Source organism: Hemibagrus wyckioides, linkage group LG08, assembly GCF_019097595.1.
Source record: "Hemibagrus wyckioides isolate EC202008001 linkage group LG08, SWU_Hwy_1.0, whole genome shotgun sequence".
In the NCBI taxonomy this organism is placed as follows: domain Eukaryota; kingdom Metazoa; phylum Chordata; class Actinopteri; order Siluriformes; family Bagridae; genus Hemibagrus; species Hemibagrus wyckioides.
Window position 1 is genome coordinate 18,273,314 of NC_080717.1, and position 72,089 is coordinate 18,345,402.

General features: G+C 37.6%; 2 protein-coding genes and 1 long non-coding RNA gene across 4 annotated transcripts; 1 reads left to right on the forward strand and 2 right to left on the reverse strand.

Moving 5' to 3' along the window:
- Window positions 1–32,075: 32,075 nt before the first annotated feature.
- Window positions 32,076–37,314, reverse strand: LOC131357340 (uncharacterized). Its single transcript, XR_009205250.1, has 3 exons — window positions 37,195–37,314; window positions 36,362–36,530; window positions 32,076–32,926 (listed from the first exon to the last, which is right to left on the reverse strand). It is a non-coding gene; the product is annotated as an uncharacterized LOC131357340 (long non-coding RNA).
- A 151-nt stretch (window positions 37,315–37,465) lies between these two features.
- lbx2 (ladybird homeobox 2) lies at window positions 37,466–40,238 on the forward strand. Its single transcript, XM_058396267.1, has 2 exons — window positions 37,466–38,181; window positions 38,978–40,238. The coding sequence occupies exons 1-2, from the start codon at window positions 37,857–37,859 to the stop codon at window positions 39,436–39,438; spliced, it is 786 nt and encodes a 261-aa protein (XP_058252250.1). The 5' UTR covers window positions 37,466–37,856; the 3' UTR covers window positions 39,439–40,238.
- A 2,775-nt stretch (window positions 40,239–43,013) lies between these two features.
- pcgf1 (polycomb group ring finger 1) lies at window positions 43,014–54,686 on the reverse strand. Of its 2 annotated transcripts, none has more exons than XM_058396250.1 (9): window positions 54,538–54,686; window positions 52,750–52,855; window positions 49,859–50,011; window positions 49,680–49,751; window positions 48,410–48,515; window positions 45,153–45,195; window positions 44,471–44,554; window positions 43,373–43,453; window positions 43,014–43,164 (listed from the first exon to the last, which is right to left on the reverse strand). In XM_058396250.1, exons 1-9 carry the CDS (start codon window positions 54,622–54,624, stop codon window positions 43,114–43,116), a joined length of 783 nt encoding a protein of 260 aa, XP_058252233.1. In that variant the 5' UTR covers window positions 54,625–54,686; the 3' UTR covers window positions 43,014–43,113. The 2 variants fall into 2 exon arrangements, with proteins under 2 accessions (XP_058252233.1, XP_058252232.1); XM_058396249.1 differs by having other exon boundaries at window positions 44,471–44,557; window positions 54,538–54,639.
- Between the last annotated feature and the right edge of the window lie 17,403 nt (window positions 54,687–72,089).

Sequence of the window (72,089 nt, forward strand, 5' to 3'; positions counted from 1 at the left end):
CAGAGCAGAGCGGCACGGTGTCCCGGGGCTCGTGCCAGGTGTTCCTGCTCGTCCTAATGAAACATAAAGGGCAGCGGGACGAGGAGAAAGGAGCCAAATTGAATCGGCCTCTCCTTTTGTGCTGCATTATCAACTCAATTAAACGCCAGCCAACATCTGCTGCTGAACTGGCAACCACAACACACTCACTCACTCATGCGTGAGTGTGTGTGTGTGTGTGTTTCAGCTTTAGACAAGCCCACATTCTTTTTTTAACCTTCCACACAGACACACTTACATCTCTCTTGTTAAGGCAGGAGCTGTTTAATTGCATTGCCAGTGCATGCTGAGGAGGAGGCAGTAGACGAGGCAGGGTTTTAATAAGTCTCACTGTATTTCTGTGTAGTGTACTTATTATGATGTTTTCATCTAATTTTACTAAAGCACCTTGGAGAATGGACAAGACAAGGCCAAGAGGATCTCATGGTAGAGAAAGAGAGATGGTGAGAGAAAAGGGAGTGTGAGATAAGGAAAAGACAGAAGAGGGGAGAGTGTGTATCCCAGGCTGGGACTTCATCCATCATTGGAATCAGTGTGTGCTGTAATTACTGTGTCAAATAGATGAGAAGATGCCTTGGAGGAGAACAGTATATGTGTGTTTGTGTGTGCATGTGCGTACATAGGGGGGCTTTGCCCATAGATACCCACATAATCATTTTCCTGCCTAACTTACTTCACAGTCGACTGTCATCTGTCATGCCCACATATGGTGTCACCCAGCGCTGTCGTGCATGTCCAATATCCCCCTACCAGGTAAAGCAGGATTTCAAATAATCCTGGGCCAGCCACGTGAGGGTTATCTATCATGTCAGATAATAAGTCCGTCTGTTAAGGGAGAATAAAAATATGAAGGCTCGAGCCAAAACAACCCCAAGGTGTAGAATTAACCTTTTCATCAGCATAAAATATCACGTCAACCTGCACTGTGCTTTCTTGTTGGGGACCGGTAGCTTTTAAAGATACCTTGTCTAAGATTTCATTAGATCCTCTGTATGCCAAATCTTTTCTGTGAAATGTAAGTTATATCTGTTTAAACTATGGGGGGAGGGGGGGTTGTTGTTTTTTTTTTTTTTACTTTGCAGCTTTATTCTTAGTTCCAGTCAAAAGTGCAGCATCGCTCTAATGAGGCATCCATGAAGGAAGTGTGACAGTCAGAAGAGCTATGGCAGATTCTTCAAGATGCTTAAAAACATATCTAACAATATCATTATAAAATTACTAATAATACTACATATGTTTAAAAGATGACAAGACTACTTATGATTAAAAAAATGTTTGTCAAGCTTTGACGTTTTTTTTTGCTGTTTCTTTAATATTTCATATAAACATATTCTGTTTTATTATTTATGAGTGAGACATGGCTTTACAGCTTGTAATAAATGTAGACTTTTACACAGTACTGTACACACAATATCTGATAACATATAATTGTCCGTGTGTATACAGTATATATTGTGATAAGACATGGGGGATAAGACAAAAAAAAATGACATAAATTAGAAAGATTTTCTTTTCTTTTTTTTTAAAGGAGTTCATTCATTAAGTGCTGGAACACTTATATAAAATGAAAAATATTAATATTAATAATATTTGCAATTAACATTGTAAACATCTAAAATAAATAAATAAATAAATAAATTTGAAACCATTTTTATTTGAATTGCCCTAAATATATAAATATTTTTCCACACCTACATTACAACCTTACAACTTACATTACAACCTTTTCTGTATTATTCATTATGTTGAATATTCCCTTTTATTATAAAAAAAAAATTGCAAGTTTTAAATAAAGAAAATCTGTAAAGAAAAAGAATCTGTAAATTCTAAAAACTAATATATATATATAAGACATGTAAATATACTGAATTTTAAATTCATTTTTAAAACCCATTTTTAATCCTAATGAGGTATTTCTTTTAGATCACTGAAGGAATCTCCTCAACCTGAGCAGATAATGACAAAATGATACCAAATGTGGAATATTTGCCAGACGGGTATACACAAGCTCTGTGGCACATAAGCTCTCTCACACACACACACACACACACATATGCGCACACACACACTCGCACACACACACACACACACACACATACCCTTCGCTTGAGAAGTTATGTGAAAAATGAGAAGCTCATCCCACAGCCATATGGCTCAGCAGCAGTGGCCAAGCTCAAGCAGGCAAGATGGGGAGGAGGAACAAGGCATTGTCTGCTCCATTACTCCAGGCCACTGTCAAAGCCCAGCTCAGCTTGTAAAGGGCCATGCCATCAACAAGGGCACTAGGTCTTTGCGTGCTCATCGAGACTGCTTGACACGACAGGATGCAAAAACATTCGTCCATACTGGCCACTGTAGCCTCCATCCGGCCAAAAGAAATGTCTCGTAAAAATCCACAACAAAGAAGCAGTGACCCGGGTGGAGGATCGGCTGCCAAGCGGTTAAGATGCCTTCCTCAGAGTGGCGTGGGAATGTGGAGTTGGTGGTTATTAATTTTACTCAATATAATCAGCCATGAAAAATGTAAATGTCAACGCAGATCAATAAATCACCTCCTGGAGTAAGATGACGCAAAACACATGGAGAGCCATTAAAGGTCACAAGGTTAACCTGTTGTTTGGGTGCTGATGATATTAAAATGTTGCTTTGTTAAGATCTGAGGATTTGGTGAAATTTAAAAGATGGCATGTAGAGAATGTTATTATCGTCTCTTTTGAATTATTACATAAAATTTTTTGGAGCATTCAGGGTTTTTTTTGCTGATTTTCTGTTTTGCTTTCTTCTCATTTAATTATTTGCAGCAAGGTTATCTTTGGATGCTGATGTTTAAGCACCTCATGTGCCATTTCCCCTCTGCTGCAGTCACATTTCGGTGAGTTACACTAACTGCTTTTGTGGTTCAAGTGCAGTTTCAGCCTTGCTTTTATGCCTGAGCAGCAAACTCTCATGGGTCATTAGGGGAATGTAACATTTGGTGCCATATGCTAGCTGGTTGTAGGGGAATCATGAGTAAGTCATTCCATGAGTGGATATGAAAACACACACACACACACACACGCACACACACTTGGCTGTATTAATTACTATAGTGACAATTCTACATTTTTTGGCTGTGAGACAAAAAAAAAAAACAGATCATAGTCAAATCAAGTCAGCTTTATTGCCCTATATGTTCAAAATACAGAGTACACAAAAAAACAGTTCAATCTTCTGCTACAGTAATGCACTCCCACAGCTAACAAAGTACATAGGACATAACAACATATGGAGACAGCATACACGACTACAACATATGTGGGGGGAAAGAGATGCCACATGATTGCAAGTAGTATGAACATTGCACAGTTAAGAGCATACAGTGCAGTGCCAGTAGTGATACAGTGGTACACAGGTGACTGTATACATCACAGTAGAGGTGATGAATACTCTATAGCCAAACAGTGCAAGTATACATGTACATAACTAAAGAGTAGACATTTTGAAACATCTGGACATACCTTGATTATATTCCAACTGAGTTAATATTTCCAATTATAAGCTTACTGTATAACAAATACACAATTATTATGCTGATTTCTACTCATCTGAATTAGTTATCCTATTAGTCTAATTACTTCAAATTATTTGTGAATAGAAAAAGACCATTTAAAGCTCGAAAAAATGTCTAGAAATGTCTTGAAATACTAAATAAAACCCCACAATTAACTTATATTGAAGATATGTTCACTTGCTAACTGCATTTTTTGCAGTAAAGGCAAGGCAATATGAAAATGGCATTTTCAAATGAGAGAATGTGAAATAATTATGTACAATTTTGAACATGTGGGAATATCACTGCTCATCAAAGGCTATTATGAACCATTCAGATCAAATGCTCTTTACCTTTTGTAAAAGTATAAAGGTTCACAATTAATTCATTAGTCCAAGTTTTAAACCTCAGCAACTGTCCTTAAAATGAATCCTCAGTGATAGAATTCCTTGTCAAGCTTTGAGAATCTCAGATGGCAGCAGTTACTTCACTCAGAGGCACACCACAGGGTGGTCTCTTTTACTGAGAGATGAATGAAATAGGTTTGTTCTCCTGCCCTAGGTTTGCAAAGCGACCTGTCATTCTGGGCACCTCAGGGCTATTTGTAAGTTGCCTGTGGCTGAGTGGCGGGCGCCAGGTAATCAGCATGCAGGCAGAGGTAATTTAAAGATGCCTCATTGCTGACAAGAATTAAATTGTGTTTTGATTTTCTCATTAGCCTAATCTCAAGTGGGCCTCGTTACTGTGTAATTTTTCAGCGTCGACACGACATCTCGTTTTGGGAGCTGACAGCCGTATGCCATTGTTTTTCGGGGGGGTGTGAAGCTGATGTCGCAACTCAGAGAATGCTGATTGGTTGAGAGGCAATAGACACACTAGGGGGCTTGTGATAGGGGGAGGTGTGTAGCTTGGTTGGTGAAGACTGTTCAGATGCATCTTTCAATGTCACTTTGTTTTTGAGCTGCCATCACTTTAACAGCGGAGTAAATTAGCTTCTCAGGGTCCCAGCGTGTCTCTCCAGGTGGTTGTCTGATCCACAGTCAATGTGAGCTCTCTCTCTGACTGTCTCTGATCAGCCTGAAACATAACATTCAGTTCCCTGCCTCTGTTCAGCGACTTCTCCTGGCTGATTAGTTTATCAAGAGATGTTTGAGGTTTGTAGTGAAGATGGTTTGAGTGCGATGAACATCTCACGTACACTGTGTCTGATAAATTTTTGGTTTTGAGTAAAAATTTCATTTCCAGAATCTTTCAGAATTGATGTCCTTACCTTTAGTCCACATCTGTGTCCTTGCTAAAAATGTAGGGGGTATATATACATGTATATATTTCTCTCCTCAATTCACCACCATAAACCACTTATAGGCTTGGTCCCTTAGGAAATAGAAAAAAAAAACGTTGCTCTAGTTCATATCAGGATTAAGGTTATGTCTTAGTCAAAACTTCAAGTGCCTTAATAATTCAACATGAAGACAAAACGAACAAAGCAGGGATGGGTTTTAAAACATGAATATGAATATATAGGTTTTCATAATATGTTTTTATCTCTACCACAGTTTTCTACATGCCTTGATATTTTATGCTCTCCTGTCAGTTTTTCGACACCAGGGTTAAATCAATGGACATAATATTCTGGATTCTTTTCCTTGCCTGCGTTTGCCAGTCTTTACTAAGCCAAATCTAAAAAATGTGAACTGAGCAAACACACATGGACACACACACCTGTTAATTAGAGTCGAGACATCAGAGACCCATACTCAAGCTGAAATAACTACAGAAGCAAATCTGAATTATGTTAAATTCCACATAACATAATGCAGGTAGTTTCTGTTACTCTTCCCTTAATTACTCAGCATCAAATCTGTGCAACTTTTCTTTGATCAAAACTCAAAACTCTTATTATTGTGCTTTTATGCATTAACCGCTATTGATTTCCCTGAAGGTCTATGCAACAATATGACTATGTAGTCTCTCTGAGGCAGGCGTAGCTCCCACATTTCGGCTCTCACAGGCTAAAGACGTCCTCTTTACAGCAGCCAGTGCAAAAAAATGACTCGATGATGAGTCTACGTGTTCCTAAAAGGATGACCGTTTCCTGTTTTGAAAGAGGTGAGCTTGCTTTAACCCTAGTATTCTCTCACAGTTCCTGCATCCATTACCACCAAACACACTCACACATACTTACACTCCCTAGAGTCGTCACACCTGGAGTCTGGTGTTTTGCCCTCATTTGTCACTTTAGCACATCCTGCCTTTGAATTTGGCAGATATTTATTAGTTTGTTTAAATAAAGGACACACAGGAATGGGCAGTAGTCAAAGCTCAAATGTCTTTCTCTCTCACTTTTCCTTAAATTTCTACCCCTGTCTTTTTTCATGTACTCTACAGTGTCAGAGGGCAACAGAACAGTGCTGTTTTTTTCATTGCCTTTTTTTGTTTGTTTGCTCAGTGTTGTATTTTTGAAAAAAACTTCCTTGAGGGTTCTTCATCTGTTGATTGCTATTTTAAAGGGAAACATTTTTTTGTAAGGTTCTGTATTGAACCAAGCAACAACAACAACAACAATCATCATCATCATCATCATCATCATTATGGTCATAAAGAAATACTAATCTATTGTGTTAACATTGTATAAACATTGTGTAGGGTATAAAATGAAAGGTTATACAGGATAGAATAGAATATTATCTCAAGAATCTCATAAGAATATAATCTCTACTGTTAAATTACAAAATTAGGGTTTTAATATTGCTATTCTCCAGTCCTCTGAACTTAATCTCATTAAAGGCATGAGCAGAAGTAAATGAAATGTAGATGTACCCCATAATTATGCTTCAGTTGAAAGTTTTGTTCAGCTCAGGTTAATGTCTCTTTGAAGTTTCTATGCATGTCCTTCCTGTGTCTGCCTCCCACTTCCCACAGGAATGTGCCAGTAAGATTGGCTAAGTTAAACTGCCCCTAGGTGAGTGAATGTGTGTATGCATGGTGCAATGGACAGGTGTCCTATTCAGGATTCATGCCTCAAGCCTAGGGTTCCTATTTTAGACTTCATATCCACCTCAATCCTGTTTAGTATACAGCATGTACTGCAAGTGAGTTGATGAGGGAGAATGATGTTTTTTTATAACATGTGCTACCCAATTTTACAAAGGGGGGCAATAATTCTGGTAGCTGAGTGTGTAGGCTTCTAGGTTCACCATTAATTATATTCCTGATTCTAGTGGAGGAGAGGATTGTTGCAGACACTGAACAATTAGTAAGCTAATAATTTGGAGATGCTTTACGTTACAAATAGTCTTACTTAGCATGGGCCACTACAATTAGCTTTGCTAACACAAATTAAAGAGACATCCCTATGTAAATTAGTACTTCTTTTTCAGTGCTTTTGTACTATGCTAGACTACATGGGGTTTTTTTTTCTTCATGAGGCTGATTAGTCTGCATCAAATGCTGTTTGTGTTTGCTAATGTCCTGTTAACTTAGCTTTTTGAAATGTCTCAATTAAACATCACCTGGAGGGCCATGACTTAATGCTTCAGTTTATGTTCTTATATCTGTTTGGGTTTCCGCTTGCGTTTTTGTCATTAGTGCCGTCTGTCTGTCTGCTGACACCCATTAGCATAAAAATTAGCCTGTGTTTAGGAGACTAGCTGAAACATCTGTGGTGATGTGAATTAGGCCTAATTGAAATCTTGAATGCTTGCAGCACTGCTAATTCGCCATCTTACTAACAGCATCAAGGAGGGGGAAAAACAGCAACACATTTTGCTATTTAGAGATGTCTCCTTCTTCTGCTAATTAAGAAACAACCAAAGCACAGACACAGCAGAATTCAATATGACTCATTGTGCTCCCTATTGCACTATAATCCATATGGAGAAAGTGTTTCATTTTTAGGATTTCACTTGCTTTTTTTCTCAATGCCTTTGTTCCTTTTGTGATGTGAAAACAACAAAGAGTAGCTGGATGACATCTGGGATTTTAAGTAAAATGTTTACATCCAAAAAAATCACTCAAACATGCAAAGTACCCCAGCTTGTGATCCAAAATTGCTACAGGAGCCCAAGTGCCATAATTCACTGTCATATCTGAGCTCTGCCTCGCTGCAAAGTCATTTATTCCAAGCTTAATCGGTGTGCAGCTGTCTGCTAACCTGACTCTGGCCCGCATGCGCATTAGGCAGCAGCTGATGTGAAGCAGTGTTGCTTTGGGCTACACTTGTGTGAGCCTCTGCTTTAGCACTGTGATCTATTGGCGCTTGTAACACTGGCGATCCATCGCACGGAACTGGCAGTAACGGATGAGCCAGCCGCGACAGGGGGAAAAAAGCTCCCTCATTTGTCTCTGTCGTGGCCAGTGAGCGAGAGGAGACATTAATGCAGACCGACGGCACGCTGAGGGGATATAATTATGTCTGTGCACCTCCTTGAGAGCTCTCTGGGTACCCTCCCATATTAGCTTTAATAAAGCTAGGCTAGCTGTTATCCTGTGCGTTTTCCCCAGCTCTCCTTCTCATTCTCTTACAACAAAATCATCCTAAATTATAGACGCCAACACGACAAGCTGAAACCCCAAATGGCATTTCTTCATCTATCCATTATCCATCATCTATCTTCAATATTTATGTCTTCAAATGCACTTCATCAATGTTAGAACCATTTACACCACACAAGTGCTGAAGTCTCAAATCCATTTGGTGTAAAAGTGTTGGTTCATTTTCTAGAGCAGCAGATCTAACAGCAATTCCGGCTGCAATTCAGATGGAAGGATTATATTATGTGCTTATTATTTATAGGATGTTCTCATTGTAATAGCTATCATTTCAATATTAACAGCTTATTCCAATGTATTTGTATGGCAGTCATTCCACATAATCTAATCTTAATAATAAAATGAAAAAAAAAGAAAAACAGAATTTATGCTACACAGAATTTAGAGATTTGACGAGACTATTAAAAGAGTAAATAGCGTAAAAAGAAAACAGTTTTGAGCTATATTTTCCTACATATGGCTTACATTTGTTATTCATTTAGCAGATATTATAGCTTCTGATTTTGGTGTGTGTGTGTGTGTGTGTGTGTGTGTTTATTATACCCCAACACTGCATGTCGGTAAAGTCACACAGGCTAACAGCAACAAGGTCAATTATAAGGCAATTAGTACTGTGTATTTTAATTTACTCCATTAGTAAAACAAAAACTGTTATAATTAAACATGTTTGGTTCACACACAGCCAATGCACCCAGCCTTACACACACTTTTTGTTTCAGTATCTTAAAAAAGTCTATGCTATGTCTATGTCAAATCTACGTATGACCCATCAAAACAAATGAAGAACCCTTTTAGGACCAAGCATACAGCCAATAACGGTTCCATATCAAATACCTATTCCGTAAACATAACAGTGAGCAGAGCCACAGTGATATCCACACTGAGTAGCATCAGTCTCCAGCACAGGGGGATGTGTAAAGGAGGCCTGTGGGCCACTGGTCCCCACTGTAATTTGGTTGACCACCATGGGAGTTCTGCTGCTGAAACTAGCAGCTGATTTATTAGGTTTATTTGATTAGGTTGTCAGTTGTATAACTGATGCTACATGTTCACTTGGTGATGGGGGTTCATATATGAACCTTAAATAGATCTTGGTTATAGCCAATTAAAAGATTTTTCCTTTATGAAGCCTTCACATGATTGGCTAAGCATAACAAGGCTGCTGAATTCATTGAATAAAGTTGTTGCACTTTTCCCACTGCACAGAAAGACATTGTCAAAATACAAGACATATATAATATACCATTTCTTGCATATTGGTTCTTAATTGTTGGTATAGGAGAATGTTTTAAAATACATTGTTGATGTAACAGAAATACGACCATCCACTTTAACTACTGTTTTCAGTGAAGTTTGAGCTCATTCTTTTATGCACAGCTCTCTTAAGATCCTGCCAAAGTATCTCTTGCCCATTCCAACACCTTGATTTCTTTCTTTTTTACCATTCAGAGTCAATTTGCTAATGTGCTTGTGATCACTGTCCTGATTCATTACACAATTTTCTTTTTTAAGTTAAGTTCATGGTTCTCTCAATTACTCCAAGTTTCCCAGAACCTGTGGCTGCAAAACAATACCAAAACATCACCAATCCACCAACATGAGGAATTTGTGGTAATATCCTGTATTTGCTTTTTGGCACTGTGCATAATGTCCAAACATCTCCACCTTGGCTTCATCAGGCTATTGGGATATTGTTTCAGAATTTCTGTGCATTTTGCAGATGCATTTTTCCTAAGGCATATTCTTCTTGAAGGGAAGAGGCTTTTTCCAAACCCCCCATGACAGCCATGCTTGTTCAGTCTTTTTCTGATCATGAATGTAAACATTTAACATGCTTACAGAGGATTGGGGCTTGCATCATGTAGCACTTTAGTCTTTTTTCATACCTCTGAGCAAATGGTTTGATTTTGGACTGAACTGTCTGGGACGTCCACTCCTTCAAGGTTGGCAACTGTCTTGAAGGTGCTGCATTTTTTTATACAATCCTTTGGTCTGTGGAATGATGAATTAAATTGTTTTAGAGATGGCCTTTTAACCTTTTCCAATAGATGAGCAGAAGTAATTGCTTCTCTAAGGTCATAACTGATTTCTTTCTTTCTTTGTGGCATGATGCAGACACACACCCTAGTTCCTCAGAACATCAATCTGCCAAACGTTTTTTCAGGAGAAAAGAATTTTCCTTGATAATAAACAAGTCTTATGCATTTCATTAGTAACACCTGGCTGCTAATTACTCTCTTAATGATTCTGGAAGTAAGAAGAGTGTACTTATTTTTTCTCACCTTATCTGGTTTCTGAATGTTGGTTTACTTTTTGGGAAAATATTACTACATTTTGAAATCTGTTGCTTTTTTGCCTCATGGCTGTCCAGCCCTGTCTGGAAAACAAGACTCTGGCTTAGAACGATAGACAGCATCCAAGGAACTGGCCAGGATTTTATTTCTGGAAATTCTCCAGACTCAGAGGCGAAAATACTTCATGACAGAGTTTATTGTCATTAAAGAGGAGCTATTTAGCACTGCTAGATAAATGGGAACGATTCAGAATGGCGTGTTTTTGTTTCTTTTGTTCCTTTTAAGTGTCGACTATGGGTTTGCAGTCTCTTACTATTTCTATTTCTTCTTCCAAGTATTTTCCATAGATATAAAGCACATTAAAGGGTCTGTTTTGTCAATTAGCCAATAGTCTCCCTACATTTGGCTGTGCTTCAAGGTTGCACAGGAGGAATTTCATTGCTCAGGCAAAGGGTGGTGTTAAGTGCAGTGAAGTAATTCATGTCATCAGGTGTTTCTGAATGTTACTACATGCAATTCAGAGTACTTAGCCCACTTAGCCAATAATATATCTAGGAATTAGCTGTCTGTGTCTGTAAATATCCACTTTACCATGATTTTGTGATGTTTTTTGTAATAATACATTAATATTGGTAGATTACTTAGATTAAAGAGATAATGAGTTAAAGGATACAACTACTGTTACAAAAAGGAGATAAATTATTCTGTTTTGAATTTGTTTTTTGTTCATTTTGGTTTGTTTTGTTTTGGTTCTTGTGAACCAAATCTACTTTGTACTTTGGTTCTTGGTTCTTGTGTGGTGGTTTTATCTTAGTGTTTTCCAGTGTTTCCAATGGCATAGTTGTAGAGATCGTATATAAATAAGTAAATAAGTAAGTAAGTAAGTAAATAAATAAATAAAGTTTCAGATAATATTATTTCATTACATAGTATTGTACTATAGTAATTAAATGAGATGTAAAAAAAAAATGTAGTAGTGCTTTTAATGTGCTGCATTTCTAAATTTTATCTTTCAAAGAATGATCAATCTGACCACATTAATTCCCAAGTGCATAAGATGTGAAAGAAGTGCAATGTTTATGGAGAAAAGAAAACTGCATCCATTTTTGATAGCTAGCCATTTCCCCTAGCTCTTTAAGTCATGGCGTTGCCTTGCAGTGATGTACTAATGCAACCACATGCTATGAGGCTATAACAAACAGGAAGGCCCTGCAGTTTTATGAGGTCTCACGCACACACACACACACACACACACATACACACACACAGGTAATAAAAGAGGCTATTGAAATGAGATGTTGTCCATTGACTCAGTCCGAATAGAGGAGTATAGTGCTCAATATCATGCGAAATCATGGTTCCAGTTTTATTCTGTATTGAAGGAATATGAGGTGAATCCCAAGCTGTTGGAAGAAGATTCTCTGCTCAGTCTCCAGGGAAAGAAAAACCAGGGGAGATGTTAAACTGGGGCTGTTTGGCAGCTTGGTGCCCGCAGTCACAATGTGTTTGTGGCATTATAAATTATCCCCTCTGGTGGCAGCTGTAGTGAAGGAACGTTTGTGTTACCCAGTACAGCACCAGACGCCATTTACCTCTGTTCCTCACTAAAGGTATGCAATGATACACATAATTTCATCATAGGCATTTCATGGACATACTTCAGCAAACATGGTAGGCAAGTATTGTCAGATTAAATAGATTTAATCAAAAGGCCTCCTTCAGACATTTTAATCACATATACAGGCATTTCTTTAAAAGGTTGCATTATATAAAATATCATATGGATGTGCTTGTGTTTGGAACTAAAAATATATTAATTTATACTAGATAATGCAGTTAAATGATAAAGAGCATAAAAGGAAATTGAAAAAGAAGCAATATTCATACTTGTTAAAATGTACCATAGAAACCATAGAACTAGAATAAGAACTAAAAAAGAACCAAAGACTTTTTTTTTCTTAATAAAATACTAAGTAATGGTACAAAACGAAGTACACTAACTATACTCCCAATATCCCAAGATACCAAAGACACAAAGATATTAAATATTTTAATCATATTTAACATAATATATTATGATATATTTTATATCTTGGTATAATATATATCTAATATATTTTTCTTATTTGTTTTACACTTTTGCTGTATAGCAATTATACACTCTGTTTTCTGTTTTAATAAGTCATTTAAGGAAACATCTACCCATAAGTGAATATTAAAATGAATCATTGGACAAATAATCTCAAGGAGTGAAATAAACTATGAATAGACAACCAAAAGCACTGTTATAGGACAATAGTAAGAGAAATACATATATAAATCAAGCTACCAGACATGTATTATAGGGTATTGTCTGAATACAGTGAAAAAGCATGCAGTTGACTGCAGTTACATACTTTAAGCCAAGATATCACTGAGGAACACATTGTATTCAGCCGAAATGTTTAGAAAAGATCTGATTTATGGCAGCCCACCTTTTTAAGACTGGTGCAGATCATTACATTCCTGAAGTGGCAACATATCTCGGGTTATTTTGATCTCTAAAACCCAGGGCCTTAACCTCCCAGCCTGACCCATGTGTGTCCTTCCACATCAACAATCAGCTACACCCCTTTGTGCTCTCTATCCTGTTCTCTCTATCTCTCTCTTTCTGCCCCATTCCACTTTCTTGATGAAGAAGAAAGGGAGGTTGCGGCCGGGCCACGGTGCCACTGCCTGGCTAATTAGAACCAGGGTCCGTTAAAACGGGAACTTTAGTAAAACATGCCGTAAAATCCTGAAGGGTAACCATAAACCACCCGATTTCTTTCATTCTTTCAGAGGGGACTCAGAGTGAAACCTGGGTGTAAACTTTTACGAGCACCCCTGGGGTCATCCGTAAACCCGTTAATAGAGATGAGATACGAGGGGGTTTCCGCGGCCTCCCATTTCGTTCTTCACCCTCCCCCTTTAGGTTTTGTTGTTCATTTTTCACAATATTAATACGGCACATGATTTATGTATGGTGTATGTGGATCATTTAGGATTTTCATATGAAATATAAGCAAATCTGGTATCAACAACTAAAGTGCTAAACATGCTCTGTTTGTGAGTATTGAAGACCGATACCTGTCCACTTGCAGTATGAAATAGCCATCGTGTGAGTAGAAAAGTCTAATGCCAGGTCCTGGTACTCAAAGGTAAGGTTAACCCTGTTTTAATGGCTGCCATGGGGGAATGTGACTTTAAGCTCCCAGAAGCATTCCATGCTGCGCCCATTAGGCATTAACAAGCTCATGTTTTACTGATGTACTTAAGCCTTCATATTAGATTAACCATATTTTTGTTAAATTCTAAATTTATAAAACTTTCCCTAAAACCTCTAACCATGCCTTTACATGAACATGTCGATTTTTATATCAGATCTATCCCTGTTAACTTTACTCAGCTTAGTCAGGTTTAGAGACAGACATTAATCTATATATTAATCTATATGTAAAAAATGCGGTCTGTAAAACTATGTAATGATCTAAGAGGTGTTATTATGAATTTGATAAAATACTGCATTTTTGATGATTTTATTGTAAAATCATTACGATTTGAATATTGAAAATTCATTACGTAAATCATATAAATGAGTTTGAATGTCTAGAAATTTTTACCACATGAAGCTGTAGAGCACTAGAAATGCTTTTCTTTTATAGACAGATTGCAGGTCATGAAAGAATTCTCACGAGTATTCATGATATATATTAGAGTTTTTCCCATTTATTTTTAATTATTAAGTCCAGTGGCAGACAAAAATGTAAAAACATACCGATACCTATATGCTTTTTAGGCCTGAGGGGGAATTAAAACTCTGATCTGACTTCTACAAATCTATTAGCACAGGAATGATTATTGTGCTGAAAAACCTGACAAAACTATTTGTTAATTTTACAAATGATAATGATTTTTTGTCTGTCACAAAGTTCCCTTGGGCAAAAGAAAACATGCAGTGCACTTAAATGACACTTCCCTAGGTTTACATATCTCTGTTAGCACGGTCGAGAGGGCAGTGGGCTACATATTTCAGTCCGCCTCAAACTATCTCAAATTTCCTTGAATCCTGAGCCGTGCTAGCCCTCAGACCACCTCCGATTAATCTTCCCCATCATAGCACTCTTATAATTCGCCATTACTAAAGCCATTAAAGCTGGTTATGGAGCTGCTCAAGGCTCCCAGTTGGCCCTTTGCACCTCGGACGAGTCTCCAGTGAAGCAGGTCCTTAAAGCAGGGTGAAGAGATCAGCCAAAGGAAAACAAGGATGATGAATGGGAGAAAATGAGGGCCCTTTTGCTTTCTTTCATCTGGCCTGATTCTGGTCTTCGGTGAGCCATTAACCCAAAGGACAACTGTCCACCGGCTCTGTGAGGAATGAGCTCCCCACGCACACTTCAGGCAAATGTTTATGCCTCAGAAAGGAAAGTGGAATGGAGGTTTTGGAGGGGCTTTCCTTTACTGTTTGGAGCTGGGGGTTTGAACTGATTTTATTAGCAATGGCCCTACCTCAGCAGACTAGTAACTTAGTAGATATAATGCACACCTTCAATTCTTTTGATTCTTTTTGGTGCAATCAATGCACCTAAGTCAATGTCTTGGCATATACATGCAGAATGTATTTAGCCAACAAAATAGTCGTAAGCTACTTCATTTTTATAAGCATGCTATAAGCATCTATCAGTGCTGGCTTTTTCGGACTGTCTGATCCAGGGTGCATGGGAAATCCATAGGTCAGCAGTTGGACTTTTCCACCTCCAATGATTTGCTGATAGAAATCTTAAAAAGTGGCAGGTCACACGGGTGGTAAATATTGCTGTGCTCCATGGGAAAAGGCTCGGCTATGAGCTCGGTTCGCAGCAAGTCCATTCACCAGCACCTGCACAGGGGTGAAACAATATCTGTGCTGAACTCTAGCTCTTTAAGACTGAGGCCTGCCAGGAGTCTGAAAGAATGGTTCAGGGTCAGAGAAAGGGAGAGAGAACGAGCTGGTCTCAGACAATATTGCATAGTAATGTGTTTCAAACCTGTTCCTTCTGCACTGTTAAAAGCTATTCCATCATGTTCCTATCATTTTATCACCAGGGGACATTAGAGTCATTCTCTAACCCTTGCAGGCACAGTTCATATGCATAAAAAGTGTGCTTCATGTAGAGATTTGAACTAAACATATGATATATGAACAAGATGTGAGAAGAAATTTAACAGCCCAGCTTTTTAATGGAAAGTGTTATAGTTCATACAAAGTAATATGTACATTAATGATGAGCATATTAAATACTATAAAACTGTCAACCACACAGTTTTCCCAGTCTCCATGGGAATTTTTAACAAAATGGTTTCTCAAAAATATTTTTCCTATGAACCTGTGATGTTTAATTGTATTGGTATAGTTGATGAATGATGAAGTAATTCAACTGTAAGCAGTCTGATATAAGATAGGGAAGATAAAATAGATAGCACACAGGAACATGCATGCTGAGAAAAAGGAAATAATTAAGCTTTGAACTGAGTAGAGGCATTCAACCTCTACACATCTCACACCTTCCCTGCTGAGGGTCACACTGTACACACCTTAAAAACTTCAACTCCCCCCAGGGTTTTTTTTTTTCTTAATATGATTTCCAACAGGCAACAAGATCTTTTCCTATTTCTTGGATTCTTCTGTATTGAGATTGATATTGTTTATAAAGTCAATCTAAGATATTTTTTAAATGTAATAGGCACTATCTATATGTTGCCTTATTTGTTGGCATTGAAACAGTCCACACTTAAAGTGACATATGGAAATTATTGCTCAAGTAAATTCTCCCATAAGCATACTTGAGCTTATACTTAAGCTAGAGTACTAGTGATGATAAATGTTCACGTGTGGTTGGTCCTCAGTCAAAACTAACATTTGTCCGAAAAAGTCATTGATTTAGTTGTCATTTCTGGGTTAAGACCAGATACAATAATAAGCTTGGCCTCACACGGTAGCAATAAACACAATAAACGCACGGCTAAGATCTCACCCGTTGACATTATGAAGTGCTACAGTTATGTGCGAGGCAGCCGCTGAGTAAAAACAAACCAAATGTCAGCACTGGTGCAGCAGTTTTCTCGACCAGTCGAACGGAGCAGCAGGCCGCTAATGAAACCCTGCCCTAACTGTTAGCACTGCCTCGACCTTTCAGTTTCCATCGTCCTGCTGACATTTTCTCCAAATGGAAACAACGGACGCAAGAAAAACTGCTAAAGAAGAAATCAAAGTTTTTTCACTCCACTTCGCTGCTTTTTATCGATTTGAACCAGTGTGAACTTTGCAGAAGGGTCAGTGTGTAATGTCTGTTAATGCTAACATGCTACTGGATGGCTGCAGAGCAAGATGGGGTTTGAGATTACTATCCTCAGGCTTTCATACAGAACTATAGTCAAATATAATGCTGAGGAGGTCACTTTGCACTGTGCTTTCACTGAAAGCGGTCAGTAGCTACAGTTTAAATGTCTTTGGAGTACGCCCATCATAGGAAAGATAGCTAGAGAGCTTGTCATTATTACTTTGTCAGAATAGTGTTAGAGGTCTGTGATACATAGTATAGATTTTTCCCCCGTGTATACGGCACTGATACAATATTACATTATTCTGAGACAAATACAAAGAAAGTGGCAGGAGATCTGAAGGTGCTGGATGGTTTAGATAAAATGGCTGGTTAATTATTCAGGAGCCTGATATTACAAAAGAAAATCTACTCTCATCGTTATTAAAAGCTCTGGTAATTACTTCAGAGCGTATCAGGGTTCCAGTAGCGGCTCTAATGCTGTTAGCGACACCTCCATGTGTGTAATTGGTGAAAATGAACAAGGGCTATGTGCTTTAAAGGACAGAGAGAGAGAGAGAGTGAGAGAGAGAGAGAGAGAGAGAGAGAGTATGAAGTCAGCTTCATCTACCTTGGTCTAATGAGAATCTAATCTCTAATTCAAGCTGCTTTGACAATAATAAAATTATTGCATATTTCATAATATTGCACTGGAAACAGTTATGCAGATTTGCAACTGATACGTGTAATTCAGGTTTGAATAGCAAAAGGTCTCTGTTGTCTAACAAGGCTTCCGATTAGGTTCCAGCCTTGCTTTAAAGCAATTTTTAAATGTTTTAAAGTCATAGTTACATGTGTTCAAGAAATACCAGAAACAGTATGAACACAGACAGAGCACCACAACCAGTAAAAAGAAATATCAGTAAAATGAGCCAAACACCTTGCCTGTAAAGATATAAAGATGTTAGCAGGAAACTCTCTGCATGTCATTTCCTTACACTGAGATCTAGAGAGAACTAGTTTTGGAGAAACATGCAAGAGCAGTTGCCAAAGCACCTTGAAAAGATCCATTTTCGTTAGTGGAGCCAAAACCCACACATTTTGTCATATTTTAGATCTATTGTTAAACCTAATTTTCTTAATCTCTTACTGTGCTGGTCTTGACTGTGTTTTTAGAAATTTCCCTGCATGTCTACTAAGTCTATGGCCAGACTTTTATTAAAATGACTTGGATAATAAAGGATGGGCATCATTTATCAATCTTTGTTGTGTCAACTTATGTCTTAAGTATAGTGTACTAAATCTTTCAGTAATGCAGCTCATTCATTGCAGCATGTCAGCTAACACAATATACAGAAAGAGAGAGAGAAAAGAGCACAACTAAACACTAGGTGAGAAAGACGAACGTGAAAATAGCCAACACTTTAAGTAGGACGTTGAAATGTATGAAAATCTTTTATTGAAGTGTTTTTTATTCCAGTGTAAAAGAAAACTAGCTGTGTAATATATTTTTTTTTCGGGGAACAGTAATTGATTAATGGATGCGAATCATCTTGAATTTTAAGAAGTTATATACTGTGTAGGCCTACAACACAAATAGGAACACACAAGAAACTGACTATGTCCTTTATGTCTTCAGCTGCAGTGTTACTTCAATTTTCTCATTGTTTATACATCACACATTCACACTGGGGGCTGGGTCCCCCCAAGGGTTCAATTATATAATTGTTCTTGAATTCACTCCTCAGATCATGGGCTGAATATAGGGGCTTTCACTGAGACATTGCACTTTACATTTCTGAGACTGATAGATTCAGCTAGTCCAAACTCTATCTAGCAAACAAAAATGTAGCAGAGAAAACAAAACTATGTTTTGCATAAAAGTATGCATTCTCTGTGTATTTTGTTATCAAATTTGTATATTCTGTTCTTGAGGAGTCTGTCATTAGAGAGATACTAGCTAAAATTCAGACCAGAGGATAGGGGGTCAGTTATGTGTATATGTATATACTGTATACTTTACCTCACACTATAGATTTAAGTATGTGCAAATCAGTTTGTCACGAGTCCTCCTGCATATATGTATGTATAACTTGTCTTCAATCTGTTCTCTCCGTCCTTCTACACTTTCTACATCACTGCGAGAAAAGGAAGGAGTTGCTACCAGATGGTTAAACAAACACATCACCCAACTGCCTATAACTCAACTCCACTTAGCGAGTGCTGTCAGTGGATCTGTGTGCAGCACAGGGGCCTCTCCTCTGCCATCATACATACAGACTTAAACACATACACATATACAGAGCTTTAGGGGAATAAAAACAGACCTCGAGAACAGGGGAAGAAGCCGAGCCTCTGCGAGTTTAATTTTAATCAGAGAATGCATTCATCTATGTTACCGAACTCTCTGTCCCATGTGTGCTAAATAATAAGGAAGGAGGGGAGGAAGACACCTGGGAGTGTGACAGAGAGAAGGAGAGAGATTGTGTGTGTGTGTGTGTGTTTGTGTGTGTAAGTGTGTGTGTGTGAGTGTGGAGAGAGAGTGCATGTGTGTGTTGAGCGATGGAGGGCTGGGTTTGTAGGGAGCGTGTGCGGGGGAGTTGTTGGAACCCTTGGGGCAGGGGTTAAGAGTTTGCAGGTCATGAGGTCACTCCATTTTCCTTTCCCTCAGCCTCATCCCACTCTAAAAGCCATCAATGGCGTACTTATGAGAGTAATTTATTACAGTGCACACTGCCCACTGTGGCCAGGGCACTGTTAAGAACACATCTCATTTGCTCTTTTCATACAGGAAAAGCATGCATAAATTCTTTTAAATATATGCTGAAAACTAATGCCTCTAGTGGTAGGATGGTGGAGGATGGTGAGGGGGGTGCTTCAGTTTGCTGCTTAAGTGACCTTATTATTAAGCTGCAATGCTTTTCCATCCAATCAGAGCCGCTCTGTGCTTGGGTGCATCTGAAATTTGCCTTTTGCCCTCTGGTTACTTGATAAATTATCCTCCATTGGGTTGTTGAATGATCTCCTTAATGGAGTCTACATCGCTGAACAGCTAACAGATGCTTCACTGAGCAGGCATGCTGAGCTGAAAGGTGCTATTCTCCCAGGTGACCAGGGGTCACGATTGCTGCGATATTGCAATGGAATGTTAAATATGGATTCGTACAGCAACTCATGCATTTCCTCTGTTAACAACACGACCAGGAGAGTTGAAAAGAAGGAGCGATAACCATTATCGTATGTTTCAGATGCTGAGTGGAGCTGCCTGGTAGAGGCGGATGGCAATGTTATCGTAGACCAGGAATGATGGCTGGAGTTACACTGATTTCCTGGTATGTTTGAAAAATGAAGTTCAAATGGAGATAAGCTCTGTCGCTTTTGCCAAATCAGAACTGTAGTTGGCAGAGGTGGAGCTGATGGGATGGCACAGTTAAAACACATGCTAGAAAAAAAGTTGTCTTCAAATAGGTTTTACCTCACTGAAGGAGGTCAGAGTCTAAGAATTTTGAAGGACTCATTAATAGAGCACAGATTTAATTTTTAAAACCATTTGAACAATCATAACATTCTTTCCTTGAAGATTTATTCCTCGGGTTAGGGTTCCTTAAGGTTTATTCCTGAACTTTCCGTTCATGCAGTGGTACATTTGCCACATTGTGTAGTATAGGAACAGCCTTTCCTGCTTTTATTAATTTAAAGTTATTTATTATTTATACTTGTTTTTTTAGTCGTGAATTTTTGGAGTAAGTCTTTTGTTTTAAGTGACCAGCCATTTAGCATAAGAAATTAGATTATAAATTATAACAATAACAATGCTGATAGTTATTTCTATCACTGTCATCTGTGTAAAAACAAAGCATATAGAGTTGGTAAGAATGTAGATATATACAACAGATGCCTGGGTGTCCCTGGACCCCAATGGGCTGAAAATACTCGTATAATTGTGCAAATCTAATATAACAGACACAAACAGTAAAAATACAATGTTACAGTGCAGAAAATGAAAGTATACCTTTAATAACATTAGAGTAAAAAATGATGGATCGCTCACAGCCGTTCACCATTTAGCGAAGATGACCAACTGCTCTGCATGATAAATATTTCCATTCATAAATACCCATGAATGTAAACAGCCTTTATTGTGCTGCCAGAGATGTAACTGAATCATAAACCTGAAGTATGTGTGCATGAGTTTGCGTGCACAGAAGGAATTATTGTGAAATAACTCTTCCCTGCCAGTTAATTTCCAAGCCCGAACTGCGTTTCACGGACAATCAGCAAATGATAGGAGTCACAGAAAGAAGAATGGAAAGCTCATTCTCGAAGAAAGAGTACTAGGCAGGCTGTCGTGAGCCATGCTGCCTGTCCTGAGTGCAATGATAAAGCAGGGGCTCTCACGGAGGAGGATAGATCTTAAAGAGCCGGTATTCATCTCCCCATGCTAACGTTACAGCCTCGTCTTTACACACACACATTACCGCCAAAGCTCTCTGATGATGTCACCCAACCATCCTGACTTAGATTGATCTATTCTGGCCACAGAAGCAATTTTTTTTCTCTGTCTTTTTCTCTTTTTTTTTTGGAAGGACTAAATTTTAACAGTGAGAATTGAATAAATCTAACAAATCTAAATGTGACTGCATCACAAATTTGGCGAACACTGACAGCTTTTCTAAAATCGCTGCAGTTCAACTAAAAAAAAAACCACTGTTTATGATAATATTGGAAGAACCCATCTCACAATGTTGTAAACCTTCAAATGTATGTTAACAGACAGCTGTTCACATCTGTGTTAGCATTCCTCCACTGCACCTAAATGTATATGTGACATGCTGGAGAAATTTCTTCACATGTGGCACTTAAAGAAAGAACTTAAAGAGGTTTTAAGGGGTTATTGAAGAGAATTAAAATGGTCCTTGAGGGAGAAAAATGTGTATGCGAATACTGCAGTCTTAAATTATTAAGAGGTTTATTTGTGTTAAAAGCACTGTATAAATAAAATGATTTGAAATGAATTGCCTCCTTGAAGCAAGTAAACTATGTTTAAAAAAAATTCTGGCAATGACAAAATATTGTTCACCCCTTAATTCAATAAGGCTAAATGGAGATTTTTGTGAATGGTCTGCCTCCATGTGCCTCCGGGGTTTCACGGTTCAAAAGTTAAATTTGCTGACAGCTGTTAGCTCTTCATGAATACAAAACTCTAAAATCACAAGAAACACGACTCCACATTTACACTATGTACGCTTGTGTGAATTTGCACGTTCGTCTTGCACGGCTGTGCAGCAGACCAAGATATAGCAATAGTACAGTTTTGAACATGTTTCATAACCTAATTCCTCTAACATATGCATAACAGCCTTGAAATAACGGCCATGTGATCGATAGTTTTGATCGATTAAGTGTCACACTTGTCAGTGCAAACACTTGTTGCAAAAACTAGAATAAGCTCACGATTTCAGCGTCAATATTCTGACAGGCTGCTCAAAAATTAATGTGACTTCCAATACTGCAATCAGATCTATTGAGTAGTCTTGAGATCACTGTAAATAATACACAATGTTCAAGGGAATGCTCTATCAATGTCCCGCAATTTACAGAGATCAAGTCACTATGAATCCAAACCAGACCACAGGCACAGAGAGGACAGTACAACTGAAAAGACACATCTGTTTGTCTACAGACATCTTTTGGAATTAAGTATGATTGCACCATGACAGAGGTCATTAGGTTGAAAAGGAGATGAGATAGACATATCTGGCCTCTTATAGCATTTTTTCCATCGGTAAAACATAGAACAGTGTGATATGGAGCAAGTCCCAGAATTTGATGTTATTTCCATTGCTCAAGGAGCTGTACTGTAAATAATTAACAGATTTTTTTAGCAGTGCTTGTCCAGGTACTATGTAAGCCAAGGCAAAGCATGGAGGTAGTCAAGTGCCTTTTATAGTGTCTCTTTCTAGAATCTTTTTTTCTACCAGAGAGTATAGCACAGCAATAATCACTAACAGTATAGTGACTGTCACAATTTTTTATATACCCCCTTTTCAGGTGCTTTTTAAGGATGAGAATTTTATCACATAACAATTTTACTGAAACTAAAAGTTTCAGATTTTCTTTCTCATATCTTTTGTTAAAAGTACTATAGAAAGACATTGAATTTCCTATATATAAGTTTTAAACTTTTGACCTGTTTTCCATACAAAAGCCACCTTCAAGCCTGGTCAAATTACAGCTTTCTATGTTTGTCCATCTTAAAGGATGGGTATCACCTGATGTCCAACAGGAACATGCACCTAGTGTTTAAAACATTCTCAACTCCTGACTCCAGAAAATCCCATGAAACGCAAGATATGGAGTCTTTGTTGTTTATTAACATTATGTGGCTATGAAGCCACCACCCCACAATCTGGAGATATCTCCTACTACTTTAACATTTTCACTTTATACATTTTTAAATGTATATATATATGTTTTGATATGATTCTGGATGGTTTTCTTTGTTTGCACCACCATCCTGAACAAGCTTATTATTTTTTTTTATCTTTTTTTTATTTTTCTTATTTATTTTTTTTAGCCCAAATTATATTTCTTTTTAGCCCAATAACGCCTTAACTGAGTTCTGGCTAATGACAGGATGAATTGATTATCCATAAGTATTATATTTTAGTACAGTATTCAAGTACTATTTAACCACGGAAGTATAGCACAGAGGGCTTTCTAGACCCAGAGATTTAGAAAGCCAGACTGAGGAGGTAAAAAAAATAAATAAATAAAATATTCACAGTTAATGTGAGAGCCGGTGATCATGTAGTCTAAGTGAGATGCAGAGCCAGAGACCATGCAGCTCGGGGAATTGAGGCTCATTGATCTGTCCTCTCCGCTGTGTCCCCGAGCCTGTAAAAATCATTAACCTCTCTGACATGTACACGCTAAAGCTGGAGCCTAGTATCTCTGTGAGGTTAATTAAAACTAAACGCAGGGAAGGGGCTCGAGAAGGGGCTACTCTCGTGGGACAGCTTCCAAATGACAAAGGAAAGAGCGAACACAGTAATGTTCTGTGTGAAGAACTATGCTCATATAGATACACACACACACACACACACACACTTACAGACCCAGTGGGGAACAAGCATGGTCATATGCTGACAGACCTGGTGGCTTACTATTTCTTTGAGGGTACGGTTTTATTGTTATTATTGCAGATAAAGTACGATATCTCCCCAGAGAAACATTATATAACTAGTTCAGTCTTTTTGTTCTCTATTTTCATTATATGCAGAAAAAATGCCTAGCCCACATTTTTTAAAGATTATGAGAATGATAATCAATACTTGGAAAGTTTTGATTTTATTTTTGCTCTGAAAATTAATTTGCCTAAACACACTCCCCGGGTATGTTGACAGAAAGACGACTTCCATTAAGGAGAGATAATATTTACATTTGTTGAAGTCAGGGAATGCGTGTTGCGGCCCATTTTCTTCGGTAATTGACTGTAATAAGAGACTGTAACTTTCTGTGATTTGATTTAGAAGGTATCATTATGATGAAACATCAACTGAGCATCAGCTATTCTTCAGAAAATAAAGATAATTTCATTTTTTTTTACTGACCAATCCATTCTGCGCACACTACTCAAGAGCAGGATTATTATACATTTTTAATGGCGCTATTATTGAAAAACCCTGATCATGTCTCAAACAAAGACATTTTAATATCCTGAGCTTTAATAACTGGCCGTACGATTGTACATTCTGCAGCACCAGCCTAGATGTGATTACTGAAACACTTTGCAGTCATTTGCTATGAGCTGCTCTCTGCTTTCAGCTGGATAAACTGGTTATGCTTCTGCAGCACGGTCAGGAAGGAGACGTGGCTTGACTTTATTGCCTTCAATTGAGTGTGTTTATTGCTTTTCACTCTCTCGTGTGTCAGTCCCAGGTTGGGGAGATGAGGCTGAATGTCTGGCCTGTGTGGTGTGCTTCGAGCTGTTCTCTCTCCCAGAGCAGATCGGTAATTAAAGCAGTGTCGCTGAGTCAGCATGACAATCTCACTGAGGAAACAGCGTGCTATAGCACTATAATCAGAGATAGAGATGAGAACGACATTGCTTTCATTGTGGTCAGGGGTATTTTAAGGGCCTGCATTTAAAGGACGCTAAGACCATTGCAAGGTTCTGTGTAATAGGCTGTTTTTCCAAATGTTGTGTTTTTGTTGTTGTTTGTTTGTTTTGTTTTTTTAAGTACATGTATGACTGACTGAGCCGAAAGTCTTTCTTCCAATAGTTATGAATCTAAAAACTTTTGCTGTTATTTTCCCATAGAAGTAGTGTCCATAATGTTTACTGCACACTAACAGACAAAGGTCTTAATCAATAAAAGAATTAGCTTTTTCATGCACAGGTGTTAGTATTTGAGTATATACAGTACATAAGTCAAACTATCTGGCAAAACATATTGGGGAAAAACTCAAATATACTTTAAACTGATTATAGTTATTCCTCAACAACCAAAATCAAAAGTTCATATATTTAAACAAATATGTAATTATTGAATATGTACATACAGTATGTTTAGATTTTGGTTTAAAAAAAAAAGAAATTCATTGCATATTTGAGTAAGCTCTATTTTATTGTCTTAACAGAAGTATGAATCAGCAGGATTTATTCTTTAAAACAGAATACATTAAGCTGATCAAAACACTCCTTCAAAAAAAGTCCATCAAAACACTTGTATTGTTATACTATATATATATATAAATACATAGTCAGTAGAACAACAGATTGAGCCCACAAATGTAAAAAGTTTTTCGTTTGCATTTTATGTGTTCAGGTCCCTGTGTTCAGGTTCCTCATTCAAAAATACACAACTTGTTCTAAACTTGTCTGTGTCAAATGTGTCTCAATGAGTGTGATTACTACTGTCAGTCCCTGTAGTCAATACGTGGTCTTGGTTAATTTGATCTGTTGTCGTATATGTCTGTTTTTACACACACACATTAGTATATATCATTTTCTTTGACAGTAACGCTTAAAATTGGAGGTATTACACATAGTGCTGCTTCTTCTCTCAGCATCGGTAGATCCTCTCCAATAGGTAGGTGTTACAGTGAAGTTTTCTTCCCATATACTGTATACTACATATACTATATACTGTACCATATATATATATATATATATATATATATATATATATATATATATATATATATATATATATATATATATATATATATATATATATATACATGGGTCTTAGGGGTTAACATGATTGCTTTGCACCTGCAGGTTTGAGGTTTCAATTCCCACCTCTTCTCTGAGTGTATGGAGTTTGCATGTTCTCCCTCAAAGTACTCCGGTTTCCTATCCCAATCCAAAAGGCATATGTTGTAGGCTGATCGGCAACTCTAAATTGTCTGTACTATTTGAGTATATGTGTGTTTGTGCACCATATATTATATATATATAGCTTTTTTGTGGTCATAAACTCACTATGGCATCTAACTATGAATATCACAGTGAGGATATATAGCACCGCTGCATGTTGGTGTTATGCCAAATTCTGTACACTATTATAAATGTACAGACATAAAATTTCTTCTCTAAATACAGAATAGGAACAAAAAGACTGCATAGTCTTCCAACTGATATATGACATTACTGACATGTTACGAGTTTTAATGTTTATATATAGATTGTGTTTATGGCTCATTGAACCAAGTAGATTAATGTGAGAGATATGGTGGTCTATAATGAAAGTAAAGTAAAACAGGTTAACATTAATCAGGAATTCCTACAGCTTTTTTATAGTTATCAGCTCATAGGATGTATGTAAACACTTTTCAAATTAGCTGCTTTATTTCTTTGTTATATAGCTACAATAAAGCAAGAGACAGAAACTAGGAGAAGCCAAAAGAGAAGCAAAGAGCGAGACTCTACCATCTGAGTCCCCCCTGTGCTGGCCGGCTGCTCATTTTGCTATTGTCACAGAGCGCTGAACGGGGATGTGGATGGTCAGTAGTCGTATTGTGTGTGTGACAGGCCGGGAGTTGTCTGTGATGAATGGGCCTGCCAGCAGGCCTGACGGCTTGGTTGTTCAATACATATGGATACAATACCGCCTGCCTTTGTGACATGCTGATAGACTTTTGTCCCCCTCGTTTCCATACCGTTTAATCTCAGCCACCGCATTGTGTGTGTGGCCACTGATGGGCAGATCCAACATGTCTGCATTAAGTGCCAGGGCTGCCTGCCTTATCGTGCAGCCAGTGTAGGAAATCTGTGTTATTAACAAACACTGAGTCTCTGCACTAGAACTTTAAGTAAAGTCTGTGGGACATTCAGTGCATGAGGACATACATGGCTTCAGAGTGAAGATTGATGATGAGAATAGCCATATAACAGAAATGCATGACCTGGGACTGTCAGTGCTCCTGATTTCTTACTCACTGACCACATGGTGCAGTATATTATAAAGGATTTATCTGTCTAGAGTTGGAACAGTCTGTAAAATTAATGGTATAATAAGTGTATCACCAAATAGCACGGTTACCACATTCTTAAATAAAGTTTCTTTACAGGGATGCCATAGAAGAACGTTATGGTTTGCTAAAGAACATTTTTCCATGCCTGCCACAGAGAATTTAAGATAAATCCCATAATAAATGTTACAATTATGTGGAAGGATCTTTGTTGTAGCAAATGGCTGATTAGTTGATCACTCTTTTTTTTTTATTTTTATAAATCTTAACTTTGGAATGCATTTCATGCAGTTAGCTTACATTCTGGAATAACATTGTATTAACTAAATATCTGTTTAGGAGTTTTATAGATAGATAGATAGATAGATAGATAGATAGATAGATAGATAGATAGATAGATAGATAGATAGATAGATAGATAGATAGATAGATAGATAGATAGATAGATAGATAGATAGATAGATAGATAGATAGATACATACATACATACATACATACATACATACATACATACATATATAGATTTTGTGTAAGGTACCACAGCTGTATGGTTAGGGATGAGACAGCTAGCATAAATCTTAAATAAATCTCGTTGAGATCTTCTTTCTCTGTGCTTTATTCTTTAATTCTTGCGTGGTTTTGATTCATGTTATGCGCAGAGATCAGCCTAGATAATGATATTTGTAATGATATTTCTTGAAGGTAACATTTGAGCTTTTTCAACACTTATCCAAATGTAGAAATGTTTGTATAACTCTACTGTCATGCTGTAGGTCAAATTCGGAGGTTTTAGGCATTTTATCTCATTCTTACTGGTGTTCCAGGGGATAAAATTACCAAGTAATAACATGGATCATTTGTCTGTGGCTACACTCAATGTATAGAACTGTGAGATGATGTCATGTGGAATAATAAACTGACCTGCATTTTTTTTGGCAGCACAGAGATTTATCAGTAACTAAAGCGAGGTCAGGGGAGTTTTCAGCTAGTCTTTTTCATGGTAACAACATTCAAGGTTAAAAAAAAAACCCATGAATTTGATTATAACAACCATTTATTTGGGCTGAACTCTGATATACTGTATACATTTCAAATAATCTAACAACTGAATCTAATCTTCAACTGAAAGAAGTTGTACTTACAGATATTTCCAAATAGCCAAATGTATCAGCTCAACAAAGGAATAATAATAATAATAATAATAATAATAATAATAATAATAATAATAATAATAATAATAATTTAAAATACTGTGTGTTCCATGTTATATGTTATATGTAATTTCTTATATGTAATTTCTTAAGGAATGTTGTATATACAGTAGGCCATAGAGCAAATAGACATAAAATAGTCATATTTTTTTATACAAAAAAAATATTTTTTATGAACAAATTGTTATATATATATATATATATATATATATATATATATATATATATATATATATATATATATATATATATACATATATATTATAGGTGTATATATATAGCATATATAGGCTATAATATATAATACATATACCCTATTTTTTATCTTTATTTTCTAGAATCAATTTTGTTGTTTATGGTTGATATTTTGTTAGATGACAATTAAATAGGCCTAAAAAAAAAGGTAATATATTGTAATATTGTAATATTTCACTAGTTCCACCTTGGCTTTAAACTACCAGAAGCTCAGAGGCTTCAGCTGAAGGCCTTGTTTTCAGACAAATTTACCATGTGGACTTAGAACCTCTTTAAGCACTGTCACCTGAGATTATTTATTCTTTTCTCCACCAAAACAAATCCAAAATACTTAAAGGCTGAAAAGAGCATACCAAAGGACACAAGTCTGCCATAGAAAAAGGAAAAGAAAAAGCATAAATAAAAGCCTTCAGTAACCACCACAGTGAAAACAAATGAGCACATACAGTACCTCTCCTGCTATTACCTGAAAGGAGGACCAGCTAAAGCCGAAGCCAGATTTCTGGCCACCAGGGACACATACATGCACACACACAGACACACACTCACATGAACTCACTCAGGGACTGTTGCTTGTGGATCAGTCTGAGTGTGAGTCTATTTCTGATATTTATGGGCAATGGGGACACTGTAAGTTATGACAGAGCCAGGGCTAAGACCTTCCTCTATATTTTCACTCCCTTTTCCTGATACTTTTTTCCCCTGTTTGATTTACTCTTCTGCTTTTTTTTCTAACCTAGTTAGCTCCAGATAGCCTCGAAAAATAGCACAATAAGAATGTGTATGGTAAACAAAAACAGTAATTGTAGATGTATAACTTAATACAAAAATAGTTTGTATAGTTATTAATGAATTTTACTTATATTAATAAAATGTGTTTAACTATTTACTTTAGATATCAATATGCAGAATTTTGGTTTTGGATTTCAGAGAAATTTTGACTTAATATTATAATAATATTAATGCTTTATTGGACAATATAATAAGTATATTAGTCGGTTATTTCTCCCCTCACCACACACGCGCACGCACACACACACTCTAATCCTAAGCAGGGTGCTTTCCCAAATGAAGGAGTGACCATTTTTGCTCTAAATCTAAATGTGTTAGTTGTTGCTGTGAATAATGTCACACCCGGGACAAGGCTTTTTCCCCTACATGCATGATGTCTTACTCCCAGGCAGTTTCTGTTTCAAGCTCCATGTCCAAAACTTAAGGGGGTAATGTTAAGACTCTTGCAGCGTCTGTTCGTCTGGGATGCTAAAGAAATTTATATTTTCGTCCGTTGTGACAGTGCAGTTTATCTGCCATTTCCAATTAGAAGCTATTTATGGGACTCGCCTGGGACACGATCCTTACGCACAACCAGGGAAGGGACTGGTTGCTGCGCTAGGTAAAATTCTATCATGCATTTTGCGTTCCATTTTATTTCTGTAAACAAAACTGTCAACGGAATAAGCTGTAATAGAAGTAGCGTGTGCGTTAATTTAGTAGAGTTGCGCGCCTTGGGAAAGTTCACCTCCATACTGGATATGTACTTATCCTAAATACTGTTTGACCTCCTCGGCGAGCGGCCATCACTCTGGATGGAGTTGCGCGCAGATGGATTTTCGTTGCATTAATCCTCCACATCAGGTGGGTTCTGTCAAAGTGCTAAACTTAAATACTCCGGGCCATTCATCTTTGCGCAGAGGCCGGGGTTCTGTCAGCGGCCAGACGAGCTATTTCCTCTCTCTCTCTCTCTCTCTCTCTCTCTCTCTCTCGCAGAGAACTGGAGCTCTAGAGGAGAGAGAGCGCGAGCGCGCAGATCTTAATCAGTTCCGCATGCAGTACGTCCGGAGCAGAAGTGTGTGTTTGTGTGTCCATGGCTATCTGTTTATTTATTAATTTGTCACCAAATAACTGAAAACAAATTGTCGTCGATTAATTGTTTTTATTCTGTTAATTCCACATAGTATAAAATGAATACAACACTGTACCTGCTAATTGCACTGCTTTTTGTGATCTCCTATTACCTCGATGTTCTTTCACCCCCTCTTCTCTGGGGAGTAACCTGACGGGATGAGTTCATCCCCCTTCACTCTCTCCCTCCTCCCCATTAGGCGCCCAAGCGGCCGCGTCTCAAATCGCCCTGATTGATTCCGCCGCAGTTCCCACACAACAGTGTATCCGCGAAACAGTATTTATCTTCATAAAGCGCCGATATGAGCCTGGGGTGCGCTCCAAATGAAATCCCCTCTTTTAAAAGCGTAGGCCGCGTTCACAGGGAATCGCATTAATCGTGGCTCATATAGCTGTACCAACATCTACTCACATAATTAGTGAAGAAGCACTTATTTCCTTACGCAGGATATGTTACAGGGTCACATGGATGTAACTGAATCTCCGTTTGCTTTCTGCTAGATTGTTCAGCGCTTCACAAAAACGCTCAGGAGGCACACTTTTTTCTTGTAGCTGTGGGGGTCTATAATGAAGGAAATAATCATTCCGCTTATGTCTATACTGAAAAAATAATGCATTAAGGCCTATATTTTTAACCCATTCTTTATGGGTCTGCTGTTAGTGTAGATTTTGTGGCAAGATTTCGACATGTATTAAATAAACGAATACTAGTTGAGGGTCAGGTGCCCTGAGATATAAATTGAGAAACAAATAAATTAATAAATACAAAAACAGCATCATTTTGATATATAGGACCTTGTTTAATAAGAACATTTTTCTCAAGTCGTCGGTAAGTTTTAACATACACATAAAATATTCCAAAACATTACAGGGATATTGTTTTGTTTCAAGAAATTGTATAGTTGTATAGTTATCAGTAATAATAATAATAATAATAATAATAAGCTAAGAAGAAGAAGAAGAAGAAGAAGAAGAAGAAGAAGAAGGATAGTATTTGGTCCATCTCGATTTATAACTATTGTAAACACTGTATTTTTATACAGCTGTGGCAATTTTTTTCTGTAGAAGCACAAAAATAAATACAAAAAAAGGTAAATTCACGTCCACTTTAAGCAATCACGCGTCTTCATTCTTCCTGAGACAGTGCTGTGGAATTATCAGTTGAAGCATCATCATCATCATCATCATCAGTACCGCTTTGATCAATTCGCTTGGCTTCTCCTTCCCACCTCACCTCACCTCACTTAGGTCAGCATCCATCACGTCTGTGTTTGTATGTGTTTGAGCGTGCGTGTGCGTGCGTGTGTGTGTGTGTGTGTGTGTGTGTGAGTTCCCTAGGATTTAAATGTTAATTATTTTTCCAGAATTTCAGGGTTCATTTTTAAAGGCACTTTTACATTCTGTGTCCAACAAAAATGTCAAAAGTTTATTATTATTATTATTATTATTATTATTATTATAGTAAAATGATTACGAGGTGGAGGAGGAGGAGGAGGAGGAGGAGGAGGAGGAGGAGGATGATTCATTATTTTAGTCAACAATAACAACATTAATAATAATAATAAATATAATAATCATTACCATCATCTTATACTTTTTTATTAGAAAATAACATCAACAATCATACTGACTATACATAATAAATAGTTATATTCTGAAATGTACATGATCAGAGTTGGTGCAATAAGACATTATATATTAATTGGTAAATAACACTTTAGTGGACATATGTCAATTGTGACATGTTATCTTTTGATGACGCATTAGTTCAGGCTCCACCTTTGTGCACAGATGTCTGTAATCAGTGTGACGTCACCGGCACTCAGGTGAGTACAAAATGAGGATTGTGCAGGACACGGAAGCACAATTTCAGCTGATGTGTTAAGCAAATTAATTTTTTAGCTACACTTTTTGTAGAAGCGGAACAGCTTTACTATAGCTGTACTATAGCATACATAGGCCCTAAATGAACATCCCAGGTGTTTAGTCTGAAATTTGTGAGTGACAAATTATCCCTGGTCCATTATATATAAGTATAAGGTATTTGCGCTCGTGCTATGCTCCTGCCGTGTACAAAATTCCCACGTATATGTAGGTTACGTTAATGACTGGTTATCTGTGGTGCTTTATCTGTTTCTTCCTGTGCTCTCTCTGGGAAAACAGTCTCAGTTTAAAAAGCTCCTGGGGTTTGCGCAGCCTTTTTATGATCTCAGCCCAACCGTAGAGAGTTTAAATCGGGGGTCCAGGATCTCTGATCCGGCGGGGGATGAGGAGCGCGCGACCGTTTGTCCGCACCTTGAGAAGCATGGAGGAGGGCGCCCGGTCGGGAGTCTAAACATTTGTCATCCACTGAAAGAGAAAACATCAACAGGTTACTAAATACCGCCTTCAAAAGCGGCGAGGGATGTAAAAACAGCGGGCGATGGCAAAATTTTTAATTGCTGTTTCAACGAGGAGCAGGAGACGTGTTCAGCTATTACACCACCGTCTCTCACACAACCGCCGCTAATTAAGCCACTTCCTGCGCGTGACGTCGACCAATGAAAAATTCGCACGCGCTAGCACAACCCAATGACATCGGTCCGAATATCCTCATTAACAGATTGCATATTTTTTTTATAGTTTTTATTGTTATTGGACAAGATGTTCTATTGATATTTACTAAAACTCTCCAAAAAACGAAATAGGTAAAAAAAAATAAAATAAAAAATAAAGTATTTAAAAAATCAATTTAAAGTTTAAAGCTATAGATATTGTATTATTTATGAATTGTGGAGGACCATATAATAATAATAATAATAATAATAATAATAATAATAATAATAATAATAATACAATGCTTTATATTATTATTATTATTATTATTAATGTTGGTGTTTTTGTTCTGTTATTAAATACATTGTCTGATATGACAAGATTATTAATTTCCTACACACTATAACAAATAGGCATATAATGGATTGATTGATTACTGATATTATTGAATATACGTCACTATGCGGACCATGTCTATAAAGCAGGCGAGGCCTGCTATTCCTGATTTAATGCTAAACAGGAAATTAAATAATCCGGGTCGATTGGAAGATGTTTCAGGGGAATTAATAAAACCACTGGAATTAATAAAACATCATTTCGATGTCTTTAATCTCACTACTACCATTTTAACCCCCTTTTCACACCTGATATATGCGATCACTGCCATGATGGAAATACCCAGAGGCGCTAGAACCACTAGCCCTTTATAACACACTTACAACGTCACTGTAAATGTCACCTCACTGCGCGGGTTAATGCGTGTGTCCACGTATCATGTGTATACTGTAGGTGATGCAGTCGTTTGAGGAGGCGACGAAAATAAACCGGCGGCTCTGTTTTAGCCTGAAAATGTGTGTGTGTGTGTGTGTGTGTGTGTTTACGTTTTCAAAACTGCTGAGGAAAATAAAATAATAATTCCATACTCCTAGGGGAAGATTTTTACATTTGCCCTAAAGCTTACACAAGCCTTAGGGATAAAATATTACATAGAATTAGAATTAGAGTATAATTCTAACTTAACCAATAGAGGAGAATGTGGCTGTATATTATTTCCATAATGTACGGAAAACAGAGCCTTTAACATTATAATGAAAATAAAAACAGCAAGAGACACCGAGCAGAAAGGCGTTTAGTCTCGTTTCTACCTGATGATTGATTGTGTCAGGTGTTCTGCATCTAATTAACGTTTAAGTCAAAGAAACCCCTTCAGATTAGCAGTGCAGTAAAGATCTGCGGCTGTAAAGACCGTTTCCAACATGCTGGGAGAAGTGGCATCATTGGGCTTATCTACTCAGTTAAAAAGGCTCATGCTTAGAGCATTTGAGAGAAATGTAAAACTGTGTTGAATCCGATTGAGCGGCGCTTTGGTCGCGCTGTGGGGAGCGGCGTGTAAATACCTTCATACATCGGATCAGAAACACTATCCGTTCACATTGCGATATAATTCTCATGTCTTGCGCAACTAACCCTGCTTTACCAGCTTCGTCTGGCTTAAAATTTGGGATACTGTTTTAGCTGCCCTTGCCTCACAAATATCAGTCAACAAATCTTAAATATCACCGGGACCACCGGGTTTTATGGTCACTTGAGTGACATCCATTATCCACCTTAACTAGTGAAAAATATAAGAGGATGAAACTGGCTGGAATATGAGGCTGAATATCACCTGTTTAACACAAACAATATAGATTAAATATAAATATAGATTAAATAATAATAATAATAATAATAATAATAATAATAATAATAATAATAATAATAATAATAATAATAATAATAATAATATTTAATTCACTACTATTGTAAGTAAATTGTTTTCATTAAAATATAAGCAAAAATAATATAGGTCTATCCTTAAACTATTCTCTAAGATTTAATCAGTTTTGTGTTAATCAGAAAAGGTACAAATGCCGTTAAATATATAATCATAAAATTGCTCTAAATTATGAATATTTATTTTTAATTGTACCATGTATTTATTAATATTTCTTTACCACACATATTATAGTAGATTGAAAACTTTTGAACCAGACTATATACGTAGTATATCTGGTCTATATAAACCTAACAATAATAGGTATTAATAAGCTATCGGTCTCTCTCTCTCTCTCTCTCTCTCTCTCTGTGTATGTGTGTGTGTGTATGTGTGTGTGTGTGTGTGTTGCATTGTTGCTCATTTGCTATAAAACATGCTATTCATCTCGATTTGGTGTCACCCACGTGGACTGCTGTGGATCTGCTCTAATAGAATGTCGTGCTGTTTGCTGGGCTTTTGGCTTGCTTTGGTCCCTCTCCTCATGTCACCATATGGTGCTTCTGGCATGGACAATGCGATGTGTCGACAAACTCGTCATTGCATCGCCGGCGGCTCGTGTAATGCAAACAACTATCACTATGAACGATTATTAAAGCCGAATACAGGGTATTTTTTCGGATATCGACATACCCATTGCTTCTGTCATGTCTGGTGCCATTTCTTTCAATAACTGTATATATTCTGTAGATCAAGCTCAAAGGCTGAAGGAAAAACTGAATTCGCCTCCGCTCTCTAAAGAAAACAAAAAACACGGCACTGAATATTGTTTTTTTTTTTGTTTTGTTTAATTATTTTAATAATTACGAATTAAAATAAGCCCACTGAATTATAACGCTAGGAATTTGATATAAATGTCTAGTTGCCAGCCTTTTATTATTTCTCAAAATAACCAGCACAGAAACACATAAAACATACTAAACACGTTTACATACTAAATAGGCTAATAAAATAATAAATAAATTGCAAAATATAAATATTTAACAACAACAACAACAACAACAATAATAATAATAATAATAATAATAATGAATATATATATATATATATATATATATATATATATATATATATATATATATATATATATATATATATATATATATATTCAACAACATAATTATTATTATTGTTGTTGTTGATAATAATAATAATAATAATAATAATAATAATAATAATAATAATAATAATAATAATAATCTACAACAAATATTATTATCCAAAAAGAACATCAAATTATTCTCATAATGCAATGCTAGAAGATCTACCATCAAAAAGCTCTTGAAACACATGAGTGACACTTACCTGCGCATCACGTCGTCTATAAGTTACTAAGCAAACAATGCAGTATCAGCAGAAGCCTTATACTCACGTTTTCAGAGTTGAAAGCACAGACACAAGAGTCAGAAAAGCACGAGCTGCGTCCTGCTTCTTACCTGCGCGTAAAAGGAGAAGCGCACCGCACCGTCCTGCAGTCACGGTTACCGGCGTGATACTTCAAAAATTATGGTGCTCATCTGCAGGGTAACTTAAACCTTCCCTGAAATGTCCACACATAATCATCTCCAGACTGTTCCTGTCTGCCTACTTGTATTCAAGGAACTACTAAATTAGAGATAAAGAAAGAAAGAAAGAAAGAAAGAAAGAAAGAAAGAAAGAAAGAAAGAAAGAAAGAAAGAAAGAAAAAAAGAAAGAAAGAAAGAAAGAAAGAAAGAAAGAAAGAAAGAAAGAAAGAAAGAAAGAAAGAAAGAAAGAATTTATCAAGATAACTATACACAAGCTTAATATACTAGGTATATTGTCACTTGACTCATTTACATTTTTATGTTTTTGGTAAATAGTTTTTCTGTGAAAACTGGTGTTTAAATTTCATCAAATAAATTTCATTTATGAGATTACATTTGAATAAAGCAACATGTTCTAAAATTGACACACATTTATACAAGGGGTATCGAATTTAAGAGACTATTATCAGGCTATTCCTGTCTTAGCTATTATTCTCATCTTTTATATCTGTTAGTCCGTGTGACCTGTTCACTTTTCTGTTTTAAAATGTTTAAAAACGTTTTATTATTATTATTATTATTATTATTATTATTATTATTATTATTATTATTATTATTATTATTATTATTATTATACTTCCCGGCCATATAATGGTGAATGGGTATTAGGTTTCCATCCTCCAAGCTGCGCCTGATATTTGAATAATTAGCCTCGGCAATAATGAAATCACTCTACTTTGCAGGACTTCTTGGCAAGAACGCACACATCGTCTTTACTAATTGAGTCGAGGGAACGCTGGTGGTGTTCTTGTAATGAGCGCACACTCTCCTTTTTCAGAGATGGAGGCGCGTGGAGCACGTGGTCCGTCCTAAGTAGGAGTGGGGTGTCAGATGTATAAACATCTCTCGCCATCTCCCTTCTCTTTAAACTTCGCCATCACCGCGGGGGGAAACTCCTCCTATTCTTGCGTCCAATTAATTATTAGGGTCTGGCCCTTTAAGACGGAGCAGAGGGTCAGCAAGTGGCGTAGAGTTTCTCTAATTGAACTTCGCCCAATCAACAACAACTCGTTAGCGGTTGCTTGATCTCTCCTGTTTTCTGCGCTTCAGCTTATTTTTGTGTGTGTAGCGACTCGGCCCCTGTGGCCAGTGTCATTTTCACTTCCTAAACAAATTCATGGGGCTCTACGGAAAAAGTGGGATTGCTACAAGCGGACTGGGACTCGGGTGCCTGTGAGTGCGCAGCGCACTCCTGAAGCAATGGTGTTTTCGGACGAACACCTCAGACCGAAGATTGTCAGCGGTTGTGTTTAAAAGACAACGATACGGACCTGGGAGAGAGGAGGGTTTATGCAGAAAGAAGCGATCGTGGCTGTTGCTGCTCCACATAGAAAACTTTTTCTCAACACTTTCTCATAGGACTGTCATGACCTCCAGTAAAGACATGAAGGCAGGCTCGGTGTTGCAATCGGGCAGCGAAGAGAGGAGACGGGGTCCTTTAGATCAGCTGCCGCCCCCCGCTAACTCCAACAAGCCACTAACTCCGTTCAGCATTGAGGACATCTTAAACAAACCGTCCGTGAAGAAGTCGGTGACGAATCTGTGTCCGCCGCGCGTGCTCGAGAAGGTAGCGGGAGCGAACGCAGTGCGGAACGGCCTCAGCACTCCCTCTTCACCCTTATGCGCTCTGGAGGAGCTAGCAAGCAAAACTTTTAAAGGGCTTGAAGTCAGCGTTATACAAGCGGCAGAAGGTAATAAACACTTCTAAAATATTCTGTATCCGTTTCTTTATTACATAACTTAGGACAAGCCTTTTTTCATGTGCCAGAAACATGACCGAGAACATTATTAAACGTCCCGTGCTCTCTCTGTCTAAGGACAGTCTATCGCGAATGTGACATTTGGTTGAATGCTGCAGAATAAAATATGCTAACTTCCATGACATCTAGGCTCATAGTACCATTGTGTATGCGTTCTGTCATTATTATCAATAATCCTGCTGTGAATAATAACAGTATTTTTAAATATAAAAAATATAACTCCTTTCCCACGTGTTCACTCTGGTCCTACCTTTAATTGTATTTTTCTTAAATGTAATATGTAATAACATGTATATATCTATTTAATTTATTAGGCTTATCTTATATCTATTTAGCCTAATAAATAAGACTATTTTAAGATGATCAGTGCGTGAACTAATTCTGCTCGAGATTCTTACTGCATAAACTGCACACTGTCCTTGATACAGTTGGAGAGGTGTCAGGAGATGCATGTTTGGTGATCAGGGGGGTTTGTTACAGACTGTTGCTTAATATTTGATTGACTTGTGAAATACTTTGGAAAATGCTTCGCAATTAATCGCCGGGTTGTTTTGGAAAGTGTCCTATTTTTGTTCAAGAGCAGATGTTTTACAGCTGGACTAAACAACTGCGGCCTAACACGCACATGCGCAGCAAATTCATAGCAGTTTATATTAGCACGGTTAATAAACCTGTTTTATTTTCTATCTATACAACCTAAATATTTCGTTCCATGTTTAATTGACAGGTCGCGAACACATGAACGCTTTCGGTCAGCGGCAGGTGTCGAAAAAGCGGCGGAAGTCGCGCACGGCCTTCACCAACCACCAGATCTACGAGTTAGAGAAGCGCTTCCTGTACCAGAAGTATCTCTCGCCGGCTGACCGTGATCAGATCGCTCAGCAGCTCGGCCTGACCAACGCACAGGTCATCACCTGGTTTCAGAACCGACGAGCTAAACTCAAGAGAGATCTGGAGGAGATGAAGGCGGATGTCGAATCGCTGAAGAAGATTCCCCCGCAGACGCTGCAGAAACTCGTGTCTATGGAGGACATAGACGATGCGCACGGCGGCTCGGCTCCGATATCACCGAGCGCGTCGCCGAGAGCGCACGGCCTCAGAGTCTTCCCTCAGTCACCGCCTTCATCCCGGGGCCAAACCACAGACGAGTTCTCCGAAGAGGACGAAGAGATCGAGGTGGACGATTGAGACTTGGCCCAGGTCATTTTCTGTACCGGGCGTCTCTTTTCTGTGCTGATGAATATTAAATGTCCTCACTGCTCTCTGCAGCAGACGAACAGCCGTTTTTATCCACACAACTTTTGCACGAATGTTGAACTCTGCGGAAGAACTTAAAAGTGAAAGGATGTTTTTTTTCCACCCTCTTTCTCTGTCTCTCATGTTTTAATTTATTGCAAGGATTGTAAAAGCCTCCACGACAGACGACGACCTGAAAAGGAGTACAATTTCATTCAGTAGGATATGAGAATTGATTAGTGATTGTGGTACAAGATCACGAACTTCAACATGTGTATGTACTTTTAAAGGTTTATTTTATGCCACATAATATGGGGAAACTCGTGCAATTGTTTCGTTACGCAGTTCGTCAGTAGTATCACACCAACTCCATTACTGTTATAGCTGCTAATGATACGCATCTGCCAAATGTGATTTTTTTTCAACGAATTTCTCAAGTATATAGTCATATTTATATTTATACAATGTCAAGAAAGATGTCAGTCAGGCCATATTTGACATTTCGCTGAAAACCAGTATTCCCAGTTACAATTACTGAAACATTTTCCCATATTAGTGATATGTTTGTAATTCTGGTCCTTAAATCCTGGATGAAAAGCCACTGCGGTCAAAACTATTGAAAACAAATAATAGCCAAATTATCCAAATAACAAGGGGACAGGATTGTGTGTATAAATCAACTTATGATGCATTTACGCGATAAAGTTATTGTAACATTCTATTTAATCACCATTTATGTAAATAAAGGTTATATGATATTTCAGATTGTTTCTTGAAGTTTAAAGTCATGAGGCTCGGAGTCAGTCCTGTTTTGTGTGTGTTTTTTTTTTTTAATCCTGATGTGGTCTACAAATAGGATAATGTTTTAGTTATGTCGTAGAAAATTGAGGATTAATATTAACAGACCACAGGAATTTCAATCCAAGTAGTCTATAGCTATATTTTAACAGATCGTCTACTTGTGGTTACACATTCTCTGTGCGGTTAAGTGGTTAAGTGGCTGGAGTTCAATTAGGGACAATTGAACAAGCCCCCCATCAACACACACTCTAGAAAAGAAAAGAAAAGCAAAGAAAGGGAAGGGGAAGAAAAGAAAACAATTGTCACGAGGACTTTTTGAGCTCGAGGCCTGGCAACAAAAAGCTTGCTTTCCCCTTCCCGACATATGGTTTACGAATTTTCTCCAACCCAAACTAGTCAGCATGATTGATTAGGTTAACCCGCCTTTGCCGCGTATAAACAGTCTGAGTCGCGCATCTGGGGCCCCTTTAAAATGCGTGTGTTGAAAACGCCCATGAATAGCAATGGATTAACATGGGGCTCCTAATGAATAAATCTCAATGGGAAGTCTAAAGAAATGGGAGGACTGTTGCCGCTCTCTCTTTCTTTCTCTCTCTCTCACTCACTCTCTCCCCGCATCCGCACAAGCCGAATGGCCTTCTGCTCAATATCTTTCGCCTCATTTGGATCAGTTGTGAGCAGATCAAGGCAAAGACGTTTCGCTTAGGAAGAAGACAGAGAGCCGCAGCGCACAATTGGCGCAATAGCTTGGAATAGCAGGGGTTGAAAAGTCAAGTAGACTTTTTGTGAGTGCATGGCCGAGAGTGAAGAAGACTAGAGCGGCCAGAAACGACTGCGCACTGCGGAGAAATTAAAACATAATACCTCTGGTTCTTGTCTTGTAATATCTTTCAATAGCGCTGGGTATATTAGAGAAAGCCATTTAACGTAGTTCCTAAAATAAATGTGCTGCTCTGACTATTGGCTTTGATTAACAGGAACTCAGGGGCGCACTTACCTCTGCTGCCGTGTGTGTATACAGACCTGATTTCAGTGCAACACTTCCGAGGGGAAATATTTTTATTTGCTGTTCGAAACACAAAAATTGCAATTATATTCAAATAATTATTTGCAAATAATGGTCCATAGTGCTGTTTAGGAAATTAATGGGGCATGTCCGAATAAACTATTCAAGAACAGACCATAACATTTTTACTCGAGTTAATTCAGCCATAATGAACGGATTTGCGGAAGATATTTAAAATAATAATAATAATAATAATAATAATAATAATAATAATAATAATAATAATAATGGATTATAATAATAACAATAACAATAATAATAATAATAATAATAATAATAATAATAATTATTATTATTATTATTATTATTCCAATTACAAAGCAGATTTAGTTAGAACAAAAAAGCATAATTTTTTATTAATTGAAATAAAAAAATGCATTGTAAATTTGCCAACAAAACTTAAAATTAATAGTTATAGAGACTATATTCTATGATTCATGAAACATACCATATTTAAATAAATAAATAAATGTCCTCAGATTTATTAGAGTGTATTACAACACTACTGATCAGTAATTTTGTCAATTAAATTAAATCATTCATTTTGGCGAGAAAAGTCCGCAGTTTGAAATGCCTTTACATGCGAAAGCGATGGCAACCATCAGTATTTATTTATCTATTGATTGCTTGTTCATTAAATCAACAGATCATTTGTTCATAGGCTTATATTTGTAGTGGCTCACAATTTAAAGGCATATAAAACCATTCTCCATAAAATATCTTACATTAATAGTCTTAAATGCTACAAAAAAGGTCTGTCTAATGTGTCATCACAAATCAAACTCTGAGACTATAATTAACCTTTTATGTAATGGAAACGTGTGACTTTGTGGCGTCGCCTTTCTGTATCACGTGTCAATGTCGCCCCCGTGTGTTCACTTTCAGAACTGCAGCGCCATATATTTACTAATCACCAGCTACAACTTTGCGTTAAGATCTGAGAAATATTACATGCAGATAAATCAACGGATCATCAAAAAAGGATAGAAAGCCTTGTTTTAGACTTATCAGTGATTTATAGAATCAGCATTTATGAATCAATTCCTTATGTGCTTTAGGATAGTATTGTATAATTAGAGAAGTTGTTCTGTGTCAAGTTTTCTGGTTAGCTCTGCTTGAGGACATGTGGATTTTAAATATTTGTTTTAATTTTTTTAAAACAATTTTAAGTGTGCAAAAAATATGCATGCATTATTACACCATGCCCCTTTTCTCTGAGGTCTCATGAAGACATCTACAGAACAGCTACATATTAAGGGAGAAATCCTTAATCCCAAAGTGCTAAATTGTCATTCAGTTATTGTCTGCATTATAATATCAATGTAAAAGGCATTTAAAAGGATTGTAAGAAATCCATATTTGCTCCGAGAGATCATCCTGTTAATTATGCTACTTTCTGTTCTGTGTAAACTTGTCTATAATTTTGTATCCATCAATTACTGAAGCCAACCATCTACATGGTGTTTATCACTTCCTGCTGAATACAGGAAATCAAACGTGTGCTGTTTGATCCATCCTGAGAGTCACCTGATTATCCTCACTGCTACATGACCATTTCCCCAGCAGTCCTAAGAAACACCTGGTGCATAAAAGCTTGTCCCGTTCCTATGAAGACTTCAGACAGCAAGATTTTTTACACTTACATTTATTTTTTTTTCAAAAATACAAAACAAAAATAAGTATATATGCAGAGAAAAAACTATTAAAATAGAATATGTGAAATACAAAATATGTACACCAGTAGATACTATTTTACTATCCTATCTTGCTCTCTTGTCCTTGATGGCATAGTGAAGAACCAGTGGTTGAGCCTAAAGGGTAGGTAAAAAGAAATGATAAGAATAGTGAGCAGAAAGAAAACTAACATAAGCCTTAATCCAGTTGAAACTACATTGTTCAGTTCCTTAAAAATATATGATTACATGTTATTACCCCCCAATTAATCCAATCACATTTTTTTAAATAATGTGAGTCAATCTGAATATTGTATAAATAAGCTATGAGTGAAACATACAGCACCTTTCCAAACCAGTGTGACAGCCAGAGACGCTTCATGGTCATGTGATCTGGTAGACATTCATTATTAAAAAGCATCTGGACCTAACACGATAAGAGCACAAAACAGAGAGCAGTTAAAAATGGGATACGGTACAAGTATGTCTCTGCACATCGAGGCTTTCAATTACTGCTTACTGACTTAAACTAATCACAGCTCAGCGTAGTATAGAGTAGGTGTTACAATATCAAGACCCATGGTTCTCAAAGTTTGTAAAAATATGGAACAATAGTACAGCATTTAATAATTAAAGATGCTATAAGAATTATTGAGTTCTCAGAGTTATTAGCCCAATTCATGACTGACTGGTTCCATACAAACCTGAAGAATACAAACAGGTTTATAAATATCAAACAGCAATTTTGTTCTGGGATTGGAAAGTTCCAACAAATAGGCTAAATGTTATTGTAGATATTTGATGAACATAATATTTCAGTAGTTAAAGCAGTCCCTGGATGCAAAACAGAAGCCTTGATTTCGACTCATCAGCTTTTAGTAGAATCAACAATTCCTTTCTGAGGTTTACTACAGCATTGTACTGTTACAGTAGTTGTTTTTTGTTATGCTTTCTGTTTAGCTTTGCTTGTGTATTGTGCATGTGTATTTCAAGCCTTTGTGGGTTTTTTTAATAAATATGTCCCTTTTCTCAACTGCTAATTAAGAAGTCTACCAGACAGTTACATATTAAGGGAGAAATGAAGTGCTAAATTGTTATTCAGCAAAGGTCTGCATTAAATCAAATGTGCTATTTAATATATCCTGAGTGCCGCCTAATAATCATCACTGCTATACTACTACTTTCCCAGTAAGAAATGCTCAGAATTGTCCCGTTCCTATGAAGCCCATACTCCTAACTCTAGGATCTAGGAATCCTGGTATTTATACTGAATTTCCTCTTCTGAGAGTCTTGACAAATAAGGGCCAGTCATTCTACCCTAAAGATTTTGAAAAGAAATTGGCAGCAAAATACTGAGACAGAGTTTCAACAGAGATAGCAAAATATTAAAAGCACTACTGGACTAAAAAAAATAAAATAATGTTATTTGAATAAAGAGACGGACCTGATGTCTCTCCACGTTGAGTCGATGGCACAGGACTTTCCTCAGGTGTCGGACCTCGGCTCGGACAGAACAGCGAACAAACTTCTGCTGTGAAGAGCAGAGGGGACACTTCAGTGTTACCAACATAGTGAATATATTTATCCCAGGCCATATTCACAAACCATCAACTGTTACGTGTGCCAGAAGTGGACATGTTAGTCCTGATTTTAAAACTACTTGCTTAAAACAACGGACAAAGCATTTTTGCTTTCAGAGGACTCGCATGTCACAAAGACAATCAGGAACAATCCCAAATGTCTGGCTGCCCTGCATTTAATTGCACAATCAAGATAATGTGCGAAATTCGAAATAATAGGAAGCTTAAAAAAAGGAATCATCTCAACTGTGATGAGCAGTGAGGGAAACCTTACATACTAAAAGAAGTCATGCACCACCACCACCATCATCTTGAACCACAGACGCATTTCTGCCATTCCTCTTGGATTAGGAATTGTACGGGTTAAATATTTTTCAGCAAGTTCATAAAGTGGCTTAAAGAAGAAACTTGGCTAGGAACCTTTAGCGGCATGATGCGATTTCCTGTTTTTTATATACAGACCCAGATACACATTTACATATTTCCATTCAACACAACTATGTATCATGCTGCTTCAACTTTATGACAAAGTTCTTCATGACTTACCTGTAAAGTTAACTTATTTTTGTCTTTTCCAGATAACGATGAGCTACAAAGAGAAAGAAGAAATTACTCAAGATCAAATGCATCTCAAATGACTCCAAGGTACACCACAAAGCATCATAATAATAGAAACAAATATACGGCGCAAAAACTAGTGAAGCATAATGCAGAATGAGATTTAATTGGTGGTGAAGATCACCATTAAATGGTTTCAAAATGGCTTTCAATCTTTTCACTTAATGGTGCCTGGAGTTAAGTATCATGCTGAGTTTTAATACATTAAGACTTTTTATTGCCACAATTGTAATGAAACTAATTTCTATAACGTAAGCTAGAAAAAGTATATAAAGTTCCAGGTATTCAGACAAACAACACTGCACGTTTGTGTGTGTTGTGGATGACCATTTCTGTTTTGAGTTGCTTTTGATTCTTAAAAAAAATGATGAAGAGGAACTAATCCATATAGCAAATAAAAAAGACACAAACAGAAAGAAAGAGCTCCCATATGCAAGCTTTCAAAAAACTAATCCTATGAGGAACCATTTATAGATACTTTGTAGTGTAATACTAGCATATAGTATGTTTTGCATGAAAGAAAAAAAAATACTATAGCTCCTTAGCAATGCATGTTAAATCATGTTTAATGTCATTTAGAAAATATTCTCTCAACATTTGTAGAAGTCAGATACAAAATACATGTGTGAAAGAGGCAAATATGAAAAATGCATATGTACACTGTGTGACTGTGTAAAATCAAAATATATAAGCTCATGATCATGTGATTTTCTGACAGCTCTTTCTCACACAGGCAAGAAGCTGAGATTAAGTGAATACCACTGTGTGGCACTCATTGCTAAATGGATAATTTGCAGATTCAAAGCTGACTCATACTGTAACTGTAGTGATGACTAATAAGAGAACTCAGCTAGGCTTTTATTTACTAATCTATTTTTACCATTGAAGTATGGAGATAACAGCCTATAAATGCTGTAGTTTCCAATGTACACACCACAAGGCTTTGCAATGGAGGAATACACATGACTGCTTTATTATTAGAACAAGCTTATTTTCAGTCTATTTTACACCAGATGTGGTGTGTGCACTCTGAAAATGCCACTTCTAATATGCTTTCATGCTCATCAACATGAAAAGAGGTTTCTTTTCTTACTAGAGAATATTTATATGATATTGTACCCAGAACCTAAACAGTTCATAGCTATACACTGATCAGGCATAACATTATGACCACCTCCCTAATATTGTGTTGGTTCCCCTTTTGCTGCCAAAACAGCCCTGACCCCTTCGAGGCATAGACCCCACTAGATCCCTGAAGGTGTTCTGTGGTATCTGGCACCATGATGTTAGCAGCAGATCCTTTAAGTCCTGTATGATGCTCCATGGATCACACTTGTTCGTTCCAGCAAATCCCACAGATGCCCGATTGGATTGAGATCTGGGGAATTTGGAGGCCAAGTCAACACCTCAAACTTCTTGTTGTGCTCATCAAACCATTCCTGAAACAGTTTTGCCATCCACGTGATGTAAAAGAAAACGTGATTGACCAGACCAGGCCACCTTCTTCCACTGCTCCGTGGACCAGTTCTAATGCTCACGTGCCGAAGTTGGTGCTTTTGGTAGTGCACAAGGGTCAGCATGGGCACTGTGATGCACTGTGTATTCTGTCACCTTTCTATCAGAACCAGCAATAAATTCTTCAGCAATCTGAGCAACAGTAGCTCGTCTGTTGGATCAGACCACACGGGCCAGCCTTGGCTTCCCACGTGCATCAATGAGCCTTGGCTGCCCGTGACCCTGCCGACGATTAACCACTGTTCCTTCCACTTTCTGTCCTAGCTCTGTGGTGTTGTTTTGTGTTGAACTCTGTTGTTGTAGGTTTATGTAGCACCAGGTCCTGGAGAAATGTTGTTTCATTTCACTATGTACTGCGTCAGCTATATGTGGTTGAAATGACAATAAAGCTTCTTGAATCTTGAACTTTGGATAGATGCTGACTACTGCAGACCGGGAACAACCCACAAGAGCTGCAGTTTTGGAGATGCTCTGATCCAGTGGTCTAGCCATCATCTTGTCAAACTCGCTCAAATCCTTACGCTTGCCCATTTTCCTACATCTAACAAGTTTGAGGCAAAAATGTTCACTTGCTGCCTAATATATCCCACCCACTAACAGGTGCCATGATGAGGAGATAATCAGTGTTATTCACTTCACCTGTCAGTGCTCATAATGTTTTGCCTGATCAGTGTATATCAGCTTGTAACTAACTGCCACTGTACATTGGAGTGAATGTTTCATTTACTTTACATTTACATATGAACACATTTTTAATTGAGTGCTGGAGGAGCCAAGAGCACAAAGTAGATGTGTATAAATTATTTTATTCTGTAGCATGGGGAGAAGTTAGGGTTTAGTTAAGTGTTCACAGAAGAGTTGGGTTTCAGCTAATTTTGAATCTGATGGTCAGAATGTTATATTCATTAATTATAAAACAGTTAGTTGCTTTCCTCTAATTTGATTGGTCGAGCGCCGTTACAAGGGCACCTTCTGTATTTCTAACTGGATGTTTCACTGTGTCCATCACGCCACTTGCCTATGCCACATTTATTCCAAATTCCTAGTCCAGAATGTTATTATAGCAGTTAGTGGACATGACTACAGTTTTCATGAATATAACTTTCAGCTAAAAAATTTGAAAGCTCATCAGTTGAAGCTGAAAAGAAAGAAGGGGCACCGACTTCACTGGACGCACACTTAAAATGAGCGTGGCTTCTTCAGGATCTATTTAAAATACTGGAGCAAATATAAACAGAGCATTTGGCCATATTGTGTCCAAAATGTCACTTACTCGATATTCATTTTTTGTTTATAGAACTAAAATAAAAGCAATATTGCACTTGCAATCATGAGGCTATACTAAATATCTGCGAGCTTAAATCACAGCCACGCCGACATTCAATATATCTGTAATTCATTGTAGTAAACCACTACAGATTTATTTTTTGCACATAAATTAATTCAGGATAAAGTGAACATCAATAAAGCTATACTTCTGCGCTTTCTAGTCACATTACAAGATAGTTAATTTGTCATACTGATGCTCCACTTGTGCAGCCATGTAATTTATGCCAGTCTTGGAAAGCACATTTATAGTCAACAAAACAGCAACTCAATTGTGAATTCACACGAACTTAATTTCCTTTATGTATACTTTGAATTCAGAACTAAAACTAAGATTACCTTACCTTTGTCTCTCAAGACATAGTGAGACTTGTTCATCATATCTGTAAAAATGCGCTTTAGAGTGATCAAAGCTGGTGTACGGTAATCCTGTATTATCTGGCAATGAGTCTATGAGAAACAAACACAGGGAAAATTAGTCAACATTGAAACATCACTACCTGATAAGTTTGGCTTGTTGTTTTTCTCTTTATAGAATTTAAAAAACATTGAAGCTTTCTTGGCATTGTGAAAACTTTTGCTGCTTGTTGAAATGTTCCATTTAAATGTGAAAGAGTCTATTTGTTTTATTCCATAATAGCTCAACTAACCTGAAAAACACGCTAAAAACAAAGGAAAATCCATGGCCTTAGCAAACGTTTTATATAACCCTGAGAAAAGCTGTGTAGTTAACGAACTTCCGGTCCCAAACACTTCTTTGTATTCGGATGTGCCGTTTTTCAGGCGTTTTATAGACACTACACAAACTTCCCAAGAGCAAAAGTTTTTGAACATAGGCAGGAATAATTTGAATGTCAAAACCACCTAGCTTCTAGACTCAGTCTATTACAATAAAAAAAGGACTAATCTCGACTAATGCACCTTAAAGTGAATTTAGAACATCACTGCAATACCAGGAACAGAAAACAGCCTTTGCTAATGAACAGCTTCAAGCTCTCAAACAGAACTGTATTTCTTTTGCAACAAAGCACATGTTATTTATTTATTTACTTATCTGTTTATTTGTTGAATTTATATCCACAAATTATATCCAATTCAGGTATTTACAACCTATTTATTTTAAAATGTATAACAATAACATGTATTATTATATTAATATAATATTATATTATAATAATATAATAATATATATATTAACAATGATTATTATTAATTATTATTATTATTATTATTATTATTAATAATAATTATAATAATAATTATAATAATAATAATAATAATAATAATAATAATAATAATAATAATAATATTCTTTCCTAGGTTCATAAAATAATTCATATAAATGGATGATGTATGAATTTATGAAAGAATGATGTGTTATCTGTGTATCAGTAAATCATCATTCCTGATTTAGATTCTTAACAATGTAAGATCTAAAAGCGAAAGCCTGGTTCAGGCACAGGGCATACTTCAGCTAAAGGCAAAGAAGATATAAAACAGCCATAAAACATTAAATAAAAAAGCCCAGCTCTCAGTCTGTCTGCCACATTGCATCATTTCGAATCAGACAAACCTGTTTTGTTTCACATTAAGCTGTAACAAGTCCTTGCTTACCATCCCCTAATGGCTGTATGATGCGCTCAAGACCTCTTGATTGATAAAATTCCCTGATTCTCTTGTCTTCACCTGAGAAACAAACAAACAACAAAAAAAATAATAATAATTAAAAACCATTAGACATTCTGTAACACAAAACTAATGTTATTGTTCTAATACAGATCAGATGTACTTACTCTCCTGCAGACCTGGAACAAGTTTGTAAACTATGTCTTGCATTACTCTGTCCAACTTAAGATTTAGCAAGGGCTGTGTTTCATGAATTTTGATGTTACACATTGGACAATATTTGCTGGTTTGGAGGTATTTCACAATGCAACTCTTGCAGACTAGAGTGGAAAGGCAAGAATAAAAAAAAAAACACACAATTAGCAGAACCATAAGGTGTATTAGAAAACAGTGTCATAAATAACATGTATACCATAAATCTGTTGAATTCTTCAGTCTGACTCGTCAGATGGTGGTGATTAATTTTTTATGAACAACACAACTCTAACTGAAGTGTTGACTGAAATACAAATCACGGGTTTATATTACTGTGCTCACTGGGAGTTTTATATAGTGTACACTCCCAAACCTTACAAACTGATTAAACATGCATTATTCAACAAAGAATACTACAGAACTGTTGAGTTTTATGTAAGAAGACATAGGTTACTTGAGACTCTAAGTCAGTCAGTAAGTTCTCTGGTGTTGGTTAAGGTGGTGGACTACTGATCAGAAGGTTATGAGTTCAAATCCCAGGTTCACCGAACTGCCACTGCTGGGCCCTTAACCCTCAATTGCTCAGGTGTATAAAAAGAGATAAAATGTAAGTCGCTCTGGATAAAATAATGCCGTAAATGGAAACGGGAGAGTCTTCAGGACAGAGGATGTCCTGCTTTATTGTTTCTAGGTAACATGACAAGGTGGGTTTTTGTCGCAGGTGAGAGATCGACTGCACATAGCTGCAGCAATGCAAGTCATAACAGGAACTACATTAAACATAACCCTAAACGATTGAAATGTATTTCATGAATAATTCAAAATTGCAGTCATTGACAAAGTGATGTTTTATAAAAGGAATAAAACATTTTGGTCATGCTTTCATTAGAAAAGAATCAATTTCAGGCTGGTAATACAGCTCACCACCGCACAGTTCATTTTCTTCCTAGAACAGCAAACCCCTTGTGCTTGAGCCACACATAATGAAGGGAAATACGTATTCAGACACTGTTGGCTTTGTTACATGATATACTTATAGTGCATATATCCACTTCAAATTTACACACCATGTCTTTTGACTTATAAGCATAAACAAAAATGTGTTTAAAAAAACAAAATTGATAGAGAAATTAAGTATATGGACACCACAAATGATAAACCTGCAGCACTGTGGTTCAAATATGGCCAATTCCTCTTGGCAAATTTTCTTCAATTTCTTCAAGGTTATGAGGGTCCCTCGCAATTTCAATCCTCCATAAATTTCCTACAGGATTGAAATGAGGACATTGGCTAGGCCAAGCAAGGCCTTTTGAGTTATACTGGTTGTATGCCTTTTTATGAATCCTCTCCCCAGATTCAGTGTACTGACTGATAAGATTAAATTCTCCTCCAATATGTCCAGGCACATAATGCCATTCAGGTTTCCCTTGATAAATACCACAGAAAAGCAGCTCAGGATCATGATGCAACCACCACATGCTTCACTGTGGATATGGTGATCTAGGGATCATGCACATCATTCTTTCTCAACACATGACAAGCGGATTTATTAGCAGAGGTTTTCCTAGTTTTTTCCTCATTCTGACCGCCATGTCCTGGGGACTCAGGGCACAATGCAGAGAACACCCTGGACAGCCGAACCACTGCAAGGCACAACTGTGCATACACACACAGACACACACTATGAACTACAATGCATGTCTTTAAATGTGAGTGGAAATCAGATTACCAGAGAAACCCCCTGAGCACAGGGGAGAAAACTCTGCACACAGAGGGGAGAGGTGGGAATCGCCAACACTCGAGGTGTGATGCAATCATGCTAACCACTAAACCACTGCACATTCACACCCCCAACCCCCCACCCCCAGAGACCAGAGCATCTCACACAAAAACAGATAGTGACAGGAAAGTTGATGAACTTTAGTTGATGAATAATCCGCTTACTGCTTATTGTTCTGCTGGCTTCTCAGTTATGTTTCTCATGCTTGAGAGTGTGAATCTTTGACTTAACCAAGGCTACTAGCAACAGTGATGTTTTGCTATGGCTTTCCTTCACCTTCACCATGATTGCTAATTACTGCATTGGTGTTTACAAATAATGCCATAAAATGACTTTTATAATGACAGCAGGGCCAAGATTTGCCAAGATTTTTTTTAGTTCATAAACACTTACTTATATATATTTAAAAGTATAGATGAGAAACAACATTAATGTATGTAAATCCGAAGTGGATACATGCACAGGACGTATATTAAACAACAAAAACAAAAGCATCCAAATATTCTATAGTATACTTCCTCTCACTGTATGCTCTCTACCTCTGAGAAAGAAAACAAATCGCCGTGCCAGGAACAGGAAATCTGTCTGTAGTGTGGTAGATGTTAGTGATGTATTCTTGCTATGTTTGAGTGTGTTCTCATCTAATTCTCTGATTTGCAATATTAAACAGGACATGCTACAAATAGAACAACCACCGGGGTTGACTGCCAGGACAGATGACTAGCAAGATCTTGCCTGCTTCTTTTTCCCGCCAGAGAACATGTGGGATGCCCTGTATGATTAACAAGACACAGGTTGCCAATCCTTGTCCTGGAGTACCTCCAGCCTGCACATTTTAGTGTTTCCCCTGCTCCCAATACACTATATTCAACTGATCAGTTAATTAACACCTATTCCTGATTTGACATGTGTGTGTTAGAGTACTGAATTCAGGGTTGAGAACCTGGGAAATAAGATGTAATAATCTAGAGGGATCTAACTGGGACTCAAGCAAAGTTCTAAAGGACTGATGGAACATGTAGAACACATGGTTTCTATTTTTGTTTAACCTCTTAAATTTAGAGGGTCAGATGTTGAACTTACAGGTGTGAAGACACTCGGTAATAGTCGTGGCATCGATGAAATATCCTGCACACAGGTAGCACACAATGTGTTCATTCAGGTCCTTGATTTTTATCTTTACTTCTTCCTGTTAAATCAAACAAGGTAACAAGAACAGACTGGGTTGGAAAAGGATCGACAACAAACGACAGAATATGCAGACAATGTTTACAATTTTGCATTTTTGATGTTTGATTATTAGATCTGTTGACGACTTTTATTATTATTTTAAAAAAGCCTAACAAACCTAATCAATTTCTAAGCAAATCTTAGCTGCTATTCAGTACTCAGGTAAGGCCTTTCAGCTCACATCACAGCTACTGTCGATGAGTTAAAACGAAAAGCTTTGTTGACTAGTGTGTAAAGCCTGACTGAGGTGCGTTAACGTGAGCTGATGTTCCCATCAACTGAACACTGCTTTTCCCACCCTCACACTTCCCTGATCTTCCCTCCAAACTCTTCTTGGCTATATTTACAATTATTTAAAGCTTTTCCAGCAGTTCCACTAACTTGATTGAACAAGCAGTGCTTCAATAGTGTTTATATTTAGAATAACAGTACTGGGACATTTCATTGTTTGTATAACTCTACTGGTCTGTGCTCATTACACTGAAACCATTACTTCAATTAGTATGGGTTGTTGCATAGCAACACATGGCTGTCTGTTTCCTGACTATTCACTACCAACGCTTCAGATCCTGCGTCCCTGATAGAAAATATATAAATAGCTTTTGGTGCCTTGACCAAAAAGACATCCAAGAACTAAATTATAGTCTATTACTTCCCGTTCTACTTCAAGCAATCTTCGTTCTTAATGTGTTTGATTCAAATAATGATTCAATGAATATGCAAATTAGTCGATTGTGTCATGTAACGGCTGTTAGAGCACATGTTGGAGCCTTTCCCCTGAAAAGCTGGCAACACTGGACCGTTCAAAACCTCCACGCTCTCAAACCAAAGAAAACAAATTTCCACGTGGAGCGCGAGCCACACGAGGACTGCAAAAAAAAAGTATCACTAAAGGCAATTTCTGCATCAGAATGTAATGCGTTTCCGGTATATTACGTGGAACTGATTATAAAGGAGTCACTGTACGGTTTACAGTGTTACGAAACGTAAAAATCGTTGTGTGGTACTGAAGGCTTGAACATCGCGCAGCCTCCGCGGTCTCGTAAAGCAGCGGAGTAAATCTTCGGTGAAGCTACAACACTGAACGAGCTCCGAGGCCAGAGTAAGATCTACAGCAATGTTTTAAGTTGTTTATTTTCATGCGAGTGATACACTGTGGCAAAATTTACTACTCAGTCCGAAGATAGTTCTAAAATCAATACACGAGGAGGAGGAGGAGGAGGAGGAGGCTTTGACGCCCATGGATGCACTTGTTCAGTCGTGCTAACCAGCTAACAGAACAATCTTTGCCCGTCGCGAGGATGGACACGTTCTCTCGACCTCTTACTGAGATGTAGATGTTAAATTGACCATTTTTCCGACTTCATCTCAATTTACAAATCTCGAAGTGTAAAACAATACCCGGACCCCATAGAAAACAAAGCCAAAAAAAAAGCCTCGCGATGGTGAACAACAGCACACTCGATTCATCCACACTCACGCCTGCGCAAAGCCGCTGCATGCTCGCGCAGTCCGTGTCGCGTCCCCGCAGTCCGGACGAGTGCGCGGCTGCACGAGCCCTATTTATATCCTATCACGAGCACTCGATAAATTCCCTGCACGAGCAGCCACGTTGTACCTCGATAAGCTCTCTTTACTCACCTCGTTTCTTAAAGGATCAAGCTTATAAACGTTCTGTAGTTGATTTCTTAGCCGCATAGCTATCGCCATTGGACCTTGCTCCGCCATCTTTGGGAATTCTGCTTACTTCCGGGTAACGGGAGTGGGCATGTTCGGTGGTGGCGCGCAGTGTGAGAGAACCGCTCCTCGGCATAACGCTGTAATCTGACTTCAGCTTCTAATTACACGGCAGGCAGCACGTGCAAAATCACGTCGTTGTTGTGATCTGGTGTCAGACGTGGTGAGAAAATGAAGTGGGCTCAGAGCAAATATGGCGCCGAAAGTTGAACCTAAATATTAATTCGAGGTGTAAACTTCGCACTGGTTTACGTTCAGGGGCTCAGTGTTCTCTATAAATAATCGACGGGATTAAATTGAATAGGAAGTTAACAAACTGGGTTTTAGCAACTCAAACCTTGTCCTGTAGAGGAATTATAGTGATTGTGTGACTGGGGTGCAATTTGTAACCCCCTGAAGTTACATTTTCAAAAACAACTATGTAAAGTGAAGTTAAAGGGCATTTAAACATTGGCATGGTGTTCTCCATAACAAGCAATAGAACCTACGTTTCAGATAAATAACATAAAACCTTTTAATCTGGATGCATTTAAAAGTGGAAATTTGACCTTTATTGTTGTATTATAACTACACTACACTTTACCTTGAAATATATACCGCTTACGTGTATATTAAAATCTTCTTTGTTGCATTATGTCTGAATCCATTTAATACCATATACATGAAACATCCTTTTTCACATCCTTATGTCCATTGTATGTCTTACAACAGTCACTTAACTTCTTACCTGAACACATTCACCTCTATGAAATATGTGGAGTGCTACCCAAGTTACACATTCAACATGAAGTTGCATTTTCTGTTTGAATTTCCCGAAAATAATGGGAAGAAGAAATGTAAGTTCTCTTACTCATTTCTTCTATTTTCTCAATGGTGTCATTATATTGACCGATGTGGTCATTGTCATTTGGTCATGGTCAAATTGCAGTTTTTTTGTATTTGCTATATTTTACGCTGCACTTTCAATATAACTGTTCCCATCCCAAGTATTTCAAAAGATTTCAGTTTATAGTCACAGGGTGACTATGGTGTAAACACTTCTAAAGAAATATGTGATTATTTTATCTGACCATGGCCTGCTGTTGACACAACCAAAACCCATACAATGTCCTATAGATAATCCACTGTCAAGACAGAGGCTGCTCATAAAATAGTGGCTGAAATGATATTTTAACTTGAAAATCTTCCCAGATAATCCCCAGACTATGGAGCCTCTACTTATCCTACAGAAGCTATACATACCAAGAACAAATTAGCACAGCAATACACTCTAATGTAATGACACAGCTATTTATCTAAAATAGAAGTGGCTTCTTAGTTTTCATGCATCACTGCAGTACTTGTTCATTGTCAAGCCTGCAAGATGTTCAGTCAGCTGTACGTCAGCTATTTATCTATGTACTGTTACTACCCAGCCAGTAGATGGCCTCATGCACATTCAGTTCCTTGAATTAGTAACAGCTTGCTGAAATTAAAAGATCTGTGGTCAGTGTGTGGTGACCAGATTAGAAGGAAACCAGTAATTAAAACCAAATTGTACATAGAGTCTGGCAAGGGCCTGCAGATGTGTAAACGTCTCTTCTGTGCTCTTCTGTCATAGTATTTTGAATAACATACATGCTTCATTTTGTAATGGAAGATGACATAAAAGTGTGAAAGTATTTGTTTTAACTCTCACCATGCACTTTATTAGGAACACCTGTACACATTTATGCAGTTATTTAATCAGCCAATCATGTGGCAGCAGCACAATGCATAAAATTACACAAATACAGGTCAAGGACATGAGTTACTGTTCACATTAGACATAAAATGGGACAAAAATCAAACATATATTTGGATCATTTTGCTCTCACTGAGCAATATTTTAAAGAAAATGAAGTTCTACACTTGACATTTGAGCCGAATCCAAAAAAATGAGAACCTAATCCTAAAAAAAAAAAATTGAGGCCCTTACCCAACACTAAACCTAACCCGAACTGAACCCCACTTTGAAACATGACCGAACACCTCACCAAAGTGGAGATAGACCTCAAGGACTGTAAGTCTGTGAGATAGTTATCACACCGAGACCTGCTACAGGTCAACGCACATCTGACTGACATGGCTCTGAATCCACACTATTTCCAATACAAGCCCTAGGGCCAGGACACGCTGCAGCATTTCCTAAGACAAAACATGTCAAAGAGACTGAATAGAGAGAGATCAAACTTAAGACACTGTACAAATTTAGTAAGTTTATCTGATCTCACAATGAATTTTTATTTTTTCCAGTTTTCTGGCCAGACACCTAATGTGCTTTGGCCTCTCTGTCCTCAAATTGAAATAATGGAGCTGTCTGATCATACTGTCTAGCAGCCAAAAGCTAGCAACGTGGGGGAGTGACAAGGTAAACGATCATCTGATTAATTAACTGTCCTTCATTGGCAAGAGTCCAACAGAGAGGGAGAAAGAGAGAAAGCTCAAAAATGAAAACATGTCAAACCATATGGCAATACAGTGTGTTTCTTGTTGAGATTCATTCATGTGAATGGAAACCAGAATATGTTTTATCAACACAATCGGAGATGCAGACTGTGTTCACAATGCTTTGAATCAAAGCCAGGTTGTCATAAATGGAAACAGTCGATCTCACTGTTTCATTAAAAATGCAGGGAAGCTCAATTATTAGAAAGCATTTTGAAAGCACATATTTTTGTGTAAAATGATGTCAGTATTTGAAGTTAAACGCTGTATTAAACATTGAAGTTAAACATTGTATTATTTGGTGGATGTTGTTATGTTCCCTCAATAACACCTTGATTCACTTTTATTCAGTACACCTGGTTTGGACTTGCTCATCATAAGTGCTGAAAACAGCCAAACAACCATACCAATAAGTTGGGGTTTGGGAGGGCCTCTCTCTATGAGCTTTGCCAGAGGAAGGCCTTTTATTCTGGACACATAGACTTTTGCCACTCCTCTTGTCCCAGAACAATCAGAGCATGCAGAGACAGACACCATGCTTTTTATTTACTCTGGCAAATAGCTTTTGAGTGCCAAGCTCATGAAGAGAGCACCCACTCCCTGCTCTGCACCCCATCCAGTAAAGCCTGGGCAAGAGTCTATTACCTTAAGGGAACCACTGTGGAACAGGTTTTATATTGTTATTTTTGATGCTTACAAGGGAACATGACCTGTCATTGCTTGATGTAGGCTCTGTAGACTCACTTATACAAAGATTTTGAAAATATTGACCTGCCCCGTGACTCTCTGTGTCTTTCATCTCTAAAGATCGGACAGGGAGTACTGCCTTCATGGTACACAAGTCATTTGATTTGCAAGATTGGATGATATGACCTTGGGCATAAATGCTGGGTGCAACCAAAAGGTTATGCCAGTCATCTGACCAGCGAGACATAGAAGGCAAGTTTGTTGCCATAGCTTGCAGTTCTCCCACACTTATTGCAAAGTAATGACATATGTTATTGACATCTATTTTAAAATGGCATCTTGCATAGGCATAAGGAGGGGTCTTAAGGCAGTCCAGCAAAAGAGGGAGATGCCCCCCTTGAAGGTGAACAGAGGCAACATGCCCCTTCCAGTAATTCTGAGAAATGCCTTAGTACCATGTGCACATACATGTTTACTGTATATGTGGATTTGTTGCTGTCTAGCAGTTTATGGAGAAATGTTAGCATTTGGGGAATTGGGTGATGCACTGAATCCACAGGACAGCATCCATCAGCATACCATACTGCAATGGCATATATGACCTGTCTAATATGGGCTCTTTGCCTAGTGGGAGTGTTTACTGGATTGCTAGACTGAAGGCCTCAGGGGTCAAATCCACAGGCATGGATGACCTGGATGAGAGTGCCAAATTTTTTCATCCATCGGGGACAGAAGACTTGCTCAGGGATTCATACTAGCTTTTCAAAAGACACCTGTGGTTTCATGGAATCCCTGTCCTTGGATGACAGCATCTGCGTTCTGGAATCAATGGGACATGAAAATAGGCATCATGAAGGTCCCCCAAAAGCTATGTGGATTCATGGTGTAGTGTTTAGTCAAGTGGTTTATAGCCACAGGCTTGCTAGTCAATCTGATGAAAAACCATGTTAGCAGCAGTTAGCCACAGGCTAGACAATCAACAGAGTCAGCAATAAATGGTGCATGTTATGATGTGGGAAAAGCACTCAAGCACACTAACAGTGCTTTGCTACAGGCCTACTAATCAGCTACCAGTCAGGTGTGTGGAATAAGCTAACTCAATCATGAACAATTTGAGTAAATATAGTGATTCCAGTCTAGGTATCACAACTTGGCAGAATTTATTAATGCATTTGTTATAAATATGTGATAAAATATACAATCTGTTTCTGTGTCTCATTTTTATGGACATTATCAGATATTCAGTGAATTGTTAGGAGGTTATTAAAGATGATAAGTTTCCAAAAAGAAAATGCCCTGACTATCACATCGTTGACCAGTGTGCTGTTCCAGCCAGCAGATGGTGCTGGGTAATATGTGAAGAGCAGGGCAATGGAAACAACGGGGTATAGCTCATGGCTGTTGCCATCTTTGTGACTGGCAGAGCTGTTTGTTGGGACACTGTTCTGTGTCTCTCCTTGATTAAAACTTTGTACAGGCATTCAGTCATATCAATCGAGTGTATGTGTGGTAGGTTTTGGGGGTAGGTTTTTATATATATATATATATATATATATATATATATATATATATATGTTTAACTCTCTCTGATGGGTAGACGCTCATACAAAGCATTTCATGTCATGCTGTGTATGGTCATGTATGTGACAAATAAAATTTTAATTTGACTTTGATTTGAATTTTTTATTCTTGCCAGACATAAACTATTTTTTATGTCTTTTTTTTCCAACAGTCAAAACTCACTACAATCAAAATGTCTTCTAGAAACATTAGCCCATAGTTGTAATTCCTCCTTATCTTAACTCTGATGTGATATGATCTAATTTTGGCACCCAACCACAGTTACTTGTAAATATTGTTGCTCACAAGGGCAATTAATAAAAATGCAATATACATCTTTTTGATGCCGTTAATTTATCTTGGACATTCCACGGTTGAATAAACTGACGTTGGAGGGTAATAAAAATATCCCTGACATTCATTCCATCTAAAGTAATTCATTTAGTCTAACAGGACTGATATGTGTGTGTGCATGTTCTGAATACAGAGTGATGCATTTAAGCCATGTAACCAGTATAATCACCCCAAAGGGCCTAAATGCCATGGGTGATTTTAGCCTTGATTATGTATTTATTTAATTGTTGTCACAAGTTTCTGAATCCTGCCCTGTCATAGGCACTGGTGTTTGTGATGCATTAAATTATTATTGTCTTCTGATTAACCTCTTTGCTGTACACTTTAAAAATATTCTATCAAATGACTCTTTACTAGTCTATCTGATAGTCCAATATTTAATATGACAGAGTGCATAAATGTGTACAATATAATCTAATAAATAAGTATAAGGAATAAATAAATGTACACTGTACCTTAAACAGAAATCTAAATCTATATGGTGCATGCTCCCATTGAATCCATTTTATTGGTTAAATCGATTGATTCTTCGCATGAGCTATTAAAAATACCCTATAAATCACATATAAATGTATATAACACAGCAGTTGGATTCTAGTTTTTGAAAAACTAAGTTTTCTGTTTCAGATGAACTGGCACGGCATTTGCACCCTAAACTCCTATTTACTTAGAGGAATAGCGGAGGTGCTCTTCTGGCATCCCCCCTGCATTCCTGCAGCACTGGCTCATGTTGGACCTAGCCCAATATAAAGTATACTTTAACACCAAGTACCTTAAACAGGTATTAAGGGCGGTTCTGTGGCCAGTGCAGCAGCTGAAGAGCTGTGAATCCACCAAAACATAAACACTTCACAAATGCAAAGTTGTGAAACACCAAGAGGTCATTCAGTTCATTGTGTATTGTGAGTTTTTTTTTGTTTCATGACTGATGCACAAAAAGTAAGAATTTACAGAATACTGCAGATTTATAAATAAATAAATAAAAGAAATATTAGTGCCTTAACTCAACATGTCAGGAATGCGGACACATAGAAATACTCTACATTTGAACAAAATTATCTCTACCGCAGTGGTATATATGTCTACACATGTCTTTTATGGTCCAGATACTTTCAACAAGTAGCTGAGAATTAAATTTTTTTTTAATACTCTAACCAGCCACTATTCTGTAACTGACCGTCAGCATGTAACCCAAACTGATGGAGAACAGCAGCTTCCTCTCTAGAGATGTCTATTTCATTTACTACATGCCTGTTTTATCTTGTCACGGCTGTTTGGGTGCATATGGGCCAAACTAAAACACGGACCTGGCCGAACTAAACCCAAACTGCAAAACCATCATCTGGCCACACTTGAACTATGAAAGCACTACAGGAGATGACGACAACGAGGCCTCGACTACATAATCAACACATCCTGAAACAGGTTGCAAACTATGTACTGGCAGATAACGATCATCTTTGATGCTTCAGCTACATTAGCATTGTGCTTGTCCTTTCACCTTGCCTGAAGAGCTTTGATGACGCTTAAAAAAAAGAGAAGGGGAACCCTTATAGCCCGCGCTAAGTTAGGGATGGGATTGCTTTGGAGATTATATTCTGCTGTCTCCCTCGACCTACATGCAGGCGCACTTTCATCTTGCATCTTTCATCTCTTTCTTTGTTGCATGCAACCTGAGGTCTACACAGACTTGGACAATGAGAAAGGGAAGGACCGAGATTTCCTGTCTGTTTCACAATGTACTTCAGTTCCATTGAAGAATTTTGATTGTTTTGTTTTTTTGTTGTTGTTTTTCTTCAGTTTAGTGGATTGCTTATGATACAACAAAACCATTATGTTTTACATCTCAATGTCAATCTCTGTATGTCACATGGTCAAACTGTTCTGTATTGTCTGTGGTGCTCAATACATTCATTCATTCATGTATGGCAATCACTTCATCCTGGTCAAGCTTGCGTTTGAGCCTGTCCTGGGAACACTAGGCAGGAATACATCCTAAATGGGACACAGTTCCATTGCAAGGGGCCATACACACATATTACACCAAGGGCAATGTTTCAGGGAAACCAGAGAATCCAGAAAAAATGGTGCAGACATGGGAGGACAATCTATAACTCCACACACAATATGTTCAGTGGGGGTGCTCAAGAGGACTGGTTCTGTGTGACAGCTTTGCTATCTATTGCACCACCATGCCAACCTCAATCAGTTCAACTGGACTATACAAAGTAATACGTTCCTGGTACTCTAAGTAAGCCTTTAGTTAAAGGCAAGCTCATAGTGCATTATTGTTGTGTTATTTAGAGCAATTTATGAACTTTCTAGCTTGAAGAAGGATGCAGGTGATACTACTTTAATAAGGGAGGAGACATATTTGTTACATAAATTATTGCTGTGAAAAAAAAAAAGAAAGAAAAAAAATAGTTACAAGTATATATCTTCACTTCTCCACTGTGTATAGCAGACTTATCACACACTGAAATACACATCCTTGTCTACACACACACTCATACACACTCATGTAAGATAAGGCTGTCTTACAGTGCAAAATTAAGAAATCATTAGAGCCATTCATCATTCACATTGTGGAGAAAAATGTTCCTTTGAATAATTACTTGAAATCCAAAGCTACGAGTAAAGAGATCAAAGTCGAGCATTCTTGGATAATCCTCCTGTGTTGCAAATCTTCAGTAATCTGCACTGTCTGGTCACCACTCTTTGACATGCTTCTACAATATAAAAGGAAAGGCTACTATCAATTATGATTAAGCTGTGCCGTTGTTTACTTTTGCCAGGTCTGGGTGCCAGGAATTGATTTGTGAGATATGGCTTTAGCTCTGCATGTATGTGCCCCCAAGCTTATGGGGTCTCCCCAACAAGGGAGTACTGAGAGCTTAGTAGCAGACTTTGTGAGAAGCGCTTGTTTACTCGATGTGGAAACGTGTGAGAAAAAGAAGTTGAGCAATACTGCTTGTATCCTTCTCTCAATTCTGACCCTTCCTTCTAACTCTCACCCATTTATCCAACAATAAACATGAACACACACATAAGCTGCATTCCTTCAAAAACATTCAGCAGTACAAGTGAAATGGCAAAATCAAAGATGGACAGTCCTGAATTCCTATTGGTTAATGTGGAACTTGCCTCTAGGCTTTTTAAACTACAGCTATTCTTAAAAGATTATGAAGGCTCTTTTTTAATTAATTTTACTTTTTATTACTGTGAACATTCCTGATACATCTTTGTTGATCTTGCTGCTACACTACTCCGTACTGTACAGCGCAATATTGTAATTAACACACAACACACTTCTGTTGTCACTGCATTGTGTCTTTTTTTCTCTGTAGGTATTTTCTCACACCGTAGCATATTTTACAATATTTATTTTTTGTGTACTGTTATGTATTTCACCACAGTCCTGGAGAAACATTTTGTTCCAATGCATACAAGTTACATACTGGAATGATAATAAACAGCTAGACTTTAAAAAGCTCCTCAGGTTTAGCTCAAGTTGATAATACTGTGTGGCCTGCTAACATGCTGACTGGGACAGTGCAAACATTGGTGATGTGCCCACCTGCACAACATTGTGAGTAGAAGGTCTTTAATTTTCCTGCAGGTCCTGATCAGAGGGCTGATCAAAGTTCTATTGAGATTAAAGGGCTAAAGCCTGAGAAAGCTGAGCTCTGTACAATACATGGAGTACAATACATGCACAATTTCAGCCAGCAATCAGCAAAGGTAATTACTGTTACCATTATTAGGTCAGGAACTCCTGCCTGATAAGTGGAAAGGAAAAACGCAATCAAGGGATTGTGGATACCAGTCTCACATTTTGGCATGTTTAGTTCTGGACAGTGGTTTGTACCATTCAGAAGTTGATCTGCTGTGGTATGTAATGGAAAGGTGATATGCATAGAAATGACATGACTGATTCTAAGGTCTTTCCCTTGAGCTAAAGATGGCATTCACCCTGACTCATTAACCACACCGCTAAAAAGATTAATAGGAGAAATCTAAAGAGACCATGTTGAATTCCAGGGTGAATGACTGACCCTACTTTTAAATGTCAATCTCCAGGTGGTTTTGTGTTTACCACCCACATGAAAAGAGCGGGATATGGCGAACAAGGAAGCAGCACGGATGCCCCAGGGCAAGAACAGACAGTTCCAACTGCTGTGTGGTCAGCTTTTAACAGAACCTCATTTTCCTCCACATCATCCCGGCAGATGACTGTGGCTTTTCCTGCAGCAATTAAGCCTGATTTGCTCATCAGTCGAGCCGAATAATGACCAGGGGGCAAATATACAAAATGGATCTCTTCTTGACATCACCTTTTGCTTTGATTGCAAAATATGCTGCACTGGCCTCGCTCCAGGTGGCTGAGACCAGCTTTGATTAAGTCAGTAGAGGCACTCAGCAGCAGCGTGTGGCCAACCACTACCAGTGGCAGTGCTGTTATTTCAGCAAATATCTATTATTTATCTTCCATATGCTGTTTTGTGACTTGGGAGTTTAAATTCATTGTGAATACCATCTATCAAATACTATAAATGCTTTAATAACTTTAATCCATTTATTGATACAGTGATTAATTTGATAATGCTTTATAGAAGCTAATAAAATAAGTGATGTTAGCAGCATGTATCAAACTGCTGGTTTAGTGGAAGTCAGTCTGGTGGACATAAGAGGAAATGTGTTTGTCATTATCTTGTGATAAGAGTTCAAAGTCACTCTGGAATTTACATTCTGTTCAAATCAACTTTATTTGTATAGCGCTTTTAACAATGGACATTGTCACAAAGCAGCTTTACAGGAATATATATCGAATCAGGATATAAACAATGAATATTAATGTTAAATGTATCCCTATTGAGCAAGACAGAGTTGACGGTGGTAAAAAAACTCTCTGAGATGATATGAGGAAGAAACCTTGAGAGGAGCCAGACTTATCTGGGTTATACCAGATAGTGAGAATATAAAAAAATGTCCCTTCTATAACTATACTACTGTGTATGTACAACAAATATTTAATACATTCTACTTTTATAATCTACCTAATCTACTACTTTTCTGTGATTTGTGTTTCAGGGTTTTCATTAAAAAAAATGTCAGAAATTAGATGTCAGAGGTCCCTCTCTTTTTATGTAGAATTTAAAACTATCTTCCTTTCCTAGTTTTGCTCACTGATAGAGATTATGATTAAAGGTGATTATATATTAAAGTCAATGGGCATTTGTAAATGTACCAATCAAACTCTCACTACATTAAATCTAAAGTTATCATGGGTTCATAGTCCTGTAATCCACACATGTAAATCTTACTGTGAGAACCATGGACCAATGCCATATTCAAAACAGGCTCTATGTTTAGTTAAATCTTACAGAGGGAGATGATTAAGTGTGTAAGATGGCGTCGATGGGAGAGACAGGGTTTGATAAGGTTGGGGCTTGCAGTCGACAAGCCGCCCTGAGTAGAAATTGATTTCTCATTTGGCTGGCCTGTGTGGTTCAATCAGTTACAGGCATGTGTGAAAAGGTGAGACAGAAAGAGATATGCGCAATAGTTCAAACGCTTGCAGAGAAACTTTAAACTAGATTTTTAGGAAGTTTATCGCAAAAAGCCCATTCTGTTTTGAGGTAAATGTTTGGACTGCCCAGAAATTAAGATCAATATTTTTCTAGGCTTTGTTTGACCTAGGACCTCATGGACAGAGAGTTCTCTCTTCTCTGTTTTAACATCTTGATTCCTTGTTTTTTCCCCCTCCTGTTGCTCTATTTTTTTTATTCAGAGTTCAGAGTTAGCTAAAGTAGACCCTGTTGGACAGATCATTGTCTAAGCAGCAATTAAATTTTGAGTTACACAGTTGGGGGCAGCCAAACCGTCTGGGATAAAAATGTTTTTGCTTGCCAGTGTTGTTGGATGTGCTTCAGTTTTGATAACACCTAATCTATGTGTCAGTAATTTCACATCTACTGGCATTCAATTTCACATCTACTGTTACTCTGAGTGTTTTCAAAGACGCTAAGTGACGTAATTCAGAAAGTTCCAGAAAAAGTGGGAAAACCCTAAATCTGGGGCTATACTGCAAACGATTAAGTATCTTGTGTACGCATGTGGTACGTGAAGATGAATGTAAAGTTTAACAATATTCAAATGCATGTTTGCTAAGTATGAAGTCAGTGTGCACAACATTATAGGTGCTGCGGAATAGACACGTTTTGCATCGATGCTAAGCTGAGCAGGATGTACAGTATCTGATAATCTTTCTCTCTTTGAGCCATAATAGAGGGCAACAGCTAGGGGTCAGTAGTTAATTCCATCTTATGCACTTTCTCTCTTTTTCTTTACTCCAAGGTGCTTTGAGTAATCGAGTGGAGGTCAGTCATGAGTGAAAATACTACATTGTTAGACAGAATCAAGGGTGGAGACCTGCAGCTGCCTATGATGTAGGGCATCTGGTGAATGTGTGTGTGTGTGTGTGCTCAGTATGCATCTGTCTTGCATAGTATAAAACTGGGATTGGCTAAAAGACTTTTTAAGCATAATTTACCCCCTCAGTAAGTCTTACAACATGGAAAATAATGCATTAATTGCCCATACTGTTATCACTGGCGGTTTTACAACAATTCAGAATGGCTTTGCCGAGTACCATTCCCGAAATCCGTAAGGTATTGTCTGAATAATTATGGCGAATGAATTCCTGTACAATTGTTCATTTGAAGAGATTCAAAAACCAAGCAAACATCTGTGATTATCAGCCACAGAGGAGGAGATCGGCCTAAAGCCAAAGGAATATCTGCTGCGTGTGTGTTCTCTGAATAACCAGAGCTGGTTATCTTGAATAACACCACTATAGGTAGGCACATAGACCATAGACAAACCACACTCCACATGATTTGTAAGATGCCATGTTGAATATTTATGGGTGATTGGGGAGATATGCTAAATCTCTTAGATTACCCACATGAGCATAGAGTAGGTACACACACGCTATGAGAGTGTGTACACACAGATAGCCACCATGCTCAGACTCTTTCTATCTGATCCGACTTTGTTTCTCCCTTCCTCTTATGCACAATTCTTCTCTGACACACATATAGCACTCTCTTGACATATTCCACTGTTTCATTCACAGACCCTCAATATTCATTCTTGGCATATGAGGTGACATATATGCACCATGTCTTGCTTAGTTTTTACCACAAATTTGTGTGTGTGTGTGCGTGTGTGTGCGTGTGTGTGTGTGTGTGTGTGTTTGGAAGAATTCCGCATTTTCCACAAATTCCTGCTGCAAAGCCAGAAGATTTCATATGAGATTTGTCCTCAGACCTAATAACTGGTCAAATGGGTATTGGATCCAGCAGAGCACTAGAGGAACATCTGGCTGAAAAGGCTTCCGACTCGGAAACGCAGAAGCCACTGGGGTGTGCTGGTATTGGTGCTGATGCCGCATCCCTCTTCACAGCCTGTGCTGGGAGCCAGAGCCAGCATAAGTTAGCCATATCTGAGCAAGATCTCAAAGCCAATGTCTCATGATAAAGATGTGGAGAGGAAATGCCTGAACTTCACACAATGCTGTAACTTTCCTTGTAAGTCTATACTGGTTTATGTGGTTGAGTTCTTATGCATTTTAATATAAAATAAGAAGCAGGATTATAATACTTCTATAAGTATAGGCCTAGTTTTATGGGTAACAGAAGGAAAAACAAGTCAGCCTGTGGATGAAACTTTTGTTCAGGCTGATGTAATGAGTATTGTTCACACCATCACTGATGAGATTATCCTAAGGTTGCGTCAAAACATGACGGTGACCCCCAGACAGTTTATCTCATAGTTCACTCCAGAATTCGTGTCCAAAATCTGACAGCACACACTATCAACCTTTAGTATAGCCATTACTTCACCAAGGTGTATTCTTTCCTAAGTTCTGATTACAGTGATGAGACAGCAAAGATAACACCAATAGATAAAAATGAAGTATTGCTATTGCATCTAATTACTTTTGTCTCCTGTTAAAAGACTTCAGCGATGTGAAATCAAACTCCCACTTGTTCTCGCTGTGTCTGTACCTAGATGGCATGCTTCAAAGCCAAAGAGGTGGGTGGGAATTCAATAAATATTTGAGATTTTGAAATGATAATAGTAACATATTTGTCTGATGACCTACAGTTAACAGCATTTTCGAAGACTCGCCCATTTTCTTATGCTCTCCTCTTACTGTTATTCATTCCTGCTTGTACATGATGAAATTATTGGTCTGAGCATTGAAAAACATGAACTCAGTGGCATCACTATGAAATGTATTTCTTTTGTGTGCCAATATTTGTGCTGATTCATTTACACAACAACCTCCCGGGGTGACTTCTTACTTTCAGGAGGATGACACAATTATCAAATGGAAAGTGCTAGAGTTGAAGTCTTCAAACTCTTTCGTTGTTGAGAAGTTAAGAAGTTGACTTTTGTGAAACAATTATTTGGAAAAAAAAAAACCTAAATCAGGTCCTCATTAAGTTCTATTTAATGAATAATGTATAACTTTGTGACATTCACTGTTATAGTGCTTATAATTAATGGATGTAAAAGCATCATCTGAGTAGACAAAATCAAGATGCGGTTCATGGATCAGTATATTTCCCATGACATACTGAGATGCATCTACACTCCTCAGTCTGTGAGACAGATGTTACTTTTGTTGATAATGCCATTATCTCTGCAACTATAATTATGAGGTCTGAGGCTCACATTGACATGCTCTCTGCATGCTCCAAAACATTCCTCTCTCTGTGGCTCACAAATACCTGCTGCTTTTTTCCCTAATTTTGCAAACAGCTGTCTCCTTCCTCCTCCCTAGATTTCCTAAAACATAGGCTTTGCTCTCCAAATGTCACATCCAGCATCTGCCTTGCTTCCTGTCTGCGTAGCTTGGCTCAACCTGGCCATAAAGTGGCGCTGTGTCGTTAAGGAAGCCGCATTGTTAGAGGCGTAATTAGCAGCTGGGTGCAAATTGACAAGCATCCCGATGATGGACTTGCACTCCCTACCAGCCTTCTGTGCTTGAAGCATGCAAGTGTATTGTTACTGTCTTATAAAAGGATGAAGCTTGCTGACACTTCACATTCCATAGAGAACAGTGTTAAGGATTGCCCAGCCTCCAAAACTGTGATATACCCAAAAATCATCTGCCACTTTACAAAGAAAATATGGATAATGATAACGTGAGCCATCTTAAATTCTGGAAACAGTGATCTTGTTACCAGTATACCAGATCTAGTTATATTTCTTAAAATGTTTCAGGTACACCTAAATGTGAACAAAACCCAAATATTCTCAGGTAAGATGATAACAACATTTCTGTGAATGGAAAACCTAGCTATCTTAATGGAAGCAGAAACTGCGGTAAGAAATTGTCATTTGTATGACATTCACCAAGAAACTTAGAAAGAAACAAAGACCACAATATTCAGAAACATGACTCAAACAAAGAATTTCACTCAAACATCTTGGAGGTGATTTTTTTCCCTCCTTATAGCGAATTTCTTGACATTATAGCTAACAAATGTGTTTGAATTTCTCAGACATACCTGTTTACAGAAAGGCCAAAAACAAGAAGATACAAACAGCTGAGGGTTATGACTGGAAAATGCAAAAGAAAAAATCCGAGACAATCAACTGAAAAAAAGCTATGTATGAGAGCTGCATTGGATATGACAGTGTAATCTCAGACAAAGTGGTGATAATGTTACATGTGATCATATTTTTTTCACATCCTACAATCTAGGGGAAGAGCTCCTCATGTGCAAACTAAGAATGCTGTCAGCAATAACAAACCAGAGCTTCCTCAAAATGTCCTTGAAATGAAGACAGGGAGCATACTTTCCTCAATGTTTGCATTTATTGACAGAACTGCAACTGTGTCTTATTGCCCTGAAAAATGTAAATTATTCCACATCATCATTTTCAGCAACTCCAAAATTACTTGATTCTCTGAGTCCCAAAAGGATAATGGATGTAAAGCTGATATGTACAAAGTAAAAGAAGATGGAATTTCCACCACAGGAAGCTTTAAAACATCTAGGAGCTTTTTCAGGGACTCAGAAACTTGCATTTCCAACACTGGCAGTATAAGATCCTGAGGCGTAATCCAGTTTTTTTTTTTTATCCAATTCCTGTTTCAAAGATGGTACTTTTCTGCAGACCACCATGGTACTACACATACCCTGAGTTCACCATAGATAAACATTATTAATTATGTATCCCAGGGGCCAGATATAGCCTGGCTCGATGGGTGGGATGGGTGCAGTCAAAACATAAGGTGGGCAGCATTTACAATTGTGTTTGCTAATGAAATGTAATATATTTATCATAATGAGGGACTGCAATTTGTTTACATTTGATTTTACTTTTCATTTCTGAATAAGAATATTTATTTAGAGCAGAGCCAACATAAATCAGTCGAGATCAGTAGTTAAATCTGCTTGCCAGATCAGTGTATTTTACATTACTATGACCATATTTTATGTTCATATTTGCCTTGTATTTTCCAAAACTCAGAACCCTACTACACTTTGCCTGTAGATGTGAAATATAAGTATTATAACAACGTGTTCTTCTGCTAACTGATCAGCTAACTGAACTATTCAATCTGGTTTGCATCAAGCATTATTTGTGTTTTGTTCTAATCCTAATGGTATACTTTCCTATTGAAAAAATCAACATTTGCTTGATCCAAAGAAGCACAGATTCGCATGAAATGTAGTTAAGCAGAATTGTTCCAGGATTGTTTAATACTTATTTGTTTTGTACCTTTTAAGTGGTAATTTGCAAATTGTAGAAGTATTAGAAGATTTTAATATTTCCCAATCATCATTTTCCAAGGGGACAACAAATCAAAGTTGTTAAAACATATATGTGTGTAATTATGATTATATGAGATAAACACATTAGACAGCGTGAAATACCTGAATACCTCTTTGTGCACATGCACACATGCCAAGATCCACCACTTAGGTCATATGATAAGGGGATAGATAGATAGATCTATCTAGTGCAAACCAGAACCAGAAGTGCAAATTGTGCAAATTAAGAAGTGCAGATAAAAATGTAAATTTGTACATCACTAAATACGGCTATGTCAGTATGTGCATAGAGAAATATGTGCAAGTTGTATTTACAGCTTATGAAGTGTAAAGAAAATAGTAATTATATATTGTGCAATATGTGTGCATAATAGAGCTATACATTCATAGCTTCTTGTGACAGTTATCAACCAAGGTATCCTGCCCTCCAAAATTGGGATAGATTCCCTAAGTTAACCGAACTAATTTATGAGTTGCTCACAAGCTCAACTCAAGTTGACTGTAGAAAGGACATTTTTCATAATCACACTTTCTGGTGTTTATAATCATTTATAAAACACACTCTCCGGTGTCACTCAAATGAGGATGGGTTCTCTTTTGAGTCTGGTTCCTCAAGGTTTCGGCCTCTTTCAACTAAGGGAGTTTTTCCTTGCCACAGTTGCCTCAGTCTTGCTCATTACGGATAAATACAAATAAATTTAAATATAAGTCCAATATTAATCTTGAACTTTTTTGTCTAATATTTTTTATGTTCTGTAAAGCTGCTTGGAGGCAATGTCCATGTATGGTTTAAGAACACTATCAAGCTAATACCCTTTTAGAGAATAGTTATTACAATGATTTGGTACAGCAACAATAATACAAGTCAGTGCTTTTGTTTTTAACTAGTGCTGCTTAATATATGAAGTTTTCTTAAAGTATATGAAGTAGGTCTTCATTAAAGACAGCCAGTGACACACCTGTTTAGACTGCCAGGGAAACTTCATTCCACACTTGAATGCCATCTCTCTAGAATGATGTCTTCTATATATTCTGAGGGATGGTGGGTTAAGTCTTTATGGTGGGATTTTTTAGGTGCCTTCAGGTAGGTGATGGCTGGTCCATTTTTGCTTTGGTAGGTAATCTACAGGAAGGGCAGATACAAGAGGCCAGTGTGGAGATTAAGAAAAATCCTGCAGCTCTGTTCTAGATGGGGTACATTACCATATGGGATATAGAGCAGCTCAGTCATCATGGGATTGAATTTCAGGTAATGAGCCGTCATCCATAATGAGACGTCTGCCAGACATGCAAAGATCAGAAACACAAGTGTCTGAGGTGGTATGAAAAACCATGTGAGAATATTACTTCAGTGAAAGAGTGGGCATAAAGGAAGAAGAGACAAGGACCAAGTACTGAGCCCTGTGGGACCAGTGGAGAAGCTGAATGAAGTAGATTGGATTTACTCCAGATGATCTGATATGACTTTCCAGATAAGAATGAAATCACCACCATACTGTGCCACAAATTCCAAGGCTTGTTAGGATGGAC

Coding starts and splice junctions, on each gene's coding strand:
- pcgf1 (XM_058396249.1), bottom strand. CDS start 54,624: ATGGCGGAGCAAGGTCCAATGGCGATAGCTATGCGGCTAAGAAATCAA. Junction 49,752..49,858: donor TGTTCCAGGTCTGCAGGAGA/GTAAGTACATCT, acceptor TTTGTTTCTCAG/GTGAAGACAAGAGAATCAGG. Junction 43,454..44,470: donor TCAACGTGGAGAGACATCAG/GTCCGTCTCTTT, acceptor TTATCGTGTTAG/GTCCAGATGCTTTTTAATAA.
- lbx2 (XM_058396267.1), top strand. CDS start 37,857: ATGACCTCCAGTAAAGACATGAAGGCAGGCTCGGTGTTGCAATCGGGC. Junction 38,182..38,977: donor CGTTATACAAGCGGCAGAAG/GTAATAAACACT, acceptor TTTAATTGACAG/GTCGCGAACACATGAACGCT.